General features: G+C 41.3%; 1 protein-coding gene and 1 long non-coding RNA gene across 2 annotated transcripts; one reads left to right on the top strand and one right to left on the bottom strand.

The window, feature by feature from the left end:
* Window positions 1-13,829: 13,829 nt before the first annotated feature.
* On the bottom strand, window positions 13,830-27,811 carry HS3ST1 (heparan sulfate-glucosamine 3-sulfotransferase 1). Its single transcript, XM_067530334.1, has 2 exons — window positions 27,630-27,811; window positions 13,830-16,942 (listed from the first exon to the last, which is right to left on the bottom strand). The coding sequence occupies exon 2, from the start codon at window positions 16,812-16,814 to the stop codon at window positions 15,867-15,869; it is 948 nt and encodes a 315-aa protein (XP_067386435.1). The 5' UTR covers window positions 16,815-16,942; window positions 27,630-27,811; the 3' UTR covers window positions 13,830-15,866.
* A 246-nt stretch (window positions 27,812-28,057) lies between these two features.
* On the top strand, window positions 28,058-57,638 carry LOC137141454 (uncharacterized). Its single transcript, XR_010916644.1, has 3 exons — window positions 28,058-28,396; window positions 37,765-37,875; window positions 57,391-57,638. It is a non-coding gene; the product is annotated as an uncharacterized lncRNA (long non-coding RNA).
* Window positions 57,639-72,089: the final 14,451 nt, after the last annotated feature.

Genomic DNA, 72,089 nt, shown 5'->3' with positions numbered 1-72,089 from the left:
TACAATAGGCCTTATAAGACTTCTTAACACTTAGCAACTATGTGTGTCTTGGCCACAGTAGGTAACACAGTGATGAGTTTTGTATAAAAGTCTTCATTTCATTAATGTACTAGATTACGCCATCTAGCCAGAACAATGTAATTATAATGTTACCAGTAGTACAAACAATTCTTATGGTAAGATGTGACCAATGCCATTGCTAGCTCTCAACTGCTGCTTGGTCCTTCAGCTTCTTCCCTTATGTTCACCTGACATATCATGATGGTAAACACAACTTGTTGGAAGTGGATCTCTCTGCCTTGGCCAAGACGGAATGGGGAGGTAATGGGATATAGGTTCCATAATCTCATTACCCTTCAGCACCTCTCCTTAGAGGTTATGAGGTTATTTTTTCTCCAGGGATGTCTGCATGAAATTACCCAGACAACAGCAACTTAACAAAAACAAAAATTATTAAAACAGAGAAAATGGAATTAAAAGAAACATGGAATTAAAAGAAACGATTTGTTTAGTATCTCTAGATTTATGCTTCCCATAAGTTACATCAACTGTGTTGTTACAGAGAAAACAGAAATGTAAATATCTTGTACCTCAGGACAGTTATCACCTCTCTCTGATCAGCCTGTCACCAACCCCCTGATGTGTTCAGAGATCTCTCTTATCAAGGCCCTGTATCTGGATCAGCTTGCTTGTCCAGGGATGCCTCCTGTTTTTCAGACCCAGACGGTTCAAAGTTATCTACATACACAATAGGGTTTGAACTCACTGCTTTCTTTAAGAGATGGTCCAGGCAAAGACCCTTAATGACTATTAATCGCTGCCTTTCAAAAGTTACCTCATTTCACAGACCAAAGTGCAGATCTCTGCTTCATCCTGTTTCTATGTTGTTCTTTCAACTAGACAGATTGGTATTTTTGTCAATACCAGTCTTCCACTCCATATTCATTTGACATTGTTATGAACTCTGAGTTAGAGATGGAGATCCAGACTCTCTGTCACAAGGCATGACCTAGACTTAATAGAAAATGAAAAAACGTATAGTTTGAGCTGATAGCCTTCTCCCTATCCCCTTTTTAGAGACAGAGAAGAAGGTTCTGATCTGACTCAACGTCTCTCCGTCAAGTTTAATATATAGGTGTCCAAATATGGGTAGTTTAGTATACTTTTACTGGGACTGAAAAAGAAAAATAACCAGGTCTACTATGACTCTTCAGCTTGATGTGCAGCACACACACTCAGTGAACTATAAATGTGGCATATTGCCTGCATTTTAATGGTGCATTTAACTTCACTGTATTCCTTTGTAATAAGCCATAAAGCAATAAGTCAAGTTTTCACATTGATTCCACTGCTGCAATATTTACACAGTAGGCATGGATTTAAATTAGTCTTGTAAAATACTGGCTAAGTAAAATTTTGCAAGTCAGGTTTAAATAGCAAGCATATAATTGACAGGCAATGTTTTCAAAGCAAAATCATGTATTTTTCTGCAATTTTATGAGATGGGGAACAGTTTTCATTCATACTTGGAATCAAGCTAATTTGTAAATGAATGCCATTTCCTCTCATTCTGTGAAAAATACCTTGCCCTACCTATTACTGATAGTGTACAGCTTTTTAAAAGATTTTTGGCATATCAGCAGAGCAGAGTGAATAATGATTTTATGTAAACTGAAATGATCTTGCTTGAAGGATTAGACATCTTTAAGGATTAGGAGATGTTTTCATCACTAAGTTTTTAGATGCATAAAACTTAAAATTTCTATTTCAATGGCAGGAAATTGTATATTTTGGGCTTAAAAATATTTTTTCAGTTGGTATGTCACATAGCTCCTAAAAGCATCCACAAAACCCCCAGAAGACACTCAGAGACAGATTTTCAAAGATATTTAGGCACCTAAAGATGCAGATAGGTGCCTAATGGGATTTGCAAAAGCACCCAGGCACCTGAATCGCATTAGGCCTCACTCACTAGCCATACACATAGCAAACTTTAAGTATGTCTATTTCATTCTCTGAAATATTGAAGGTCATGGACTTGAAACATCGAGATTATTTTAGAACCACAGTTTTATACCTCAGCATTTGTACCTTCTCAGGGAGATTAATTGAGTATTTTACAATTTACTGTGTGGGGATCTGGTATAGGAGATTCTAAAACCCAGATCTTATTAGTTTTACACAGATATTAAAAGTTTCACAGTACTCATTAATAGCAGAGATTTGTCATGGTGTTGCTGAGTAAAGTGTCCCCTTTTCCCCTGCACTGTTCTGCAGTCTTTTTATGAATAGTTTGGCTGTTGTCCTTCACTCCAGAAGTTGCTGCATTTCAGTGGTGATGCATGCATGTGGCTGTAGAGTACTTTGAAAATGAAGGTGCTATATAAATATAAAATATTATTACGGAACTGAAGAAAATCTACAGTAGTGAATAGGATATTCTTTCTCTGACAGTTCCATCTGTGGTAGGGCATATTTCACCATAGCAGATTATTAGAAATTAATTTCTTCAAAAAATCAAACACAGTGAACATTGCCAAAAAGTGAATAATGCATAAAACCAGACACGACATACTAAAACACTTGTTTGAGTTATGTATGGTACAGGGCTATGGAGGAACTGGCTTAGCATTTTGGGTGTGAAATCTTGGTGGATTGAAGTAATTGCGAGTTTGCCATTGACTTCAGTGTGGCCAGAATTTCACCCTGCACGTCTTACACATGGCTTTGGGCCCACATGTTTCTACTAAATATTTACAACATACTTGAGCATAGAAACCTCACATTGTGTTTATGGAAAGCAGAAATGTACATATAGTAGTACATATATTTTAAGAACATAAGAATGTCCATACTGGACCAGACCAATGGTCCATCTAGCCCAGGATCCTGTCTTCTGACAGTGGCTAATGCCAGATGCTTCAAAGGGAATGACCAGAACAAGGCAATTATCGAGTGATCCATCCCTTGTGATGTAGTTCCAGCTTCTGGCAGTTAGAGGCTTAGGACACCCAAAGAATGGGGTTGCAACCCTGACCATCTTGTCTAATAGCCATTGATGGACCTATCCTCCATTAATTTACCTACTTCTTTTTTTAACCCAGTTATACTTATGGCCTTCACAAAATCCCCAGGTAATGAGTTTCATAGGTTGACTGTGCATTGTGTGAAGTAGTACTTCCTCTTGTTTATTTTAGACATGCTGTCAATTAATTTCACTGGGTGATCCCTGGTTCTTGTGTTATGAGAAGTGGTAAACAACATTTCCATATTAACTTTCTCCACACCATTCATAATTTTATAGACTGTTAACATATTCCTCTTTAGTCATCTCTTTTCCAAGCTGAAAAGTCCCAATCTATTTAACCTCTCATTATATGGAAGCTGCTCCATCCCTCTAAACATTTTTGTTGCCTTCTCTGTACCTTTGACAATTCTAATATACCTTTTTTGAGATGGGGCTACCAAAACTGCACACGGTATTCAATGTGTGGGCATACCAGGGATTTATATAGTGCCGTTTTGATATCTTCTGTCTTATTATCTATCCCTTTCCTAATGGTTCCTAACATTCTGTTAACTTTTTTGACTGCCATTGAACATTAAGTGGATGTTTTCAGAGAACTAGCCACAATGACGCCAAGATCTCTTTCTTGAGTGGTAACAGCTAATTTCATCTCCATCATTTTGTATGTATAGTTGGGAGTATGTTTTCCAATGTGCATTACTTTGCATTTATCAACATTGAATTTCATTTGCCATCATGTTGCCCAGTCACCCAGTTTTGTGAGATCTCTTTGCAACTCCTTGCAGTCTGCTTTGGACTTAACTATTCTGTGTAATTTTGTATCATATGCAACTTTTGCCACCTCCCTGTTTATGCCTTTTCCCAGAACATTTATGAATATGTTGAACAGCACTGGTCCCAATACAGATCCCTGGGGAACACCGTATTTACCTCTCTCCATTCTGAGAACAAACCATTTCTTCCGACCCTTTGTTTCCTGTATTTTAACCAGTTACTGATTCATGAATGGACCTTCCCTCTTATCCCATGACCACTTATTTTGCTTAAGCGCCTTGTGAGGCTCTTGTCAAAGAGGGATCTTGTCAAAGGCTTTCCAAAAGTCCAAGTACAACTGGATTACCCTTGGCCACGTGTTTGTTGAACCCCTTACCCCGAAAGAATTCTAATAGATTGTGAGGCATGATTTACCTTTACAAAAGCCATGTTCCCTTTACAAAAGCTGTGTTTCAACAAATCGTGTTCATCTATGTGACTGATAATACTGTTCTTTACTATAGTTTCAACCAGTTTTAGTGGTAGTGAAGTTAGGCTCACTAGCCTGTAACTGCCAGGATTGCCTGTGGAGCCTTTTCAAAAAGTTGACATCACTTTAGCTGTTCTCCAGTCATTTGGAACAGAGGCTGATTTAAGTGATAGTAGGGGCACGCAAAAGGGGGGGGGGGGGGAAGCATGGGCACAGACCCCCCCAGTAATCATCAGGGGCACATAACTCCTCTGACCCAAGGGCTTTGGGGGCAGGAGGAGAAAGCGAGATCCTGTAGGATCTGAGGGAAGAGCAAGCTCCTGCTGGGACCAGGCCAAGTTGGGGTGGGGGGAGGGAAGAGTGAGCTCCTCCCAGGGCTGGGGTGGGAGGAAGAACCGAGCTCCTCCTGGGGTGGGGACTAGGAGGGGGGGAAGGGGAAAGCAAGCAATTCCAGGGGCTGGGGCTGGTGGGGTGGGAGGAGAGCGAGCTCCTTCTGGGGATGGGAAGAAGAGCGTGAGCTCCTTCAGGTAGCAGGGAGGGTGGGGGATGGGGGTGGAAACAGAAGGTGACCCTGTACAAGGGGTCACATTTAAATTCCTGCGCATACCCCTGAGTGATAGGTTACATATCACAGTTAGTAGTTCTGCAATTTCATATTTGAATTCCTTCATATTTGAATACCATCTGGTCCTGGTGACTTCTTACTGTTTCTGCTTACATAGTGAAGATATGAGGCAATCAAATAATAGATTAATGGATACAGAACCCATTTGAGTTCTGAATATTATTTTAAATATTAAGAATCAAATTCTCTCCCCAGATGTGTGTGCAGGACCACCATTAAACTGATTGGAAAGTACATGCTCCCAACCAAGGGAAAAATGTGGCCCTAGTAGGTTCTCCCTGTACCTACAAAGTTATGTGTGTGTACTACAGGTTTATGTCTTTGGGCCATTAGATTCTCTTCCTCTCACCCAGATGTCTAGATGAAGGGCCATAAACTATTAGATGTGGAATATTTTGTTTCAGTGTTGGACTTTGAATGGACTTAATTATATTTAATATAACCCATTCTGTGTTGCAAGGAAGAGATCTGCTCTCAAGTACACTGGTATAAATACTGAATAATTCTATTGACTTCAGTGGAATAACTACAGATTTACACCTAGGTATCTAAGAGCAGAATAGCAGAATCAGGCCCCAGGTTTTTAGAATTATGGTCAAACCTATAAACTATTAAGAACTGCCAGGGGGATTATGGGCTCAGTGCATTGGTAATAGGCTTTACAGACTTCGGCTTCTAGATCATTGTTGGTTGTGACTAAAATTCATTATGAAAATTCATCAGTTACACTGTTGAGTGGCTCATATGAAAATGGTTAGTGGTAACAGTTCAGTTCTTAATGGAGCGGCATCTACATTATATAAAAAAACTAATATCACATAGACCACCAACTGGTGCCTTATTAGCAGAGAGGTTTAGGATTGGATGGGCATGTAGTCTTAACTCATCTTATCTCTAGAAGTGGTGCCTCCAAGTGAAAGTTGAAAGAATTTTAGGACATCATGGGGAAATATGCATTGTTCTCAATGCTATACTTGTTCTGTGAATAGAAAAAAGGCTTCTAAGATGTCAATCCAACATATTTCATGATCAGCTAATCCCCTTATTAAAATATATTTCCATGATATTGCCCTATCTGCAAAGACTCCTTTCCTTTATTTTTGCATAGTTCAGATTTACATTTCTTGCTTAAAGGGTGTAGACAAAGTTCTACCATGAGTCGCAGAAAGAAGCATTGACATGGTCAGACTTTCATGTTGTTTAACTTTATCCAGGTTGTGAATATATCTGAGTGTCAGCTGATCCTAGTTTATTAAATATGCAAAAACTTCACTGGGATGTTAACCATCTCTTTAATTAGTAAATTAGAAAACGAATGTCACAGCGATAAAACATGATGTATATGACAATCCAACCTACAGCCATATTCAATAATAAATATCTCATGGAAGTGATAATGGAAGCCCACACAAGGCTGGTGAAGCTGCCAAAATCAACATCACATCCAGTTGGCCGATTCAGCAAGAAACCAACTGGTCCACAGATGCTCTTTTTTAAAAGATTTTTTTTTTTACAAGGCTCCTGTCTGCAAAGTGTTTAAAATGAATTCCCCTCTTTCTTCAGGCTACAAATCATGTATTCACCAAACTCTTTTATTCATAGCAGATGGAGGACTGGGTACAAATTTAAATATATAAAAACAAGGATTAGATATTTATATGGAGAATTTAGAACATCCAATTACATTACATAAACGTCTTTTAAGAGCTACAAACTCCCACAGTATAGGAAATGTAAGGGACAAATGCTGATGTCCTTACTCATGTTCACTAGCATCTTGACATCCCATTAACTGAAAGTATTAATTCAACACGAGTAAGGGTAACAGAATATACCCCTGGGCAATGAAGGTTAGGAAGACGGTTCACTTCAGAGTTCTTTGCATCTTCTCCTGAAGCATCTGGCACTGGCCACAGTCGCAGCCAGGATTATATAGACTAGATCAGTGCTTCTCAACCCATGGCCTGTGGGGTCTTTCAGAGTGGCCCGCAGCTCCCCTCCCGCTGGCTGCAGAAGGGAGCTGCTGCCTAAGTATCTAGTGGTGCCAGTGCAGGCTCCTTGCTGCAGCCAAGGGGATAAGAGATCAATGCTCCTGTCCCCTAGCAGTAGCAGGGAGCACGGCAAAGTGCTCCGCCTGGGTCCCTAGGCACTGGGGTCCCTGCTGGAGCCAGAGGGAGGGGAGCACTGATCTCCCATCCCCCTGGCTGCAGAAGGCAGCTGCTGTCTAAGTATCCAGGTGGAGCATGTTGCGGGTGCAGGCTCCTTGCTGCAGTCAAGGGGATGGGAGATCAGTGCTCCCCTCCCCTTGGCTGTAGCAGGGAGCACTGCAAAGCACTTCACCTGAGTTCCTGCTGGTGCCACTGCCTAGGTAGTTTCCCTGCTGCAGTCAGGGGGACGGGAGATTCTCCTCCCTGAACTCCTTCCCTCTGGCTGCAGTGGAGGGAGAGGGGGGCTGCTGGCAGAGACTGGTGGCCCATCAGGGTTGTAAAAATTATATGTGTGGTCCTCAAGCCAAAAAGATTGGGAACCACTGGACTAGATGAACTACTGGTCTGACCCAGTTTTGTGGTTCCTGTGTTCCTTTCTTAAGCCACCTACTTGCACACGCTCACACACTTGCACGCACACACACTTTTGCAACAGTGGAGTTGAAATTTTAATCATATAAAGTCATAAATTAAGACTTACAATCCTAAAAAGGCACAAAAGCAAAATTCAAAACCCCAGGATGTTACCTTTTGTATATGTACATTCCAACAGGACCTTTCATTGCAAGACCACACCACATATGTACATTAATGCTATTAATAATGCCTACTTCTATGTGTATCTTACGTTCAAGAGGGGTAGTTCAGATATAAATGGTACATGATCCATCCTATTTACGGTCTTTCAGAAGAACCAACATTAACATTCAATTTAAGGTAATATGTAGTAATAGTACAGGTATGAGCATCCATGGCTGTAGGAAAAATTCAATTCCTTTGTATTATATTGTTCTATTTGCCAAATATATTGGAAAATATCATAATTCCAACTATATAAATCCAGGGTACACCCACATCTTGAATAATATGTGCAGTTCTGGTTGTCCCATCTCCCAAAAGATATATTAGAATTGAAAAAGGTACAGAGAAGGGCAACAAAATGATCAGGGATATGGAACTACTTCCATACGTGGAGAGATTAAAAAGACAAGGCCTGTTCAGTATGGAAAGAGATAACTAAGGGGGGATAGGATAGAGGGCTATGGCATTAAAAATGGCGTGGAGAAAGTGAATAGGGAAGTGTTATTTACCCCCTTCTCATAACACAAGAACCAGGGTCACTTGAAATCAACAGGCAGCAGGTTTAAAATAAACAAAAGAAAGTACTTCACACAGCGCACAGTCAACCTGTGGCACTTGTTGCCAGGGGATGTTGTGAAGGCCAAAAGTATAACTGGGTTCAGAAAAGAATTAGATAAGTTAATGAAGGATAGGTCCATCAATGGCTATTAGCCAAGACGGTCAGGGATGCAACCCCAGCTCTGGGTTCCAGGGATGGATCCTTTGAAATTGCCCAGTTCTGGTGATTGCCTCTGAAGCATCTGTCACTGGCCGCTGTTGGAAGACAAGATAGTGGGCTAGATAGACCATTAGTCTGACCCAGCGTGGATGTTCTTATTACCCATTGCTGTGTGAGGAAATGAAGATATTCCATATTAAAACGAAAGACGGCAGACCCATACATTTGAATTTTGTTCAGTTAAAATCTCATACATAACAGCACATTTAAAAAGGCCATATTCTACTCTTAATAATAAGTATGCCTCCCCATTGATGTCAGTGTATTCCATAGATGTCTGAGAGGAATTTGGCCAGTAATTTTTGCATAAAATGACTTTTCTTTTTTCTTTTTAACTACAGTAAAAATGTCATAGATTAAAAGGGTGGGATGGGAAAGAGACGCACAGCCAAAACTTCAAGAGCAGACTCCATAACGCAATGTAATGATAGCAATGGGTATAACAAAAGAGGTATGTTGAAAGAACTCTTCTTTTTCTTGGAGGTGTAGCTGAGTCTGGGTTAGCTTTTGGATCTTGGATTTTGATCAGTTGAGTTAAATACAGCTTGGGGTACAAGTTGATGTTATTGTTGAAGAATTGATTACTAAAACCTAAGAAAGGAGGCAAGACACCCACTTTGCTAGCATAACACTATGATAGGCTACTCCACTGCTTCACTCTAAATTCATTGGGTGAAATCCTGGCATCACTGACGTCAGTGAGAATATTGCCATCAATTTCAATGGTGCCAGGATTTCACCCATTGCCTCTTCATCACATGGATTATGTGCCTGAATTGTATTACTTGCTGAATTCAGTCCTGATCATGCAAAGGACTCCTCCCACGTGTATGAGTCTGCCCACACAGAACTGGCAGGATCAGGGCCTTAGATCATGTTTTAGCAGAGCACAATATCCACAATCAATGACTAAAAATATCAGATATACACAACTGTATTTAAAAAGTGATAACATAGTTCATAGCAGCCATTGCTATCATAGACAACACTAGATGGTATCCAAGCACTAACCAAGCTAAAACTTTCTTAGCCTTTATAATTAAACCAAATTAGATCTTTTCAGGCCAAGGCCAGTTGCTTTCATGCATCCAGCTGTTTCTCCCTACCCTGGCTTGCTTATTTTATATATCCCAGAATCCATTTAAAATCTGCTCACTGTCTGAGTGTATTGCACTAATTTTAATGCTGTATCAATTATTGTATGATTGGGAAGTTGAAAATTTTAAGGTGGATGGTTATTGTTGCAGAAAAAGAGTAGATAATGTTCTACGCAATGTAGAGGCTATCTCCACTTTCTATGTGCAGGAAAATAATAATATAAGTCCCTTTAAGTCTAATAGAATTTTTGAGATTTTTCATATGTGACTGGGCTTTCCACTACATTTGCATTGATGCTTTACTATATTCATACATGCCTTCCAATATAACTGGGAACATGTAGTTAGAAATTAAGGCAAGTGACTGGGAGTATGGTTAAAATAATAAATATTTTACTTATAAAAGTAGGGGCAGTCTCATGAATTGGACAGCTAGCATGTATGCAATAGCAAGTTGAGTACATTTTGTTTAAACATCATTTAAATATTTATACTTGTTTCACAGTTCTATATTCTCCCAAAGTGTGGTGTAGATGCTTCTGACCATTACGGGGCACCACCAACATGATTTTTGGACCTAGCAGATACAGGAAAAATGTCAAGAATGACACCAGGAACTGTATATGGCCTTTAAATCTGACCATAGTCTTTGACTCTGTCAACTGTGAGGCTCTGTGGAAAATCATTTCAAAATTTGATTGTCCGTGTAAATTTACCACCACTGTAAGACTCCTCCACATCCAGATGATTGCCTCCATCCTGTGCAGTGGCTCTGCCTCTGAGCACTTTTCCATTCAAACTGGCATAAAGCAAGATTGTGTACTGGCACCCATTCTTTTCTTCATTTTCTTTGCAGCTATGAAAATGCATTGGCATCCAATACTGGAGTAACAGCAACCTCTTCAAGCTCTCTTGCCTCCATGCTAGAACTAAAATACCATCGACAACAAGAACTGAACTCCAGTTTGTAGATGATTGTGCTGTAGTTGCACATTCAATGGAGGATCTACAAACAGCCTACAAACAACTGCTTGTCAGAAGCTTACAAAAGCTTAGGGCTAACCCTGAACATTGGCAAAACAAAAGTTTTCCAACAGCCTGCTTCTGGTCAGTCATCAGACCCAGCAAGGAAAATCTACATTGTCAGAGAGGAACTGGAAAATGTAGAACACTTTGCTTTTAACTTGGCAGCCATCTTTCAATAGAGGGCAAACATAGATTTCAAGATTCAGCACCAAATCCATTGTGCCAGCTTTGCCTTTGGCAGACTCCCGCCGGGTGTTCTACAATCACAATGTCAGAATACACACTAGACTTTTAGTGTTAATCCCAACTCTCTTCCACAGCTGTGAAACTTGGGTGATCTACAGAAAACACATGAAAAACCTGGAATTCCAGTACCAGCACTTTCTCCGGAAGATCCTCAACATAAAGTGAAAGGATTGCTGTACTAATGTCAGTGTCCTCACGGAGGCCAACATCTTCCGTGTTGAGGTCCTGATTACCCAGCGCCAGCTGAGGTGGAGCAGGTATTGAGTGCGCATTCCTGATGCATACCTACCAAAACAATTGTTGTATGCTCAACTCACCAAAGGAGAAAGGAAATGGGAAGGCCAAAAGAAATGTTTCAAAGATACCCTCAAGACAAACATCAAGAGATGTGGCATTGACATCACATACTGGGAGACAGTAGCCCAAGATAGGGCTAATTGGCAAAGACTTGTCAGAGAAGGAATGGCCATTTTTGAGGAAAATTGCCTCACCTTGGTCACATAAAAATGCCAAAAAAGAAAGGACAGACAACTGTCATGCAGTAATTGTGGCCCAATCCTGCCTTCCAACACCACCTGTAATGTCTGCCAATGAGTCTGCAGCTCAAGGATCAGACTCCTTGGTCACCAAAGGACCTATATAAAATAAAACCTGTAAAAGAGATCATCCTCGACTCGAGAGATCGACGACGACAATGATGGTGTAGATGCTAGTGGTCATTCAGGACATCCTACAAAATCAGGACCATATTGTGTCTCTCAAACCATGGTTCACAGCAGAAAGTGATCTCTCTGCCAGAACTCCACCTAAGGAGCACAAGTTTCAGCAGCACTTCCATCGTCACCCTTTTAGTGGATGCGCCTTTAAATGCCTGAGCAGCTGGCTGATTTGGAAGGATGGCACATGTCTGTGATCCTAGCCTCACCCTATCTCTTTTTGGGTAGCTAGAGTCCATTTGGGTGCTAGCAAGGAGCAGTACCTGTGCTTCCCTAAGAGTCATGACACAGAGAAAGGGAAATGTTTCCACCACCCTCTATTGCCAAGCTGAGCTATGCAAGGTTGGCTAAAATTGAGCCTCATATGTGAAGTTTTCATCTAAGCTATACTTGAGTTGTCAGATCTGAAGTGCCTCAACAACAGGTTAGGTTAGCAGGTATAATGTTGCCTTTCCTTTCCTCCAGTCCCAAACTCACTTCAATAAGTCAGAAAATGACTACACAGATTTTTATAAAGCTTTCCAAAACAATGTTGTTTCTGGTCTGAGAGCAAATATATAGCCACAGAAGTTAATGCAAAGAGATATTTAGAACAATTGTATAATATCAACTGTACCTATGGCAATGCTATAGTAAAAGTAATAGCAAAAATCCTGGGCTGCTGCTGCTAAAAGGATTTCCCCCTCCTACTCCAATCAAGTCTTACGTACCCCTAATCATCTTGCTCCATATTCCTTACTTTAAGGAGTTACCATTATGTTTTCAACTCAATCCTCTTCTCTTATTCACTATGTGCTGTACATGCAAGCACATTAGCTGATTTTCTAAGGTGAATACCAACAAGTGCTGTGAATCAAAGGGCCGATCTTAGTCTTTCAATGCCACTTTGACTAATGACTTGATTGGATAATCATCGTTTCTGCTTTCAGTCACAGGAGGGGTAAGTCTAATATACTAGATACCTTTGAGGTGCTATATTTTATTTTGTACTTTTCAAGGAATGAGCACATACTTGGCTGTCAGCCCTGAAGAAATCAGCTCTCTGGAAAAACATCAGAGTGACTGTACTTTACACCTACAACTGCAGAATTTTTACAAAAGGAAATAGCTGTATTGCTCCACATTTGAAAGGTGTTTATAGGGAATCCTTCCACTTCTTAATAAAGCTGGCTAAATAGCTCAAAACTTTGCCATGGATATTCACTTAACTATACGTTTGAATTTGCTTCAGTCAAGGCTGTGTCTCTCTTTTGTTTATTTTTTTGCAAATATGTTTGCTAGGAGAAATTTTTGCAGAAATATATTTTTGGAAAGTTAATGTTTAAACTTGTAAATGTGAGAGTATTCACACCAGAATCCCCATTCTAAGTGTAGCGCTTCAAAATTGGTGAACACAGTAACATTTGATTTCTTATATATGTCCACTTGTAGCTAATGCAGGGAGTGATGTGCTGCCAGAACATAAAAACTGGTTCACTCAAAACTGTTACACCTCAATGTGAAACAGATGCGACACTGTTCAGATAAAATACTCTCTCTCTCTGAAACACACACAAGATGCATCTTTCCCTCCCCCCAAAATTGTGAAACCTCTACACTCTCAGCAGATCATTTCCCCCTAGTTAGCACCTAATTGGGCCCTTCTGGCTGGCCTCCTACTTGGCAATTGTTCCTCACAACTGTAGCAGTGGTGGCAGGTGAATCCTCAGATGGAGAGAGGCTCCTCCATGGTGGCTGTGAGGCCACCAACACCCTGCATACCCTGGAAGCTTTCCTCCAATGAGACCATGAAATCAGGACTTTTCTGTGGCTGCCCCAAGGACCCCCTTAAAAGGTGGGTGCCACTGAAAGGTGGTGTGGAAAATTTTATCCAACACAAAGCTGTATTAGCTTTCGTGGGTAATTGCTGAAGTTGACTGAGGAGCAAATATGCTTCCCTACTACCCCAGTTTCCATATGTGAATCCTGACTCCCTGCACAACCCTTCATGAGATCCCACAATGAAAGAGACAATAGTTGTGTAGGGGAGATTCTGCCTCTCCACCCCTTCTTCTGTGTAGATGAGTGGAGGATTCCCTCCCCATATGGACTTCCTTGGTACATTGAGTCAGTGACTGGCAGTTCAATCAAGATGGGGGATAACAAAAAAAATCCATTCAATCTGAATGCACTGAGCTACTGCCAAATTGGTAAGTGTTGTTTAAGCAGATGCTTTACAGGTGTCAGATTCTAAATTCTGGTCTTCTAATGCTGACATTGTCAAATAAAAAGACAGATGAAATAAAGAAAATATTTTTATTCAGTACAATAGTCTCATTTTAAGTTTTTTTTCCACATTTTTATTTAAAATAATTAAATCAATAAATAAAAAAGCCTCTCAGATTGAATCCAGCATGGGAAGTACACAAGGAATGGAGAAAAAAAAGCAGGTACAAATCTCCATGCAAGCAGCATTGTATATGATGTTTGCATCCAGAAGATGATGCACAAGCAGCCTAGCACAGTCTGGTCCTGAACCCCACTCCGTCTCACCATCAAAGGTTAATGTATCCACATTTCAGTCATATTAAGTATTGTAACTATCTGTTCAGAATTTGATGAAAAATTCAGTTTGTGTGTCATTGTGCAGTTGATCTGCATATTATAGATCTTGGGCAGATTCCTCCATTACAACTGGAGAGTTTACATCTGAAGTACAATTCTGGGCCTTGTCTAGTATTTGCTCTACTTTCAAAAATCTATGGTCACCAAAACATGAAAATTCCTACTGTAGACAAGGAAAGCCATACTTTGCATTGTTAAGAGTTGCTCTGTTTCCAGCAGAGGGAGGGCCATGGATCTTGGAAGAGAGGAGAGGGGAAGAAAGGAGAAAGTGGTAGGTCTGATTCTCATTTGCACTAAGAACAGATCTACACTTAAAAAGCTGCAGCACTGCCGGTGTGTGTCAGTGAAGACACTACCTACCCAAACAGGAGGGCTTCTTCTGTCAGCATGGATACTCCACCCCTGCAAGAGGCTATGTTGATGGGAAAAGCCCTCCTGTCAACATAGTGCTGTCTACTCTGGGGGTTAGGTCAGTTTAACTGCATCACTCTGAAGCGTGGGGTTTTTCATATCCCTGAGTGATGTAGTTACATCAACCTAATTTCTTAGTGTAGTGTAGTGGTGTAAGACACCTCTGTGGCGGCATAAAGGGGCTTTAATATGTGAGCAAAAGTAATTTACACTCACTTTTGGAACCGTTGCATAGCCAGAGCTGTGTTCTGGGGTACAGCCCTGGAAATCTGCAGGTATCTGCTTTATATCCATGGATATCTGCATCTGCGGATGCAGTTGTATTGTTTTCTATCTTTGCAGATCGTGGATCGGATGCAGATCCAAGTTTTTGTATCCATGCAGGTCTCTAACAGTGAGATAGGGGATTAGTGTGGGTGCGGTTACATATAAAAGGTGGCATGCAGATTACGGGTCAGATACAAGTTAATTATCGCATATGTGGATATGATGCGGATGCAAATTTTTGTATCCATGCAGGCTCTATCCAAGGGTCTTAACATAAATGAGAATACAGCCATTCATTTCTAGAGGTTAATGCAACTAATGGCTCATGAGTGTGTGTTGTTTGTCAGTGATTCTAATGCAGAAATAAATGCTATAAAATTTAGGAACAATCATGAGCAACCTTTAAAATTTACCAGTATTGCTTAAATCCTTAACTCCCATTTTTCAGTATAAAGAACATATACATGCGGAGACTAAGTAAGGAGTATTCCGTTATTCATGACATGTCATGTCCTAATAAGTATGTGATGTATCACTTTAGTAAGAATTAATTGTATAAAGCAGGTTAGAGAGCTTTGCTGACTATAGTGACTTTAAAATTAAAGTCATTAGAAAAAACAACAAAAAGGGAAGTGTAAAAGTTCATGTGGTCATTCATAATAAAGAGAGAAATTCCAGATACTATATTTCAAAGATTCTGATAATTCTGAAGGATTTTGTAGAAATGAATTTCTTATATATTAAACAGACAACACAATCTCAAGAAAACATCTTCTGCAGTGAAATATTTTAGTTTCTTCGTATAGAGACATAATACACAATGTGCCAACAACAACCATGAAAAACAATACAAAATATCTTTAAGTTTAACAAGTAGAAAAATATAACTAGTTTATATGGCAATTGTAACTCTAATACTGTACATAAGTATTTATGGATTTTACAAATAAATTATAGCTAAAATGCCCTTTTTTAAATAATTTCTAAGTGTACACTGAAACTTAGGCTCTGAAGCTTAACACTAACTTACCATAAATTAGTGCCAGTCAAATGTTCTGCCAACAAGCTCAAAGAATTTCCTATTAGGTTCATGGAAATATTCATGCAGTTTATCAAGTAAACGAGAATCTACAAGAGGGTGTGCTCTTCCTTTTGACTCATGTAAACAACGCTCCCTACCACTATCCCTTAGGCAATAGAAGCCTTTCGTTTTATTGAAGTAAAAGTTTGAAGCATTTATTTGAGGTGACAACTTTAAAAAGCTCTCTACCTTCTCTATTTCTGGGAATGGATCTTTGATTAATTTATCCCCATCTACAATGTGAATGTGACCAAGAGGAAAATACTTCAACCAGTTTTGCATGTGAAAGTAATATAAGCTTCTGTTTATTGCCTTGTAGTCCACATTGAGTTCACCATCTTTAATCAGGAATTCTTCAATGGATGGATACGACTTGTGCTTTTGCACATGATTATAGAACACTTGGGTGTAATCGGATAGTACTCTCTCACTTGGGTCTCTTAAAATAAGGAGTAGTCTCATTGACTGGTTCATATTATAAACTCTTTCAGGCACTTTGGGTGATGTGAAATATGCTGGGGTTTTTTCCACTGTGATCTGATGGGGATAGGAGAATGGCATTTGATTAATATACCACTGCAATCCATTTCCATAATGATCTTCCCAGTCAAAGAAATGGACTTCGCTTTCTGCTGCTGCAATATCTGGATGAAGACTCAACATCTCTAATAAGGCTCTTGTTCCACCTTTTCTTACTCCAATAATGATAGTTTGTGGTAGCTGCTGGCAAGATCCATTAAAATGAATGTTTCCTTTGAAGTCATTTTTGAGAGATGTTTTCTTTAAAAGCTCTTTCTGAACAGACTGAGCAGTGGTCTCAGCCTTAGAAATTACAGCTGGTCTGGAAGGCACTATATGAGGTTGAACAATAAGCAGCAGAGTTCCGAATAGAAGAACTGCCATGGCAGAAGTTCTTAATCTGGTTTCACTCAACCAGGTAATGGGTCATGGAGTGATGTCCACATAGAACAGTCTGTAAAAGTTGTGTTCCTTTTGCTGACTGAGCACGTACTTCTCAAGCAGAGCAGTCACTAGGGAAAGAAAGAGAAACACATCAATGTATACTCAAATATATCACTGCTAAAAGCTACATTGTTATGTTAAATATCATCCTGGTTTCTGCAACAGATCAAACTTTCTAATTCTCCCAAGGGTACACTTCAACATTATAGGATATTATTAAACTTTCAAAGACAAGTAAATATAATAACTGCACAAGAAAGTGTGTTCCTGCCATTTGGAGACAAACATTATAAAGTTTTCTCTTCACGCTAATATCTAAGATGCCTTTAGGGTGTAATAATTTCTTATTTATGTTACATGACTTCAATGGGTTTACATTAGTATATAACATGCAAATTTGATACCATTAACTACTAGTGTAATAAATGTCCTGGAACCATAGCCCAGAAAGAAAGAGAGTAGGCCTGGGCCAGTGCATTCCTGTTCCAATTACTGGTCCTTTAAATATGGGAATTCTGGGAGCTGTAGTCCCTTGAGGGGTCATGTGACTGCAGCCTGGAAGCAGAGCCTGCTGGGGGAAGTCAGGCTATTAAAAAAGAGCTGCCTGTAATAGTAGGAGAGTATGGTGTCTTACTATGGGGAAGTTCTGGAGAAAGTGTGAGAGAAAGGGCTGGGGACAAAGGCCTGGGTGGGAAATGGCTTGGCAAAAAGTGAAGTAGGGGGCTTTGAGTGAAGTTGACATCCAATGAACATAGGTTCCCAGGGCTGGAGTAGTTGGGCTCCCTTATGGTCCTATTTACAGAAGGTGACAAAGCCCTGCAACGGTGTGGAAGAATGCAAGAAGGAAGACATGCCCTGAGTTAAATGACTGTGAAAGACTAGGAGTTATGTTTGGATTGTTGTGTGAAGCTTTTCTATGCTCTAGAACAGGAGGAATTTGAGTTAATATAATTGTTTGATTTCTCCCTGAGGGCCAGGTCATGTACACACTAACTCAACTGACCAAGCAGAGGAGAAACTGAGGTACATCTAGGAAACAGAGTCAAAGCTGCAACCTGATCCTGGAATGAGGTAAAATTACTATTACAAATCTACCATAGATTATAGTGCACTAGTATCATTGAGTCTTGGAGGTTATCTTTTTGTTATTGTACATGTTGTGTTAATTCTGAATGTTTCCGCAAAATGTTGAACAAGTATTGGTGATGATAATTAGTCTAATGCTGGCATAGGAACATACTTATGGGATATTACTGACCCTCACTTCATGAGGTGATTGGCAGAGTCCACAGACACATTATGGTATACCAAGTTAATTTTCAGCAAGAGGTACTGATTCTATTATGAGATTTTAAATCCTCCAATTTAAATGCTCATATTTCTCTTAAGAATCAGGCTGGGTCTTTTACAAGCTGTTATCACATTGCATTTTAATTTAATTTAAGAAAATACTATCCTATCTTTTGGTGCTCATTGTGATTAGTTTTAGACATAGATTGGCCTGTTTTGTCGTGTCAGATTTGGTGTGAAAATGCTAGCTATGCCAGTTAACCATCTTCTGAGTTAGGTATAGGCTGTACCTACACAAGGGTGATCTGCTGACATTTACCACCATTCTAAGCATCAGTGGGCTAGTATAGGCAAGGCTGCAGACATCTGCCAGTGTTGCCTAACCCTGGTCAGAATTTGAAGCCACAAGGAGAGAACGTATAATTGTTGTGACTTGCTGGGGTAGTGAAATGCTAAGGTTAAGTATGGGACAGCCTGCACTGAACAGCCCCAAAAGGCTGAAACCCTGAGCTACACATCATCTGCCTGAAAGAATACAGGGGTTAGATACTGGAAATGCTTCAATGTATGAAAACAAGTTGGGAGAAGGGCACAGGACCCCAGAACTGGTATAAAAGCATGGAAATTGGCCCTCCTGGAGATCCCCTGGAGCCCATTGGATTTGAGAGCAGAGCCATGACTTATCCTATGGAGGAAGGGGTACCACAATCTGTCTTTTGATGTATCATTCAAAAGCATGATGTAGGGAAACTCCGTAAGCTTTCTTTCCCTCTTTGCCCCAGCACAGGTTTTATCAGGCAGCAATGTGACTTTGTGTCATTAATCTCTTTCTTTTACTCTCCCCTCCATCCCCTCTCACACACAAATAGTTCTTGACATATCTGCAATTATCTCAATAAATATAAACCAGCTATGAAATAATACCAAAAATATGGCACTCACTGGTGTGGTCTATACCATAAGGACTCCACTACAGATAACTTCACCCTGGATATCCTGAATGAATTATTCTAACTTCACACTTAGTTGCAATGTGAGCAAATGTTGCAGCAACAACCTCCTTAGGTGGATGGTTGCTGGCCAGAATATTAAAACAACAAAATATCAAATCTTGGTTGATTTTGAAGTAATTAAGGGAACAGCCACTATTCCACAGTATGTTTTAAGTGGGCGAGCTCCGTAAATAGTAAACCTGAGTTTTCCTATTGAACCTCTTCAACAACAGCTCAGCCTTTTTTCCTGCAGAAATCCTATTTTTCCAGTAATTATAAGACCCTGATGAAGCAAGCCCTTACTCCTGTGTAGTCACACTGAAGTAAACTGAGTTACCAGTAAACCCAGGTTTCTGTGAATACTGCTGTGCACTATTATTATTTGAACTGTTTACTATTTAGCTACCTTCAAGCTTCAATGAAACAAAATGCCTTTATTATTTTATGAATTATGCCTACCAGTTCATCAGAGTCTCATGAAAATGAATACAAACAGAACCACTGAAAGTATTGTTTCATGCCAGTGGGGCCTTTTTTTTCTACCCACGTCCTTTTAGCTAGGAAGGGTATGCCAAAGGAATGGTTTTGGGGGAACGGAGCACACAGTGAAGAGACTCTGCATTGTTATATTCTTGCAGTAATGTAGTAGTGGGCCCATCAGAATTAAATATGCAGTGTCTACTGTCCCATTCTGGCAAGCTGACCTGCACAGGGGGACTCCTGAGCCTCTGTGGAGCTCCAATGCTGTCTTATCTCTTTTTTTCTTTACTTGAAACACTTGCTTAGGTTTTTTTTTATTTATTATTATTTTTTATATATATATGTATAAAGCTGCAAGTCTTTGGCACATCATGAGATCTCGTAGTAATTCAGGAGGAGTTTCCCCATAATGTCAATGCATCTGATTCTTGCCCTGCATTTGTTCAAAAAGGCAGCACTAGATATTTGATTATGACATTAGTAGTATTTATCCTCTTTGCACATGACCAACTAACCCTGTCCTTGGCTGTTCAGTTTAAAATATATTCCTTTTTGATTACTGACTAATTTGTGTTTCTGTTTCTTAAATGTACCCAGCATGTTGAGACTTCGTTATGATTTGACCATTTTCTGGGTCACTTATTTTTGCTGTGCTGGACTAATACAACAATACTAGGTGAAAGCTCATGCTGTCATGTGGATGTATTCATAAAATGTAAAAAAACTGAAAATGGCTGAAAACTTAAAAATTGGATGGTACCAGACCGTGAATTCCAGTGATGATTGAATCTGGTGATATTCTAAACAAAAAGAGCTCTCAGCCATGCTCGTAGCTTTTTCCATCAAACTTCACACTGGCTCTACAGACATTCTAGGCTTCAGTGTCAATCCTGGAATCGTATTACATCTATGATGGATAGTAGCATTCACTCATAATACACCATATACATTTAACAAAACATTTGTTATATGGGCAAAGTGATATCCATGAAAAAAATTGCACATGCATTGGTTTGTTACTTCAGTTTTCTCCTATTACGCCCTCCTTAGGATATTAAGCAACTTACTGATGTGTACATTAGGATTGCAGCAGTTTATATAAAAATAAGGATGCTAACATACACTATATAGCTTTGCCATTTGCAAACCTTGAGAAATGTTTTGACAAGAATAAGCTCTTGAAGGTAAGCTTAACAGCCACTCTGCCAAATTACTTTCCTGCTTCAAGAATTTCCTTCACTGTTTCCAAAAGTCATTTAGAGCACACATGACTTCACAGAATGACTATGTATTCCAGATTAATACAAAAATTTGACTGACAGTGTCATTAGTGTATCCGCTACAAATAAATGAGTTGGTGAGAGAAATACAGCTAACATTAAATGGTGCTTTGAGGATTATACCTAAATGTTTTTTAAAATTCTATTGCTTTTTCTTAATCTCTTCTGCAATTTTCTCAGATTAATTAGCAAAATAGTGGTCACATTATTTATTCGGTAAGATTCATTGTGGAACAATCAAATCAGTTTTCACAGTTATCATTGACTTTGAAAAAGATTTTAGCTCAGAAATAAATGGACAACTTTTTTCATTGTAAATGCAATTAGGAAAGAAGTGAGAACTGTCATAATGACTGAATTTCATTTTTTTTAAGCACCTCTGTTTCTATCTATGGTACTTATATGGTCTCATTATCATAGTATCGGAGTGCCTCTCCAATCTTTAATATATTTTATCCTCACTCATGGGGCATTTTATCTAAGACCTGATTTGAACTAACTTCATTTTAAAGTGGATATTAAATACTGTTTAAGACAATTATTTGGTCAGTATCAGTCACTTCCCTTCTCATATGGGAAAATAAGAAGCTGAGAGGATATAGGTTGGGAATTTCAAAGAAGCCTAAGAGAGCTAGTGTCCAGATCCATTGAAATTCAATGAGTCAGGGCTTTAACTCTTGAAAATCCTACCACAGAGATTTATAAGACAGTAGCAGAGCTGGAAACAGAAGCCAGATCTCCCGACTTCCAGTCCTATGCAATTGTTTTAATAAAAAATCAAAAGAAAGTGAAAAAATGATTCAGTATCTGTACTCAGAACCATGGCCCCTTAAACATGAACACAGAAGACCATTCTTAAACTAGACACGTACTCAATTCTAAACAACATCAGAAGATTATTTTAATAATAATTATGTGAAAGCAGAAATGCTGCTTCTCAGACCCCACCAATAGAAACTGCAAGGGAAAGAGACTCGCTGTTGAATCATAGTAGTCTAATACAGATGAAATGATTTGTAGTGATGCAGAAATTACAAACTCACTGTCATTCCGACTACACTAGGCTTTTCCCCCCCAACACATCCCACTTTTGCAGCTATGCTGGCGGTAGCCTTTGTGTAGACCATCCTCTGACATTTAAACAACAGTTTATCCCAACACTGCTCAGAGCAGGTGTAGATGACGCTGTGGCTAAAATGACAACAGCTACCAGAACATTGCCAGTGCTAAGCAGTTGGTAGGAAATGTAAAGGAAAAGAGACTAGTGCAGACAAGGTATCTGGACCTGATCCTTCAGTAGCTTCAGTTCCCCATCCGGAGACATTCTGAACACCATGCAGGATCAGACTTAGTTACATTCTGCCCTCTATTACACTTGTACAAACTAGGTCCCATATGGTCTTCTCTTGTATGAAAATCCAAAGGAGCGGGCAAAAGATTTTAGCAAGGAAATCTCCATGAAGAGCTCCATTGGAGCCACACAACCAAAGTATAGCTTCTGTAAGGATGCTGATGGAAAGGAGAAACAGTTGTATTAACTCCTTCACATATCTTTCATGTGGTCAGAAGGATGAATTCCCACCCTCACTCACCTGCATCTCCACCCCCACTTACCCAAACAAACACAGCTCCCAGGTCCTGCTGTGAAGAATGTATGATGCGGCAAAGGCATCTGAATCTTTTTTGCTACCCCGCAGATCTCCCTACAAGGAAGGATGCACCTGAGGGATCTCTTAGTGCACCCTAATAAATGGGCACAATCTGGCACAAGAGATGGGCCTGAATGAAAATGCCAGATTTGAGTTCTTAGTGGCTGAGGCTCATCTCTAGTGCAAATTCCTTACCTCTAGGAGACAAGTTGGAACCCCACAGGAGAGCTCCAGGCTTTCCAAAGTATCTGGATATTTGCACACAGTAAGCTGATCAGAATTTAGACTTTAAGGCACTCTGGATGCCAGACTTCTTGTAATGAATTGTGCTCTTGAACTCTACTGTGGAGTATATCATCAGGCATACAGTACTGCATTGTCATTTTAAAAGGTTTAAAACTATCCATGCTGCACAATCCCTAGACAGGCTTATTTATATTGAGAATATGTCCGGCTGAACTAATGTAAACTTTGCAGCACTAGTTATTTGGAAAACAAGCAATTTAAAAAACCAATTAAAAGTGGCCTTTACAAATAGAATATTTGTGTAAGATGGTACTGGTTTAAAATGAGCTAAACATGCTTTAGTATTTTTTAAGAATTTCCAGTATAAGTTCTCTATAGTAGGAACACATCTCTTCTACAAATGGAATGAATGTCTGACTTTATACGTTCTCCCTATTTTGTTTGTTATATGTTCTGTTCAAAACGCCACAACTAGCATTTTGGGACTAGTTGTAAGAAAACTCCCCCATATATCTGCAGGACTTCTAGTAGAAACTGCCACAGGAAAAGTACTGAAATGGGAGCTCTTAAAGTGCAAAGGAGAAAATATTTTAAGTTGTCTAATAGCAGTCTTACAAAACATTTTGTTTCTTCATAGGAAACAATTCTTTCCTGTAATAGTTCCCTCTACAGCAAAACTTTTCCCATGCCTTCCTCATGAAGAGATTCATCCCACACTTTTTTTTTTTTAGGTGTTTCTAAATTCATAAGAATATTTTCTTCTTTTTTCAAGGAAAAAAATCAATATACTACAGCTTTTAAGTAACACATGGTAATAAAACATTCAGATTCTAGTTTTCTACTTTTATTGCCTGGATTTATCTGTGTGTACAGTGAATTTACAAAGATGAGTATATTAAAAGAAACAGTATTGTATACTACATGAGAAATCTCAGGGGCATAAACTATTGATTACCTTTTGTAATACAAGAAAAATGCCCATCTATGTCTCAATAGAAGAGGAAAATAACTTGGAGCAAAATCAATTATTTGTTAAACCTCTACTATATTGGGTACTTGCCAAAATTTATGATTTTTTTAAAACAACTGCACCACTAATGGCATTAGTTTTGTTTTAGAACAAAAGATTCTCTAACTTCTATAACAATGGGAAGTCTAGTCTAGATTTCAGTATGGTTGGAATGGTATACAGTTCATCCGGAAAATATCTTTTGTCAGAAAGCCTTAAAAGAGTTATAAGCTTGATTTAAAATATATATATATTTGACTTCAGAATATCAGAAATCCCTAAACATTAATGTATGTAAATTTATATGTTAAGGAAGCCTGACTTGCTTGGTATTTGGCTGAGGTTTAACTATATTTCTGCACCCACAACACTAAATAAAGTTTGTAAAAATTAGTTTGATCCTGATGGAGTGGAATAAAAATAAATTGGAAAATACTATTATTTTTTGTGGCTTTTTTGTATTTTGCACTAAGGTTAAATGTCCCATCCCTCGGAAAATAATCCATCTTTTGACCCAAGCCAAGATTTTAATTTTTTCCTAAAGAAGAAGAGAGTTATTTCACTGCATTATCTAGGCTTCAAATAAACAGAGGTCTAACTCAAGACATTATTTTCCCCCTTAAGTAAAATAGTTAATTTTCTAATGCAGAAGGAGAAGAGAAACTCAAAACAGACTCACAAATGTGAAAGCTTTAACTATCCCTTACTTGCTATTGCATCAAAAACAGCTCCAAGAAAGTAACACGTCTGAAAGAGTAATGCTATCCACCTTTCTTGTCCCAAAATTCCACCCTTCATTTTAAATAAAACTATCCTTTTTTGCATTCCCTTCCATCATGTAGTTTCTCACCTTGATTTGTAATTGCAGGGCCTATTTCTAACTACTAGTCTATTATATAGAAAAAGCCAACCTTTTAAAATTCATCTTCCAAGCTGACCTCTACTCCTTCATGCCTCTGGTAACTAAACCGCTTCTCTTCAAACTAGTGCCAGACCAGAATGCTCACTGGTGAGGTCATCAATCTGCTAAGCCAATCAGTATAGTAGGCACTAGCTTCTGGAAGGAACAATCCTGCATTGGCTCTTGAAAGAGGACAAGATGAGCCAGCAGATATCTTCCATCTCTCATGTCTAATATAGGTGGATAAGAGCACACAGCCAATGAGATGCCCTCTTTCTCTAGATAATTGGGTAAATCAGAAGGAGCTTTTTTCCAGTATCTGAATCATGGCAACTTTAGAAACAAATACTGCTGTGTTAAGTTGGTGCAAATCCACTGCAGTCAGTGGAATTACTCCAAATTTACATTTGTGTAACACACTATTGTTTGTTACTGACCTGCCTGAAAAGAAAAATTAATGCTGCCGATGCAGGCATATTAAAAAGGGTTAATGTCAAAAGAACAGATACAACAGTGTTTTAAATATAGGGGATGGGAAACTAAATCTGAAGTCAGAAATACTAATTAACAGAAATGCAGTGTAATGTCAAGAGAAGAGGAACACATACTTGTTTTAAAAGTGCAAGAAAAACAGGAACAAAAGTAAATCTTATTTCACTAGCCTTATGCTGGTAAAAGCACTAGTACAATTCACTGATACGCACTGCATTAAACAGTCCCGTACAATGGCACATTTCCTTTCCATTAGGCAATGCTGTGAAATAAGTGGGGAGCATATACTGCAATGAATCTCACTGGAGTTGTGCAATGAACTGAGCAGTTTTTGCTGTCCTGTGTAGGAATAATGAGGGGCTCAGCTGGATCCCTGCTGGCCACTGCAGCTATCTCATGCACTTCAAAGCTTGGTATAGACACAAAGTTTGGGAGGATTAAATTCACAGGCCTTCACAGTTCTCTGTCCCTGTGCCTCCTGAGACGGAAGAGGCACAAGGTTTGGATAAAGATAACCTCGAACCACTGCACTACAGGGCGAGCAGGAAGCGGCATAACTTTTATATCCAAAAAAATCAATCTGAGAGATCACGTTGGTTATATTTCTCAGCTAAGTGTCTCCTAATGTTTTTAATGGATGGAACACAGGACACAATGATTTGCCAAGTTGCGCCCCTTTGGGAACGGGGTGGGTAGTAAGGCTTGTGTGTGTGTGTGTGTGTGTGTGTATCTTTAAAGAAGGCTTTAAAAAGTATCTTCCCCTGAATGATTGTTTTGTATTTCTCAGTAAGACCTTTGTAGTCTCTCAATTTTTAAGTGGCATCCACGCATGTTGTGGCAGCTTGCTTTCTGTCCTGTATATACTAGAAGGCAACAGCTCACCCGTTCCCCAAAAAATCCAAGCTGAGGTTTAATAATAATTAGCTCCCCCTTCAATTCCTCCTCCCCCTATCTCGGATGATCAGATCTATAGCTTGCCCTGTTCTACGTGGGTTTCAGTTCGGTGACATGCCGCTCAGCAGGCGAGCAGACTCGATGCCCAAAGGAACAGGAAAGTTATTCTGCTGCTCACTGAAACGCTGTGCGAGAGTCCGACTTCGCAGGCCGGTGTGTGACTCGGTCACAAGGGGTTTATCGGGAAAACAAAGATCCCTGCAAACAACTGCCGCCTTCCCACAAACATCATCAGCCCGTGCTCCAAGGCCAAACCTAGCGTAACATGCAAGCCCCAGCGGGCCAGGTGCCAGTCTGCCTGCTTCCTTCTCCCGGCTGACAGCCGACTGGCTGGGAAAGGTGGACGTGTGGGAGCTTGTCCAGCTGGGTAGCTGGGTGGGAGAGCCTGGAGCCTCCCGGAGGGACCCGCATGGCGGGAGACGATCCCGACAAAAAGCAGCAGAGGAAGCCGCTCCGGCGCTACCCCCCTCCTCTTCCAGTGCAGGGCATGCGATAGTCCAGGCTCCGCGCAGGGCCGGGCTCGCCCCCAGGGCGCCGCGAGCGGCCGGGCAGCTCGCTCAGTGAACCTGCTGGTGCCAGGTGCAGGGCTGAAACCCCCGCAGCTCAGACACCGACCGAAGGGCGAGTCCCCCACAGCGCCACCCCGTCCCCGCGGAGCGGTGCCCAGTCCCGGCCGGCCCCCGGAGCGGTGCAGAGTCCCCGGAGCGGTGCACTCGCTCACCTGGGCAATGTCCGCCTGAGACACTGCTGCAAACACGGGACCTCAGCCGCCCAGTGCTCCCTCTGTACCGCCACCCCAAACGGCCGCGCACCCCTCAACCCACGTGCCTGTCACCCTGTCCCCTTCCCCGAACCCCACTTTCCAATGCAACCATGAACCCCTGAAAGGTGCAAATACTTCATGCGCTGCCCCACGGCAGCCTCCCCATATGCCTCCTGAACCCCAACTTCACTCCCCAGCTACCACCCCATTATACCCCCTAACGTGTTCCCCATCCTCACTCCCAGTGTACCACTCAGCCCCAAACCCCAATATACCCCGCGTCCCCGATACGCCCCAATGTATCACCCCCAATACACACCGCGGCTCCCCATCCCTCTTTCCCCGTGTACACCCCAAAACCCGCGCCCCTAACCCTCACTCCTCCTGTACCACCCCCCACAACCCCCAACATACCCCGCGTGCCCCCCAACCCTCACTGCCCCGTACCACCCCCACCCCCATACACCCCGCGTGCCCCCCGCCCTCACTCCCCCTGTATCACCCCCCAAATCTCAATACACCCCGCGTGCCCCCCACCCTCACTCCCCCTGTACCACCTCAAACATCAACCCCAATACACCCACTGTGCCCCCCAACCTCCACGCGAGCCCCGCACCCTCACTTCCCAGGCACCACCCACGCAGCAAGCCCCGATCCCCCACTTGCCCCCCGCCCAGCCCGCACCTGCCCCTAGCTCACCCGCCTGGCGCCGAACAGTCCGCCGGGCTCCTGCCGCCGGGGCCGCCCCGCTGTGCCATGAACCGAGAGACGCCGCCGGGGCAGGGAGCAGCTGCGCGGGCGGGAGGCGCCCTGCTGGCCGGTGCAAGCACCGAGGCGCTGGGGAGCGAGGCGTGGAGTGGGGCGCGCTGATCGCTGCCGCTGCCGCCGCCGCCGCCACCCCAGTGACAGGCAGAGCGGGCGAGAGGCTGCGCTAATCCCGGCCGGCGGAGGAGGGAAGCCTGGCACCGACAGCCAGGGATCGAGCGCCCGCTGCTGCCCGCCTCGCTCAGGTGCAAACGACACTGGAGCCCGCTCCGCCCACTTCTTCTCCGCGTCTGGAGCCAGCCCCTCCGCTCTGCCGCCTCCTCCGGGAGCCAACCCCGAGCCTGCGGGAAGGGGAAGCGGGGCAGTCCTCTGCGGCGTGGCACAGACGGAAAGCCCTGCCGCCCTGCCCTGGGCATACGGCAGCAGAGCCACCGCGAGCGAGGGGCGAGCCCAGGGAAGACGGGCGGAGCTTGGGACGAGTTCAGCCCTGGGGTGTGACATCTGGAACGCCAATGGAAAGACTGGCGCTGGTTTCCCTGAGAGCTGGAGCGGAATGCGGACCCTGCCTGGAAGGAGTGAGGTGTAAAGTCCCCGGGAAAATGGACATGGGCTGTAGCAGGAGAGACTCAATCTGGAGCTGAACTGACCCTCTTCTCCCCCTCTTGACCTAATTTACAGAGAGAGCCCAACCGTGAAATCAGGTACAGTTAAGTGCCTGACACACACAGCCCGCCCCACAAAAAACCCAGACCAAACCCCCCCTCCCCCCACCTTTCCGGAGTAGACGCCTGCAATTGTCATAAGCCCTGATCCTGGCAACACCTGGGCACTGCAACTACTTACATGTATAATTACTCGCTAGTATGTTTGCAGGGTTGGGTGTCCATAGATTGTAAAAATGCTTTCAGTAGGGCCTATCTCTTCCTACCGGTTTGTGCACTGAGTAGCACCATGGGGCCTCTTTTGTGAATGAGATCTACAATAATAATAGATGTCAGTGCAATGCAATTAATATAATAAAATCACCTTTATTAAAGATTTTTCACGTATAGAGCAAAGATGAAAAATATAGGTAGTTGAGATGCCTATAAACATGATGAGTAAAAACAACAATAGGAAAAAATCTAGACATATACAAAAAGTAGAACAAATTAAGACTCTTCCTCCGCATCTACAGTAACAGTTTTAAATGAGGGAAACTGGTGGTGAGACTTGGCAAATCAGTTTATAGTGTTTCAGCATTGCTTGTTTCATTTCATGTTTGTTTGCTTGAATTTACAAGGATTTTTAATTGTATTGCTGAAGTTGTTTTTGTTCAGTCAAGAGAATTTATAGCATGATGTATTAAAAAGAGGTCAGGGAAGGAGGGTGTACTGGGATTCATTTTAAGTAGTTCTGTCAATTGATCTGTATTTGCCAAAAGTGATACATTGTTCTTCAAGGCAAAATGTGTTAGAAGTAGCACAAACATGGGGCATCCTCCTCCTCCCGCTGAAATAATGGTCAGACTTTCACTGATTTCAGTAGGAGAAAAGCAGACTGATGTAGCACAAAAATAATTTGGGGGGCCTGATCCTCAGCTGGGGTCAATAAGCATAGTATTACTGCAGCCTATGGAGTTGCGCTGATTCATACCAGCGATCAAACTGGTCCAAAATATGAAAGCAGGAGTCTGCCTATGAAGAACAAAATTGGAGGAGCGTATTTGCCCTATTTTTACCAGTATATTTTGCCTGGAAAGATAATTTACTAATCACTAGTTATAATAATAGATTTATCAGGAGGAACTACCCAGACTATGTTATAGAGAGCAGCTCTATAGTGAAGGCTTTATAAGAAATTCCAGCATAAACCTTTATTTTCAGGGTTTTTCACTTTCACATAGACACCTTTGTACCCCAAACCAAGCTTATCAGTCATGTCTTACTTTTTCAGGTGAGATTAAAAAATCAAAGCATTCTGGTAAGGTATTTTGTTTTGCAAATTAGCTCTTTTGCATTGCCAGTAACTTGTTCTGAAAACAAAAAATGAATAAGGAATTTTGCTAAGCTGATTTAGGACTAGATTCTGCAATCCCTTACACAAGTGTGCAATTCCCTCCATGGTGGGGGGGCTATTTGCATAAATATTTCAGGACAGTCCATGATGAACATATACAGAAGCTGAGGCCTTATTACTCCTCCACCCCTTCCATGCAAGCTTCTCCTACTGCAGCTGATGTTTTCTGTGTGGAGGAGAGGCGATGAGGCCATTGGGCTGAGTATCCAAGAGTGGTCCCTCTAAAGAAGAAGGGGTTTGGGAAGTCAATATACCTTCTACACCTCTAACTAGAGTTGGTTTGGATACTCACAGGGGATGAAGTAATTTCAGTTAGGCAATGCTGTGCTACCAGTACTAGGGAATGGGGCCTATGGTGGTATGAGCATAAGGCAGGCTTATGAGACCTTAACCCTTGGACTGTGTGGGAATTTCAGGTCTTACTCTCTGCTTGCTCCAACAAACAGCTTGGTACACTGATACAGATGACATCTAGGAATATCTGAAGCTATATATATGCAAGGCCCCATGAACCCAGGCCTGCAGAACTGCCAGGTAATTGGCATCTTCATGCTGCTACCCAGCAGCTACTATAATTAGCTTGTGCTCCCCTGCCAATGACCTGCTGTAGACACAGACCATGGGCCCTCCCATCTCAAGAGGTCTGACAGGCAGCAGCCTCATGGCTCCTGATTGGCTCCCCTCCCTATATAAATCCAAAGGGTGTTCCAGGAAGTGTCTATTCAGGCAACAACGTGGATCTCCTGTAGCTGCTATGACCAGTCCTACTTCTGAATGCCTGGTTTTAATCTCAGCTTCATTTGTGTCTTCACCTCCTGACCCAGACCCTGAAAACTGACTCAGACTCTGACTTTTGCATTAATGTTGGCCCGGAATGTGAGTATGAACTCCTCCACTACTCTCTCAGATTTGCCCCTGCCCTGACCGTTGGTCCTGACTGCTCTTGTTGGGATCCTGACATATATATATTTCCTTCTGTCCTTTTTTTTTTTCCCGCAAGAGGAGAGTGTATGTCCTGTATTGACATCAAAATCATAGTCATAGTCATTATAATATCACAAGCAGATAATTATGACTTCACTTGATGGATGAGAAACAAAGAGCCTCTGTTTATTTAAATGTTACTAATCATTTAAAAAAGATTAAGGGGAGTATGTGTTGTGTGGAAGGAGTTATTAACTGATGGTGGGTTGGGAATGATTTTTTGTTATTATGGTTGTTGGCCTTGTCTGTAATTATTTGCACTCTTTGTTTACAACTGTTTGTGTGCCTAGAGCATAGACCAGACGTTCTTTTCGCACATGTACATCAATTAATAAAATAAATACATAATAGAAGAGCTGAAGAAGAGAATTACACAATTTACCATCTATAATGAGCATCGTTGCTAAACAGAACATTTTTCAAAGTTTGCTACGAGGCAAATGCAACTCTTTAAGAAAAGACAGGATAACTTAACTATGAATACCTTTGCTTTTGTTGCATTGTCAGTCTCCAGTATTTAACATTCAGTATCTGTCTTTGTATGTATAAAAGCATTTACATTTAGTAATTCTTTTATCCATAGTATTGATGCCACAATTGCACTTCTGACTTTTAAGACAAAAATGAACAAAACATTCCATAAGTACAGTTAGTAAAACAAAGAGAGGAAAGAATATTACAGTGATAGTGTCCTTTTACTTGGTTGACTTGTTTATATCTCCCTTTCACTGTTTATAGTAAACCTAGGAGCCTGACATGGAATTATTTTCTTTTCTTATCAACATTATTTATCTTGTTATTTATGGCATGATAATTTTTGCAAATGTATAAGAATAAGATCGCTCAGATGTTGGACATACCAACCGTCATAGATTTATAGAGTTCAAAACAAGAAGAGACCATTAGATAATCTAGTCTGACCTCCTATATATCACAGGCTGTTAAACTTCACCCAGTTACCTCTGCATTAGGCACAATAATTTGTGTTTGATTAAAGCATGTCTTCCATAAGGTCATCCAGCCCTTGTGAAGCCATCTGAAGAATTCATAATTTCCCTTGATAGCATCCTACAATGACTAGCCACACTCACTGTTTTTTTTTTTTTTTTTAAATGTGTAATTTCTCATTTAAATTTGTCTGGCTTCGTCTTCCAGCCATTGGTCCTTGTTATGCTTTTCTCTGATAGATTAAAGAGCACTTTAGCGCCCAATATTTTCTCCCATGAAGGTACTTGCACACGATAATCAAGTCACCACTCAATCTTCTTTTTGATAGGCTAAACATATTGAGCTCTTTAAGTATCTCATTCTAAAGCATTTTCTCCAGCCCGCAAATAACTTCTGTGGCTCTTTTCTTCAGCCTCTTCCATTTTCAACATTCTTTCAAAATATGGAAACCAGAACTGGATACAGTATTTCAGTGCTCTCACTAATGCCATGTACAGGTAAAATCACCTCCCAACTCCTACTCACTATTCCCTTCTTTATGAATCCAAGGATGGCATTAGCTCTTTTAACCACAGTATCACCCTCACTGCTCGTGCTGAGTTGCTTGTCCACTATGATCTCTAAATCCTTTTCAGAGTACCTACTTTCCAGGATATAGTCCCCCATTCTGTAGATATGGCCTGTTCCTAGATGTATATGTTCTAAATGTTCTGTATGGGATGCATTCATTCTTCCTAGATGTATAACTTTCCATTTGGCAGTATTAAAACACATTTTGTTTAATGGGCTCCTCAAAAAATGAAGTCGGGTTTGTTTGACAAGACAGTGATAGTATTTCTTTCAATCTGGGAAAATTAGGTTGAGAGAGAAGAGTGCTACAATCACTGTACATTTACTAAATTTAAGTTTTGTCAATGAAGTAATAATAAATTAGGAAAAGGAAAATAGAATTCCCAAAATCAGAATGGGAAAGGATGTCAGAAGCACCTATGCAATGTTGTAGGTATTCAGTCATACTTCCTTAATGGATTTAAAAAGCAGGATGTGGAAAAGACATTGCCTGATGTTACCATTGTTCCAGTACATCCTGGATGACTACTGTAATACAGGTATTCTAAAGGGAGAAGCTTTGATGTGTGAATGCACTCTATATGGTAAGTGAAATAGGATCCTGCTTGAAAAAATAATCTATATAGGTACATGACTCTCTTACGTCATACTATTCCACTGAGTATATTACACATGGGGTGTTGGATTCATTGTGTAGTAGTGGTGTGGAACTCATTTTACAATTAGTTATTTAAAAACTTCCCTCTGCTTCTGTCCCATTACTCCTTTTTTCATAATTGATCTGCTTCTGAAATGCAGAGATGGAAGACAACTGAAAGCACAAAACTGAAAGTAACACAATTGTGAAAATGTTAAAAAGATTTCTTTGTACGGGCTGAACCGAAACTATTACATAACGAAGTTGGAATTTTTCAGGTTGCAGTAGTATAAGTAAACTCTTAAGCAATTCAGGACAATCCAAGATCACAGATTTCTAGTTTTATGACTGTGGAAATGTTAAAGATAGGGGTAGGGAGGGGGCCATGGGCAGCAAATGTGTGCTATGATCAAGTCAATTTAGAGAATTCATTTGTTTGAGATGTATAAGATTGTAAACTTGTACATTACAACATTATTCTGAATTCAGGGAACAACAATTATATTAACTCAAATCTAGAATGCAATAAAAATGAAAGAAGTGGGGTTTCTTTTGCTTGATTCATTTACAGAATCTAATGACATAATGTTCGATGCCCATTTTCATCTGTGGCCAATAAAATCAATCTCTTGCCAGACTGATTACTGGCTCTGCTCCTAAATGTCCCATCTCTTCACGTAGTTCTTTACATGAAAAAGACAAAAAAGCTGGTATGTCAAATCAGTTGATTTTGTAACTTGGTTTTCTGATAAAAGTATTTCATCTGTATCCAAATTCAACGCGTACCATTTATACATCAAGGTGGCAATCTTATCACATCCTCCTGTCTTTTCTCAGCTGTTCAATTTGTGCTCCAAGGACTTATAATGAAGAATTTTAGCAATAGCTGGCTCTTCCTTCTGAACTGCCAAATGGCCTTCTCATGGAATTCGCTTAATAGTAGATTTGATGCCCACGGAAAAGAGTCCTACTGCCAAAGAATTGGCAGTAATAGATGCAAACCAAGATACAAAGAAATGGCAAGGTACATCCAAGGTCTCTAAGACAGCACTAACAACATCTTGCTTGTCTCTTCTGTGCATTCTGTCATACATTTTTCCACATCAAGGGGCATGCTGGATAAAATATCTGTCTCCCTATTAGATTTTTGTGGATATCTAACTTTGAAGTTAGTCAGCTAATTCTGCAACCCACCAATTTGCTGTGGCATTCAGCCTGAGGTGAAGATATAGGTTAACAGGTTATTATCACTGTAAACCATGAAGGATTGCATAATAGAGTTAGCAGCTAAATTTATCTGTTATGGCCCTTTTCAAAGCTAGAAACTCCAGCTTTCCCGCGTGAAGGTGATAATTCTTCTTAGCTGCAGTTAGTGTTCTTGATCTATAACCAAGGACTCGGAGTTTACCTTCCTGACATAGGTGCAAATTGCATCTCATCCCTTATTGGAAGCATCTATATGAAGAAGAAATGGTAAGGCGAGGCTATTATTGGTAGCTATAATCATCAGGCAGTCAATCAGGTGGTTTAAAATACTTTGATGTTGTTCAGTCCAGGTAACTGGCTGTTTGGAGGGTATCTGTCCAGATCCCTTTCCTTGCCTTTTGACTTTTTTCTTTTTCTGAGTCCACTTTTGATGGTGGTGTGTGTCAGATTCCATTGGAACAGTCAACAAGTCATACAGAAGTATGAAATTTCCCTGTGGTTCTTGGTATTTTCTCTGCAAGAGCACAAACCATCAGGAGGTCAGCAGGATCTATCTTATAATCTTTAGCAGATACATTAATTTGGGAATGATGGTATGTCTCATACTGTTGCAATACTCTGCTTACATTCTGCACATGTTCTTCAAAATTGCCACTGTACACAAGGATATCATCCAGGTATGGAATACATACCTCATCCCCAAGTTCCATCAGACACTCTTCCATATGTCATCAAATGGGTGTGTTTCTATTGGGATCCCACAGGGATCTTGCCCTTACTCTCATTAACATAAACTCGTCACTGATACAGTGTGCAGATGGCATAAAATTGGGGGAATATATACAATCCAGGTTGAAACTAGACAAAATTCAGACTGGAAATAAGGTGTAAATTTATCAGTGAGGGTAATTAACACTGGAACAACTTATTAATGGTCATGGTGGGTTCTCAATCACTGACAATTTTTAAATCAAGATGATGTTTTTTAAAAGACTTTCTCTAGGAATAATTTTGGGGAAATGCTATGGCGTGTGTTATTCAGGAGGTCAGACTAGGCGATCACAGTGGTCCCTTCTGGCACTTGGATCTATGGATCATACACCACTGGAAGGCAATAGGTGCATTTGTTTAAACCAAATGGAATTCTAACCCATTCACACAGGTCCCATGGAGTAATGAAGGCTATCAGGTGATAGCATTGTTCAGCCATGAAATCTTGATGGTAGGCCTTCCCATTATCTAAGGCAAAGAACCAAGATTTACCTCCTAATCCATTCTTGGATTTGAGGAATTGGCTGTCTGTCTGGAATGGTTTTTCTGTTCAATTCCTGATAATCTACACAGAGTTTTAGACTACAATACCCTTTCTGGACACATACCACTGGTGATTAATAGGATTACATAGATTTTATTTTCCATCTCTTGTTTGGGAGATTTTACAGATATTCCTTTCACTCTTTATATAATGAATGAGGCACTGAGATGTAAGTCTTCTGCATGGGCTGCTGGTCATGCATCTTGCTATGCATCTGCAGACTAGAATCTGTCCCATGTCTCCATCTCTGGAAAAAGCTTTGAACTCCATTTTCAGCATCTGCTGAGCCATTTTGCATCTCTAAGTGCTCAGGGTCACAGATCTCAATCATCTCCTTTGGTTAGAGGCTGTTCTCCAATTTGCTGGCTTAGTGCTTGATACGGCCATTTCTTTCTTTTGACACTGTTGTACCTGTAAGGATTTTATTTGCTGTGTATCCACCAGAATTTTGATTTAATATGCTGTAAACTTCCCAGCACAGTTTGTCCTTTCAAGATGACATGTTCTGTTGAATTAATCACAGAGAGATTAATCTGACAAAACTATCTTTTTTAGGTATTTTGACTAATTCTGAGGCCACTGAGCAACAGCATCTGGCTGAAACACTGCTGTTAAACTTTCAGTATCCAGGCTTGTCTGAGCCCAGCATTTTACATGAGTGGTTTTTCGTTTGGGAATAATTACCTCCCTTCTCCCCACTTTAAGCATGCACAGGTTTTCTGAGTTATTGTTTCTGATGCAGTTTATAAGAGCTTCCCTTTTTTCCTTGACATGAGGAAATGCACATTGTTAATGGAACTTTGTGCTGGTGCCTCATCTGGTGAATTGCAGAAGTGGTGTTTGACTGTCTCCTCAATAACATTGTAGCCAATGGTCAAGTTCTCTAATTTGTGTGGACTGACAGCACAGGAACAGTCAAGATGTCATCATCATTTCTTAAATGGAACTGGACTTCAATACATCCTTTGTAAGGGATTTAAGTTCCATTGGGAGCTTTAAGATTAAACCCATCTTCTATTTCCAGTTGCTCTTCAAGCTTTCTAAGGTTCCTGGAAGATTCTTCCACCCACTGACTAAAGATCAAGCCCCAGTGTCCCATAGGGTTGAGTTTTTACTTTAGTGAGGAAACACTAGGATCGCACATCTCCTACCAACTAAATTAGCTACTCTGGTTTGCTTCTTGTCTGTTAGATGGCAAATGTAGGCCTCTCTGGATAAATCGGATGCAGTGTCAGCTTTTTTCTGCTTTCTTGTAATTTTCCCGCGTGACAGTCTGACTGGTGGGGTTCTTTATTGCCACATCTGAAACAGTGGACACAAGTACTGCCTCTGCGAGATTGTCTGCAGCTAGCCCATCCTCTTCTCTAGGGTTGCCTCTCTGTGTATCAGCTCATATCATTATCAGTACTTTTCTTATGCACCTAGACAGCTTGCTTTAATGTTTTAATTTTGGTTTTCTCACCTTTGAGTTCATCAGTACTGGCCTTTAGTTCTCTTATATCATTCATCAATGAGTAACCTTTTGAGATGTCTTTTCCCTTCTCTCTCACCTTTCCGCTGTAGGGTGACTTGCACAGAATTACAAGCTACTGCCTTAGCATGTGCTCCCTTTCCCAACTTCAGCTGTTTCTCTACCTCATCACGACAGCAGTGTGCAATTTCTCAAACCAGGTCTCAATTGCAAACTGATTAGCTTTTAAATAAGGTTGCATCACAGTCTGAACGTTGTTATTCTTCAGGATTGTCAGGACTGAATGGAGGAACACCTTTTACACAAGGACAGAGTCGTACCTTAGGTCAAAGTCAGCTTCTTGAGAGGCAAACAATACTTTGTCTCAAATCAGACTAGGAAAATCAGACTAGGAAATCCTGAGGTGTCTCTTCTGGTTCTTGTAGTGCTCTTGACTTTTTTTGGTAGAAGTTTAATCCAAGAATTGGCTCCATCCCTCATCAGGAGCCTGACCAGGTTAGCTACTCACAAACATCAGCCAGGAGTCACATGGGCTCAAACATTCAGCCACAATACGGACCATGAGACAGGCTGAGCCAGCCAGCAGTAGGGCACCTGCCATGACTGGCCAGAGGATAGGTAGGATGGGGGCCTGTGCCCCCCTTCGCTGCTGGAGCAAAGCTCCATAGAACTCACTCAAGAAACTTTTAGGCTTTAGGTGAAGGGACAGATCTAGTATCTATTTACAATTAAAAAATCAAAATATTTGGCTTCTATAAGGTTGAAATGAAGTGTTTTTGTCTTTTCCTCTTTTTCTAAATGGATAATTAAGTGAAATCAACATGAATTCGGGAAACAATTTGTAATCAAATATTCATTTTTTTTTTTTTTTAAACTAAAGTTTGGACCAAAACATTTCACTCAGCTCTAATCATCCTGAGGTCTACTCCTAACATTGCCGCAGACTCTGTCTCTGACCCGTGACCAGTCACGTGCTCCAACATTTTCAAACGTGAGTGTTTGTATTCTCTTTGAAATAATATATACAAATAAACACAGTATAAGCAACTAACTGAACTGTCAGATGTAGGAATTAAATTACATAATGAAATGCAGACAAGGCAAACACAATTTAGCAGATGAAAAGTGACCACCTGAGGTGAAGTAGTTTAATTTAGGAATATGAGGGATGAGGAAAATCTAAAAAGCCCATTTTAATTAAAACACATTCAGAAAAGATATTAGTTAGATTTAGCCAGAGAGAATAATAAATGAGGAATTGCCTGTTAGGTGAGGTTGTGACGGCCTTGGAAAAAACAACAACAAATCCTCACAATGAAAGTGCGAGGAGAGGATGGGTAATTAAGTGTAAGTAAAACAGTAAGGGTACTTTGAACTTATATGAAGACATGGAAAAGAGATTAGTTTTGAGATTCTGCATGTCCCCAGCTCCTACCACAATTTCTAGATACCGATTAAAGGGATCTCTTTGGAACAAGTGCAGTAAATGCAGGTCCCCTCCAAACATTTTCTCACAGAAAATTTTTTTCCCCTGGCTTACACCAGTTTTGCACTTGTACAACTCCAGCAGTACCTCAGCTGAAATCAATTTGCACTGGTATAAGTTAGAGAATGAAGCTCAAATATTTCAGTATATATATCTGGGGACCTGTCTGTTCTTTTCCCTAACTGCTGGGCTCACTGTAGTCAGAAATTGAACTTATTAGTTAGCAATATGAGAGTAGAGATAATGGATTTCACTTTTTCTAAGGAAAATTTAGTTTAACTGAAAGGGAAAAAAAAGAATAGTAAAATAAACTAAGGAATGGATCCAACTCTCCAAAGTTGTGGTGCAGTCAAAACTTTAGTCTATGGCTTGTTACGGAACTAGGCCAAACACAACCTCTTCCATTGTGGATGCTGAGGGTCCCCTATGCAGGGAAATTTATGTGATACTGCTGTGTAAGGGGGAAGGGCTAGATGTGGCACAGTACAATCTCCCTGCATGGCAGCACACTGTATGTAAGGAGGCCAGGGTGGATGGGCAGGTGGGGCCCAAGAAGGGATGGGCTTGGAGAGGCGTAGACCCGGGAGATCTGCTTCTGTGCAAATCTTTCTATCCTAACCCCATGATTTGGGGAAGCATGTAGAGAGGTGCAGAGGCTACTTCAGCCATTGGCTTATAGTAGTTTCTTTTGGTGACTCTTGTATTGCTCCACAGTTTGAGGGAGTATTCCTCCATTTACACACGTGTATCTGCCTAGCACCCAGCTTGGCTACTCAAGGTAGGTGATGACGGGCTCCAGATTTGAGTTCTACTGCAAACAGATTAGAGGTATATGAGTTTATAATCCTGAAAAAGAATCATGACGATGAAAGGGAATAGAGCTGATAATTTACTAGGGATCCCCTTCCAATTCTAGCAAATCCATCTTTCTAAATTATCTCATGGACCTGCCAAAGTCCAAAAGGCTTCCTGCTTTATTTAGATAAGGATTCTATCAGCGGGAGCCATGTACATAATAACCAGCTATTGTATTTTGTTTTTTTTAAATACTTCCTGATCATAGAATATTAGGGTTGGAAGGGACTTCAGGAGTCCAACCCCCTGCTCAAAGCAGGACCAACCCCAACTAAACCATCCCAGCCAACACCACATCCCGTAGCACTTCATAGCAGGATCAGTGAATTCTTTGCTCAGCAATTCAGCACCTAACAGTTGGAAATGTCCTGCCACAAATTCTCATAGAAGAAAATTTTTCTTTGGATTTAAATATCTGAAATGCTTATTTCTGAAATGTATATTCTGCATTATTGTGGGTGAGAGTGATGTTTTGCATTTATTCTTTTTCCCCCCCTAGGTGGAGAATATGTGCGAGTTACTAGTTTTCATTTATTAATCCACTTTTCTTTTAGCCTCATTCCTTTTTATAGAATCACATTACCATCATGAATGATCTGTGAATAACTTAGTAATGGTGGGTAAGAAGCAATTCGCATATTAAAATAGTCAAATTATTGGCTTTCTTATTTAGGTAATGCACACATTTTAAGTTGAATTTGAACTGTGTAAATGATAGAAGATTATGGTCACATGAGTGGAGACCTGCACAAAGTAAGACATAGATTCTTCCAGCACCTCAGTAAATTGGTATGGGCTACATTCTGCCTAGACCTTACATGATCAAGTGGTGTGCGAGGGAATGGGGGACCAGGAGTAGGAAGCCTCTCCTTGTACAGTTCATGTATTAACCAGACAGCACAGTCGGGGGTGCAGAGACTGCTCCTTAATTAATCTCCCTGGTGTGATTGGTACTGGGACATTCTGGGGAGCACCCAGACCAGTAAAGGTTCTGTCATCGCCTGCTCTGTATCTTTGTGCTGTGCAGCTATGGTTCAATTTCCTGACACCACTAGCCTGCCCACAGGCACAAGGGTCTTGGTCTGGCTCCCACCAGTCTAGTTAATTACTTGCAGGGTGATACCAACAGCCCTTCCAGTCCTGAGTCTCCCCAAATCTGTCCTCCTCAAGTTCTTAACTACCAGACACTCAGACTGTTAATCTCTGGTTCATCCCCCCTGAAGGTGTGACAGCAGCCCCTCGGATACCGACTTTGGCGCACATCTTTCACACAGTTTGCACACCAGAGACCTGTTTGAAATGAAAACAAAAAATCGCTTATTAAATAGAAATACCACAGATTTGAAAGTGAAATACTAAGGGAAAGCAAACACATGCAAGTTACACAGAAAATAAGCATAAAAATGCAACCTCGGGTTTTACCTTTTCCTATTAGACAAAATCCCTTTGCTAATGCCAGTTACCTAATGCCTTCAGACAGTTTCCCAGCATACTCCCTAACTGTAGAAGGAATCCAGCGGTCATGGACAACCTCCTACCAGGAGATTGTCCCTCAAATTCTGGATTAAAAAAACTCACTCCCAAGCCTACATTTAAAAGTTTTTTCTTTTGTCCTCTCTCTCTCTCTCTCTCTCTCTCTGCATGGTGACATTTTTATTCAGAGGTGGGAAATTCCCTCTTGACTTGATAGCTGGAGATGTCTGTGTCTTCCCATTAACTCTAATGGTCCATCATTGTCTTTTCCCCATGCTGGACAATAGATAGTTACTTGAAGCCCATGTTTTGTAAACACCTGGCTTGGGAGGTGCTCCTGTCTACTTGACTGCTCACCAGGCTGCTGTGGGTGTAGTTGAAGTTGTAGAACAGATGAGTTCAGTTTTCTAGATGCTTATAGATTCACAACCACAATCTGTATATATATCTCATAATGATCATCAAGTTCAGAACATTATAATCTTTCATAAAAGACCTTACTGGATACACTTTTATAGCACAATAATACAGTATGGAATCCGTTGGCTTAACTGCTCATTTTTGGGGTTTAAACAGTCTGTTCTCCAATGAGGTGTATGAACCTTGATTGTCACAGGTACCTCCAAGGAGACAGAGTAGGCATGGCCATGGCTCTGCCCTCCTCTCTCCCAGCCAGCAGAAGTGGGAGGAAGTATGTTGAATCACTCAAAGAGGTGAATCAGTTTGGGTGTTCTCTCGTGTACTCTGGACTCTCACAACTCTGGACAACATTAGGGCTGGTTCACTCTGACCGCGCGATTTGGCAGCGTAACTGATGTCTACTGCTCTCCTTCCCTTCTGCGCACTGTTCACACTGCCATCGGCTCAGCGCTACACTACTTGACGGGGTGGACTTACTCAGTCAACTTCCTGATCGATTGAGCAGGTCTCACTGACCACTTAATCGATCAAGAAAGATCGATCTGGCAGCGGCGATTTTGCTGCTGTCAGTCTGAACATAGCCTGAGAGTGCTTCCCTTGGGACACCACTTGCAAGTCAAAGCCCTGCCAAAATGGCATTATCTAGCCAAGTGGTTTTATATCGCATGAATAACTTATTTCAGTCATGCAATTTCCTTAGCATATTTACAATTTGACATTTATCATTAAATAATATTGAGATCAGAAAGCAAGCTATGGTAATTCTTGAAAAACAATTTTTTTTTCAAAGTTCAAAATCCCGATTAAGCAAGGTGTTTAGAATAGCTACAGCACATGTGCAGTTACATTGGACATAAGAATAGTGGGCACACATATGCCTTGTATGAATTATTAGGCATGATATTCAAAGCCAGCTGTTTTCCCTTAACAAAGAAGTGCTGATATCAAGTATAGTTGCACTTCTTGAAATGCACTGTTGTTTTTAAAAAACATTTTTGTTGTGGCGACCTCTAATCCTTAATGGTCAAATCTTGCCATTTAAATTGAGTAGTACTTCATTCCATGAGTAATCCCACTGAAATAAATGGAATTACTCATGCAGGAAAGTACAACTCCACATAAAAAGGGTGCTAGATCTGAGGTGAAATTAAATATAACTAATGAGAATAATATGCGTGGACTATGTCCTCGCCTTGTTGCATGTATATTAGATTTCATTGACATCACTGGGATTTCCACACACAGAGCAAAGGGACTGTGAAACCCATGTTATGGATATACAGGAAAATCCAGAGGGATTATATGATTCATGTTTTGGATACACAGAAAAACTCAGTGTAAATTATTTACAGGTGCAAATTTTCTTTGCAAGAGTAATAAATATGAAGGCATATTTGTAAGGTCCATAGTGATATACTTTTATGAGCTCAGAGCTGCTGTTGTATAAATTTAACAGAGAAAAGCTGTTTGGACTTGTTTCAAATTTCCTTAGATACAGAAGCAGAATGTTTATTTCCTTATTTCATTTGTTACAAAGAATGAAAAGAAATCTTTTATCTATTTACTAGAAAATACGGCTGTAATGAAACTATTTACCTCTCCTATGCAGGATGTCTGACTTGTCTGAAGATGAAAACTATCAGGTTGCTTAGACTTTGTGGGGTAGATTGTGACTAGCTAAAGGGGGCATATTCAGAGGGTACTAGGTAGAACTGACTGGAAAAATTCTGATTTTCCAGTTGGGCAAAATCGGAATGTTTTTATCAGAACCCTGACTGATTTCCTGCCACTTTGCCTGCCAGGCTCAGCAACCCAGGCTTTCTAGGTCCCATGCATCTGATGATTCGAGGTCTTTCAAGGTCCATGATTCCAGGACAGCCATCCATGCAGACAGCCCTGGAGCCCAGGATCCATTCCCTTTTGAAGAAAATATTGAAATCCTCTATGGCTCTGTCTACTCTGGTGCATTTATTTGACCACGTACATGTTTGCACTTGTTCCCTATACTTGCGCCCAGTGTCCATATGTGCTGTGCTGGACACAGGTAAAATGCTATGTACACTTGTATAACCGCAGTCACACTGCATCTGTTATGCGATGCTAGCGTATCGTTTCAGGGGCAGTAACCCAGGGAGACACTAGGAACTGCTTTGCTGTGTGGTGTTGCTGTTGCTGTGTGGTCCTCTATTTTCACACATTTGCTGATAGCAGTTCCTGATCACATCTTCCCCTGCCAAACTGAGTGGAAAACATGGAGCAGTGGGTGGTGATGTGTTCTGCTCCTTGTCCTTATCATGGGACAAACGTTTATGCAGTGGAAGAAGTGATGGGCAAGATGCTGGATGAATTGGGGCACGCTTTCTGACACATCAAAGATGGCTGACTTTGGGGGGGGTCAGTGACAATCCATTCAGCTCCTATGGTGCAGATATAGTGGATGCTGGTGTTTGTAAGTTGGCTTGCGTGTGTGTGTGTGTGTGTGTGTGTGTGTGTGTGTGTGTGTGTGTTCTTTCAGTGCGCAGTCCAGCTTTGCGCAGATAGCTGGTTCAGCAGACCTCAGGAGTACTACTCTGTGTTGTTAACTGCTGAAGGCTGGAATGTCATTACCTCAGTAATGCTGTGGCTGCTCAGTGCTTCTGTCCTTAAAAAGAATGCAGCATATTCATTCAGCAACCTCAATGTTACTCATAAAAAAACCCAAAACCCCAACAACCCACAGGCAGAGTCTGGTGGCAAAGGCACTTGGCCAGGTTTATTGTTAACAGAACTCAGTCCTAGTGCCCTGTTTCTGTGGTTTACACGTACACTAACACATGCCTGTTACAATAAACTCGGCTCAGTCAGTGGTGGAACTTTCTGCTGCCCCCTCAGCTGAACAAAAGGGTAAGGCAAAGTACCCTGATACTTATAGGCTGCGGCAAACAACTGAAATACACAACTTGCACCCCATTTTATGTATTTCTTAATATTTATTTGTTACCTCCTGTTCCCGACATCTTGAACAACACATTCCTATTCATTATGTTGTCAAAACTTAGTTTCTTGTACTAAATTGAAATGTATCTGTACTACATGAAATATATTTACCTAAATATCTAGCGCCTAGCACACTAGCAACAACTTTGCAAGTTCATGTACTGAACAGTGAACTTGGATGCATCTGCTTTGATACGTCGCCTAACTTTGGTTCATAGCCTTTGATTCAGGCCTCAAATCTTGCACTAGGTCCAGCGCTCCAGGATCTCCTTATTACAGCTGGTATTACCACAGTATGGTCATGGATGGATTGTCTTTCCTGGCACAGGAGGACCGGCACGGTGTGGTTGGATCATATTGTTTTGGAAACCTGATGTGACCAACAGTGGCTTCAGAACTTCCAAATGAGAAAACATACCTTCATGGAGCTATGTGAGGAGTTTACACCAAACCTCCAGCACCAGAACACTTGATTCAGGGAAGCCATACAGGTGCAGAAGGGGGTGGCTATTGCCATGTGGAAGCTGGCAACATTAGACAGCTATTGGTCTGTTGCAAACCACTGTTGGGGTTGGAACATCCACTGTTGGGGTCATGATTCTGCAGATTTGAGGCAATTAATGCTGTGTTCTATCTATGGGTGGTTGCCACAAGAAAAGTTCCAGAAATCATAACTCGATTTCAGAGGACAGGGTTTCCGAACTGTGCAGTGGCCATCGATGGCACCCACATCCCAATACTTTGCTCACCAAAAGGGGCGAGCGAGTATGTGAACTTCACTTGTTCTGCAAGGCTTAGTGGACCCCAGTGGCAAATTCATTTATATCAGCATGAGAAGTTCTGAAAAAGTTAATCACATCAGTGTGCTGAGGAGATCAGGATTATATTTAAAGGGGGAAGAATGGAGTTTATTCCCCAGAAATTATATGGTTCTCTACAGCGTGTCTGTACAAGTTGTTTTGGGAGACCCCCGCTTACCCATTCCTAAATTGGCTCATGAAACCACACCCTCCATCAGTGACCCTGGAAAAAGGGAATTCAGTTATAAACCCAGTGACTCAATGGTCATGGAGCACACATTTGGTAGGTTGCAATCTCATTGGCAGTACCTGTTCTCCCATCTGGATGCAAATACAGTAGAACCTCAGAGTTATGAACACCTTTGGAATGGGGTTGTTCATAACGCTGAAATGTTCGTAACTCTGATCAAAATGTTATGGTTGTTCTTTCAAAGGTTTACAGTTGAACATTGACTTAATACAACTTTGAAACTTTGCTCTACAGAAGAAAAATTGCTGCTTTTAACCATCGTAATTTAAATGAAACAAGCCCAGAAAGCTTCCTTACCTTGTCAAATCTTTTTTTTAAACTTTCCCTTTATTTTTTTTTAGTAATTTACGTTTAACACAGTACTGTCTGTATTTGCAGCTGCTGCTGCTTCCTTTTTCTTTTGACTCTGCTGCTGCCTGATTGAGTACTTCCGGTTTCAAATGAGGTGTGTGGTTGACTGGTCAGTTCATAACTCTGGTGTCGTAACTCTGAGGTTCTATTGTATGGCAAAAGTTCTTTGTACAATTGTTGTCTGCTTCACACTCCATGATTTTTGTGAGGGTGAAAGGGAGTGCTTTCATCCTGAGTGGTCTTAAGACAAGTCTGACTTACAAACTGTACAGTCAGCCAGATCCCACCCATGCACACACTGGCCCAAGTTCCCAATGGGCAAGGGAAATCAGGGAAGTGTGCACACATCAGGGAAATATGTGCACAGCAGGGAGACTGACGATGACACCTGCTTGTGCCAAGAGACATCTTCACACCCTGTGCAGCTGCTGGAAAAGCACAGGAAGGAGCACTGGCACATACTTGTGCGGCTCCATACCTTTGTGAAGGTTGTGTTCCCCTGTAGCTGAAAGTTCTTAATCCATTGGCTCCTGTGACAATTCATGCATTACAGACAATTATAATAGGGCACCTTCACTGGGTTAAGAACACAGGGTTGGGTTTGTGCTGTGAAGGGTGGCAGCTGAGTTGTAATGCTCATTATGCAATGCTTTTTGTCTTAATTGTTCATACTTTTTTACCACCTTTTATCAGGAGCACCCAGTCTCTTTTGATGGCCTTTCCAATATTTTCTGGGGGTGTACCCATGTTGTTTTTACCATGTATTGTCAGCAGTGCTAACTATACTTAGAGGCTGTTCTGGAGCACTAATTGGTACTGAGGTTGAAACCGGTCAAGGGTTGAGGAGGGCAGAAGGGGCCATTTAATCACTGGGTAGTGATAATGCCTATATTGGTACTAGAATTATGTTTTGTTTTTCTCCATGTGAACCAAACCATAAAGACGTTTATCTCCTCATTGTGAGTTCTGCTGCATTTACAACTAACAGTGCTTTCTGACCTCTAAGTACTTAACACTAGCTGTACTTTCTTCATCCCTCCTGTGTATCCTTGGGACTTTGGCTATTTCTTACACTGGGGGTGGGGGGAATTCTGGGTACAGGACAGACAGAAAAGTGTTTGCAGTATGATGGCTCCAGACAGTTACACCATTCCTATTCATGTTCAGTGAATTGGGGGCCCAATCCCAAATGTGATAATATCGTATGTTCATCAGACTTAGGAAGAAGGGTCCACACACAAGTCAAAGACTCTTTAAGTAAAATATTTTTTAAAAAGATGGAAAGCCAACAAAATATAATGGAACTGAAACCATGAACAACGGCTAAATGTTAGTTTCAGCACCCTTCTCTTGTCTTCCCCTGACAAGGGTGGAACCACAGTGGAACACTGTTCTTGGGGAGAAACAGGGATGGCTCCAGCCTAGCATTTGAGTTGGGGGGTGAGCCCTTGGGAGGGTTCAGGGACTCCTGCAGGCTCATTGTTCCTGTCCTGGACACTCACGGGAAGTCCCGGTGGGTTTCAGGTGCTGATGGAGGGTTTCATCTCAGGAGTCTGCAGGCTCCTACCAGTCACTTGGGGAGATTCGATTCTTTACCTCAGCACCATCCTGGGTGGCAGCTGGAGGAGGAGAAGGTGGCAGTTCATGGACAGGTGAAGTGAGCAAGTGCCCACGGTAACAGGTGGACCCTACACTCATTCAGCCACCAGTTCTATCATCCCCTCCACTAGGGAATGTTCCTATTCCCTGTGGCATCCCTCCTTCTCCGAGAAGTGGTTTATCAGTGTCCCTTCCTGTTGAAGATTCAATCCTCCCATGCCCTGAGGAACTCAAACTGCTCTTGGGACCTCCTGTGTATGCCAATGAGCATCTCCTGCAGGGTCCTTCTCCATCTGACTCCACAATCTCTGGGTGCTGCTCCTTCCCTCTTGGGGGAATGGCATAGGTTCTGCCAATTCAAAGACAAGGGTATCATTTTATATGTTCTCCTTTGGAAGAAGCTGAGACATCCCTCCTCCCCATCTCCATAACAGAGCTTTACTGTAGAATGCAACAATTTTGATACTTTTCAGCATTCCAGGAGTATGACTTTTAGACTATCCTTCGTTCTTAGACAACTTTTGCAGTCCATGAGGAAGGAGCAGAGGCTACTAATCATACTAATGTTTTTAAAAATGTAAAATGTTTATAATGTCTCGGGGTGGGGAGACAATGTGGGGGAGGGATTCCTTCTAGGGGCTATCTTACCAGTTTGCAATTTCTTAGTCCTAGAGTTTAAGGTCAGAGGGGATTGCCAGATCATCTAGTCTGACCTCCTGTATATCATAGGCCAGCAACACCCACCACCCACACACTAAACCCAACAACCAAAACTAGGCCTTCTTTAAAAGCTGGCCAACAGTTGGAGAATATAGGAATTTTCAAGGTACCAGAATAGAAAAAAAGAGGTGGCTTTCCAGTCCTGTGGTTGAGATCCAGCAATTTATGCTAGAGAGATGTTTCTGCTGCTGGTCACCCATCTACATACTACTAAAAGGAGGACTTTGGTCAGCTATGAAGATTTGCTCTGTAATGCTGGCAGACTGGTGCTAGCTTGTGCTAAAGCCCTTAGATCTAAACTGAACACTAAAAAATACATAGCTGGAACCAATCTGTCTCACCTGCATGTTAAAATAGGTATTAGAATTATAATTCTATGTTTAGTGTTTATGAAATGCTTGTAAACTGTATACATTAATCTCACTTATAATATCTGTATCCCATATTATAAGGTAATATTTAAGTTTGTTCTGTAACTGTACATCACCAGACAGCAGAGAAGGATTAACAAGTGTGAAATACTAGTTTCCAACAGGAGGTGTTATCTCCTGCCCAAAAAAGGAAGCCCATCAGCACTAGACGAACTATTGTGGAATATCAGGGGACAAAAGACTTTGATTCCTCTCCTCCATCCCATGAAAAGGAGACCTGCAAGAGAATTCCTCTCAACAGCTGAATTTACAACTCAAAGCAGAAGCAAGGAAGGAATAAAAAGCCCTAACAAGAAGGAACTGTATCTTTTATGCTGCTTGGACTCTGAGGAGCAACAATAAATAAGCATAAGCAAAACATCCCCAGTGCTTGGCCTCGGTTAGCCCAAAAGGACATATAGAGCTTGCTTGTCATAGAAACTTCTACTCATTTTTGAAACTTAAGATTTGAAACTCATTTGTGGGTATATACGTTTATCTGCTTTAACTTTGTAAATAACTCTAATTTCTTTTTCCTAGTTTATAAATCCACATATAGTTCATTAGAGGATTGGCTACAAGCATTGTCTTTGGTGTGAGGTCTCAAGTGCAACTGACTTAGAGTAAGTGACTGGTCCATTGGGCCTGGAAGTAACCTGAATACTGCTGTGCTCTTTGGTGTAAGAGACCATCTATCACAAAGGCAAGTTTACCTGGGTGGTAAGATAAATTGGAATGCCCAAAGGGACTGTCTGTAACTCCATGTTAAGACTGTTATTAATGCTTGAGGAGCATATACTTGATAATTGGTTGGTGAAATCCAAGTATAGAATGTGTATCCAATTTGGAGTTTGTGCACTGGTTCTTAACAGTCTGCCTTGAGGTTGGTACTCATGCTCTTCAATCACTGCAGGACAGCTTGAAACTGCCGTTGAACTTCAGACTTAGCTGGAGTTTCTGCTACATCAGAAATTTGCTGAAATATACTGACAGGACGAGAAGGCGGTTGGGCTGGAAATTGCATTGTCAGCTAGCATATGGAGTTTCTGTGCAAAGAGAGATGTGAACCACAAAAACTGCCCATCCCACTCTCTCACCCTCCTTGGCGTTACCAGAAAATCCTGCTCCTGTGCCTTCGTGAAATGGATAGAAGAAATGAGATCCTGTTCCTCCTTGTTAAGAGTTTTTATTCCTTCCCCCTTTCTGCTTTGAGCTGCAAACTCAGCTGATGGGAGGAATTCACTTGCAAGACTCATCTTCAGGTTAGACAAACCTTTCAGGGATGGTCTAGATAATATTTCTGCCTCAGTGTGACTAGACTAGATGACCTATTGAGGTCCCTTCCAGTCCTACATTTCTATGATTTCATGGGAGGAGGAAAGGGGGAAGAAGGAGAGTAAACCTCAGTCTTTTTTTTCTCTTTAATGTTCCACTCTATTTCATCTTCCTTGTTGGCCAGGATGTAACACCTTCTGTTGGAGACCAGTATTCCATACTAATTAATGTCTCACTCCTGTGTGGTGATTTACAGTTTACAAAGGCTTACAATACAAATGCTCAAATATAACCTTTCAACATAGGATACAGCTGTTATAAGTGAGATTAATGCATGCAGCACCTCACAGGTATTCAATAAAATCTAAACACATTCTTATAACTCTACTGCTTATTTTAACAATACTAACACACAGGTGAGCCAGACTGATTCCAGCTAGGTATTTGTCAGCATTCATCTGAGACATGGGAGCCTTGGCATGAGCTGGCACCTGGTCTGCCAGCCTCACCGGCTGCTTAGGCAAATCACAGTCTAAGGTCCCCATTCATTGTGTAGGGAGCCTAAGCTCCTAACTCAGGCTCTGTGAATTACAATGTGTTCCTGTGATTTTCTAGGTGCATAAAAGTTAGGTGTTGTGATGCTGAGCATCTCAAAGCCCGAGAACCTTTGTGAATCTAACCCTTAGTTGGCCCATAGACAGGAAATGAAAATGATTAGAAATTTGCGGAGTTTTCCATATGAAGATAGACTGAAAAATTGATACTGCTTAGTTTAGAGAGGAGATGAATAAGAGGGGACATGATAGAAGTATACAAAATAATGAAAGGAAAATCAGGCATAAGAAGGAGATATGCAATGTTTTTTAAAATAAACATAATTTCAAATTTGATAAGAAATACTTTGTTATAATTAACCTGTGAACAAATTGCCACTAGATACCAAGGCAGAGAGGTTAGTAGGATTAAAAATGGATTACATCATGTAAGACAGCTGTTTCCTGACTTTTCTTCCTTATATTCCTGTGATGGGGTGCTTATCCCCACACCAGTCCTGAAGGATTAAGGTGGTTCAGAAGGGGCCGATTAACCTTCACTGCTGCACCTGCAGGATTCATAAATAGTAAGGGCCAGTGAATCCCAGGTTGGGGAGAAATTGAGAAAGGATTATAAAGAGAGGGAGTTTGCAGCCGAAAGAGACTGCAGAGGGGACAGTCTTGCTCTCTGGCAGGAGGTGGGGAGGAGGAAAAGGAAAACACGTGAGATGAACAAGTCTTGGGAAAAGGATCAACCTCAGAGATGTTGCAGGGGCAAAAGCCTGAGAAGGCAGAGTATGAAGAAGCCCAGGGAAACCTGCAGCAGGGAAGGTGACTGTGCAGACCGTGGTCTGATGGTTATAGGGTCTTTGGTCTGGAACCCAATGTAAAATGGAGGGCCTGGGTTCCTCTACCAGCCACTGGGAAGTGGTGCAGGGTTGTTGGAGGAGCAATCTGGACAGCTGGTCCAGTGAGATTTTGATACTCTGAAAGGGAGAACCATCTAATGACCTAGACAGAGGGCTGAATCTTGAAGAGGGAGCAATGCAAATGACAGGACGAGAGACCACTTCAGTGACACAGTGACTATCTGCAGGCAGAGTCAGAGGGAAAGAAAGCTGCTATGCCACACCTGATCAAGAGGAGGCGCTCTTGCAGTGATTAGAAACCTTTTTTACTGTCCTATATTAGCCATGTCCCTTGGCTCTGCTAAGTTCATAGGTGGATGGACTGCAGGTGGCTATAGAGTGGATGATGTTACCCCATGGCCTCTTTTTCATTCTACACAGTTCCTGTCTTACATATTTTTTTCTCCACAGTTTTTCTCTCCTTTGTGCCATAGATTGGAGAGAGGTATATAAAACATAAGCATAAGAATGCACTGTGGCCTAAAAGGATAGGGCCTCAGACTGGGAAGCAGGCCTGCCTGGGTTTTATCCCCAGCTCTGCCATTGATTTGTGGTGTAATTCTCGGTAAGACACTCTAATCTAAATTTTCCCTAGTGTTCACTAATTTTGGATGCCCACCGTGAGACACCACGATTCTAACTTTTATGGGTGCTGAGCACCCTCAGTTTCCACTGAAACAAAGTAGGGGCAGAGCAAAGGCAGGTCCAGAAAATCTGCAGGTAAACAGATCCACCAGGTGAACAACTCTGTATAGTAAATGAGTAGTTACGATGGAGCTGTTCTACTTCCACTCTCCAGTCAGGATGCTCAGTACTTCTGAACATCAGGCCCTAGGAATCTCATATTGAGCATGCAAAAAAATGAGGCACCCAAACTTTATTGACACATGAAAATGTAAGCTTCTTCCTCTCTGTACCTCAGTTTCACAATCTGTGAAATGGGGATAATGATGCTTACGCACATTTTATAGGGCAATTTGAGATCTATGGATGAAAGAGACTATGTAAATGCAGAGAAATATTATTTTTCTGTATTATAGAGTACATTTTTCTTCATACTAGCCTCTTTCTCTTAAAAAACATAATTTTGGTCCTCTGAACTGTTACAATTTCTATTGATTAAAGCATCCATTATTAGGAAAGGTAGAGCTTCACCTGCAGAGTCAAAACAAATTCTCGTTTTCCATCAAGGAAGTCTTGGAGGTTTCCTGTGTGTCCTTTATGTCCCATGACTCCAAGAAACACATCAGTGAAATGAGCTACATGATTTCAGGCATGAAATATTGGCTAGGCTTTATATGTAAATGTATGTATATCTAGAAATATATGCTTTTTAAGTTAAATAAGCAGATTTTCATTTGTTTCAGTGAGACAATTCCTCCTATTAGTAAGTTTTAGTTTGATATGATTATACAAGTTCTTTGCTCCAAATCAAATAAGGAGCAGAAGGGGAAAAGAGTAAACAAAAATGAGCTGTAGCTCATTAAAATGTATTTAAAAATCATTTTACTAAAAAAAGCTATTGCGAACAGAAATGTAACCTTGATTAATGATATTCATTCTGATTAAAGGAAGTCACTTTAAAATCATTGTCTGTTCACACTTCCATTAGAAGAGCTGCAGAAGGATGTCTTTTTAAAGGAATTGTTCAGTTACATTGTCTAGATTTCATTAATAAAGACATAATGCATACTGGTTACTGTTGGTAAATTAATGCTTACGTAAACTTGATTTATCTAGAGAAATGACTTGTTTTCAAAAGAGATGCAGAAAATAGGGAAAAATCTTCTGAGACTCAAGGGCTGGGGGACGTTGGGTTAATTTAAAAAAAAAATCACTAGGCAAAGAAGGCTGAGGAAGTTTTATTAAAAGTCATTAAGGGGAAAAAATAGTACTTAGGGGTCAAATCCTTTTCTTCAATACACAGCTTATGTAATCCAGCTGTGCTCCTACAAGGTCTAGGTGAGCGGGGCAGGACTCTTCCACAAGTGGAAGAGTGACAGAGATGCTAACTTGATGGATTTGTTTACTGGCATATCTTCTGGAGCTGACTCTACCCTGTTCCCAACCCCTCTCTCTGAACTGTTGAGCTGTGTTTTGTAGTATGCATAGGTGTGGACTCCTCTGAGGACTGGAAGCGAAGAACAGCACTCTGAGCTTGACTGTACCGCCATTGGAGACAGGCAAGATTCCAAGTGACTTCAATGGGAACAGGATTAGGTTTCAATTATTATGTTGCTTCCAGGGCCCTCAACAATCACAGAGGGAGAGGACAGCTTCTTCAATTAATGATATTTAGGGAGATGAAGAAACACTAATATCTTGAAATATAAATAATTCAGTTCCATGAGTAATTCACATATCTGAAGCTCCCCCCTCTCCCACCCACACTATTAGCTTCGCATTGTGAAGCAAAACCTAGCCCGATTCTGCTCTTTTACACCAGTGTAACTCTCTGACTGCAATGGGATTACTCCTGATTTATACCAGTGAGAAGAAAAGCCAAGCTCCTGCGTGCAATCTGAAATGGTGTGCGATGCGTCCTTCTCTTGCTTTCCCTCTAACACTTTGTGGGTGAAGAAAGAACTTCAAAAAATGCTGTTTTCAATCCTTTTGTGCTCAGTGCACCTTCGCCCATCTACTCTCCCTCTCTGACATGCAACTTGCAACTCTCGTCTCCAACAAATACTGCAAATGAACGTGTTTCAGGTTATTTATCAATCGTTCCACATCTAAAAGAGAAGAAAAGAAGTGGGATCTTAAAACTTTATTAAGAAGAAAAAACTAACCAAATGGAATTTTACAATCCACAAGTGCTAGCTAATTCTGCCTTTCAAGTTAGCATACTGGTCACAATGGGTACATCTACACAGCAAAGACAAACCCACAGATGGCCCGTGCCTGCCAACTCTGGCTCAGGCTGCAGGGCTGTTTCGTTGCTGTGTGGATTTCTGGGCTTGGGCTGGAGCCCAAACTCTGAGACCCTCCTAGCCCGCAGGTCCTAGAGCCCTTTCTCCTTCAACCAGTATAAGGACCTGGACAGCTAACTTACACCTTCTTTCTGTTCAGAGCTGGCCTGGGGCCTATGCAGCATACACCACACAATTTCACGTACCTGCCACATTAGACACTTGGCAGCTAGAGCTGGTTGGAAATTTTTTGTCAAAACCATTTTCATCAGAAAAAGCTGCTTTGACAAAAATAAAAATTGTAATGAAATTGGATTGATTTCAAAACTCAAAATAGTTTTTGAAAACTTTTTGTTTGGAAAAATGTTTAATTAAATTTTGAATTGTATGGGCTTTTTATTTTTTTATATTACATTATTTCATGGCATAACATGATAGTTGAAATAATTATTTTTATTTAATGTTATTTTGAAAATCATTAAGGGCAGCTGCTATCGATTGAAACACCTTATCTTTGTTCCTAGTTCAGTATCTCCTGTTTGTCATCATTAAACCATCTGACACTCTGTGTCTTAGGCTACTCTAAGGTATTACAGAGGCCACTTTGGCCCACAACCAGCCCTAGAATGGGGGAGCAGAAGAATGGCATAAAATAATATTTGGCTGAGCTCATTTCTCTTGCTATCCCTCCTCAGGTAGTGGCTCAAGTAACCCATTAGACCCTGTTAACAGATATTGGTTTTGACGGATTCCAATCAACTTATTTATTCTAAACCCAATATAATTCCTCAATTGAGGAATAAATGTCTTTTTGACTCAGGCCTTGTCTTTGTTTTATGTTTTGTGTCTGGATCATCTGCCATATAAGATCTCTCTCTGACACAAGATTAATTAACAAATTCCAGCTTGCTTATGGCTGCTTACAACATGGTTTCTTCAGCCTCATGTCTTCTCAGACAATTTCCCAAGTGGTGTCCCTTCCAAAAAGTTCCCTCCCTGCAAACAGTATGCTGCCTTAAAGCATTTGCTAACACTTTCATATTGTTAGTCTTCACTGCTTTTACTGTGAATCCTTGGAAGGGGTTTAGGGCTGTTCACCTCTGCAGTAAAATCTAAAGTGTTTGTGTTTTTATCTTGGGGTATTTCATATGTACTAGTTACTCTGAGGTAAAATATGCACCTTTTTTTAGCAGTGAAGACAAGTTAGTGAGGCCTTTTCTACACTAGCACTTACTTATGCCAGCAAAACTTTTGTCACTCAGGGGTGTGAAAAGAACATCTCCCTGAGCGACATAAATTTTGCTGACATAAGTGCTTGTGCAGCCGCATTAATTTCAATGGGAGAGAGCTCTCCCGTCGGCATAGTAAAATCACCTAAACGAGCGGCAGTAGTTATGTCAGTGGGAGAGTCTCTCTCGCTGACATAGCGCTGTCCACACAAGCGCTTATGTTGGCAAAAGTTTTGCCGGCATAAGGGCTAATGTAGACAAGGCTGGAGTGAGCTGGAATGGCCTGTCCACACAAGCCACATACCTTTTTCCAGGGGATGATCCAGCATGCCAGTGTAACTGCTTGCTGTGCTATTCCTGTAGAGTGCTGCCGGTAGTTAAACGAGTATGTGCTGGTGCTAGATATTAGTGTGAATTTGTCCCAAAGGTATGTGCCACTCTGGTTCTTTAATGTTTTTGCATGCCACTATCAGTGTGTGGAGAGCTGGTATAGGAGATGCATTTCACTTCACTGAAAAGTATGCCACAGAATGCTGTAAAATCCTCTGAGCTTTGTTTAACCTTTCTCTAGTACTCTCCAACACTTAGATTAATAGAATCCAAGGCCAGACGGGACCACTGTGACTATCTAGTCTGACCTGCTTAACACAGGCCATAGAACTTCCCCCAAAAGAGTGCTCTGAAACAATTAAGTAACCCAAAGAATCGAATACTCTTCATATATCTGTCACAGAGAGGGGGAACTATTCTTATGGTTCAAAGCAATTAATTAAGAGCCCAATTCTGCCACCCTTACTCATGATGATGGTACTTTGCTCCTCAGCTAGACTCTTGCATTAGATTGTGCCTTTGTTTTAGTAAGCCAAGCAAGGGAATAAGGGAGTTACCTCCCCATACTAGCTAAACTGAGTGAAACCTACCTGGATCTTGACTGCAGAGAAAACTACTCTCCATTTACTCACCCTGCATGCAAATAGATGGGGAGGGGATGGAGAGGGTTTGGAAGTGAGCAGAATCTTACTCCACTCTTCCCCATCTGCACACTCACTGGCCAGAGTACCTGTTCAGGCATGAAGGAAGAAATAAGTTGCACCCCTTCAAAGACTGCAGTAAGTTGTTTCTATTCCCTCTAATCACTCATCCCCTTCACCCACGATCAAAGAAAAGGGAGGGGAGAAATTGAGACTCAGATGCCCTATCTGAGGCACAGGGCCTCCCAGTGTTTCTCCTGGGTAAAGATGGGAGAAATTTTTGCACAAAATTTTCATCAGTGAAAAATACAGATATGGTGACACTGAAATGTTCTGCAAATTTGTGTAATATTAGCCAAATTGTTTCAATCAGAAATACAAAAAATCCCCCTTACTGCCCCACAAATCTGAAAAAGTCAAAATGTTTCATTTGACATTTTCTAAACAAAATGTTTTGATATTTCAGTTTGAAATGACTTTTCAGTCACATTTTCTTTTAATTTTCTTCTTCTCCTCCTTTATGCCACTTTTCCTAGTGAGAGTCGTGACGGCAGCATCCAAATGGTGTGTCACGTTTGGATTGATGAATTGCGTGAAATATATATGGGAGAACAGATATAGCAAAGCAGCTTGTCTGAGCCCACTGAGCACCCTCAGTTCCCTTGGGCTTCACTGGGAGTTGAAGTTGGCTACTGATTAACAAGGTGCTTTGTGCCTTGCAGGATTGTGCTTTATATTGACTCCACATGTCTTTTTTTTTCCTCCAAAAACTAGAATAATAAGAATACAAGTTAAAATCTTCTTTCGGAGCCATACGATAGATTTCATGCCTGATATTCTGCACTATCAAAATGCAAAGAATTATCATTGATGTCAAATGACAATCTGTATACGCTGGGAGTGTTGAATATCAGTGCTGAGCTCTGCCAAAACCGATCTCAACAAAGAATTTGGCTGATATTTCTTTTTGCAAAACACACTCATCATTAGCCAAGCCACGCCTCCTTTTGCAGCTCTGTTACATGCTTTGAGGAATATGGCAGAATAGCAGTGGATCAGCATTAATTTCAGATGAGGCCAACAGCTCCTCAGGTACTTAATTTATTACACACTGCACACTAGGGTCCGAATTTACGCACTTAAAGATGAAGATATTGGCCTAGTGGGATTATAAAAGCAAGTAAGAAGGTTAGGTGCCCCAACTTCCATTTACTCACTTAAGCACTTTTGAAAATCGCATGAGGTGTCCTGCATCTTTAAGTGCCTCTTTTTAAAGACCTTTGTAAATCTGTGTCCAGATCCACAACAAGTGCAAATTGGTGTTGTTCCTTTTTTTTTCAGGAGTTACGCTCATTGACACCAGCTGTGGATCCAGCCTGACATCAAAGAAAACAATTTGTCGTTAGAGAAGTCTTTATCCCCTTTTTCTGGATAAACTGTGGCTCATTATGTAGGTATTTCTTTCTCTCTAATAATAAAAGACACTGAAAAACAAATAAGTATTTTCCATTAGCTGTTCTATATATTTAATTATCATTAAGTATTTCTTATTTTTGTATGATCAAAACTACATTATTAAAATATAAATTTTAAACAAAATGAGATTCTGGCCCTGGGATTTCTAGTCCAAAAATTTCCTTTCATTTTAGTAGTTTCAATGGCTTCCGTAGTTGGAATTGAAACAGGTTACGGTTCCTGGTGAGGTGAGAGATTTACTTTTTCACACTAAATTTATTGTATTGCTCATACTCATGATTACCCGGACCTTTTGGTTATTACTTAATAATAATGATACCCCTTGACACTTAATAATAATAATTAATTGACCAAAAACGTGAATGTGGAATATGCTGACAATGACAAAGAATGTGGCGTAAGACTGGAGAATGCATATCTCTCTAGATAACGTATATCCCTCTATCCTGTCCATAACTTACACTGCAGGCAAGGTCTTTCTTTTGTACTTGCATCCTATACACTTAATGAAGTATGTGGTGTTATCAAGGCTTGATACTGAATTGTCAGAGAAAATTGAATTTCTGAACTGTAATATGCTGTAATGGGAAATAATTCACTAGTGAAAATAGATGATGAAGTAGGAGAAGTTGGCTTCTTTTTGTTGTATGCTAGCTCCAACTTGTCTCAAGACATACATTTTGCATTTTTTGGGGGGAGGGGAGGAGTTGTATAAGGGAGAGAGAGAATTTGATGTCTGTTATTGTTATCTAGAGGCATTTTTTGAATTACCCATATTTAGAGGGTTCCACAGAAATGAACATGAAGTGAGGGTATGGTACGTCACTTTTATTTACTGCCAGTAATTAGCCATGTGACCTATATGCACATATCATTGTGTACAGTAATGCAGTCCAATACAAAACCCTAAGATAAACGGTTGCAGCTGCATTCACTGAATACACTAATGCACTGCTTAGAAATTATTATTATTGTTGTTGTTGAGCCTAGGAAACTTAGTCATTGATCAGGACCCCATTGTGTTAGTTACTGAACAAATAGAACAAAATGATAGTCCCTGACCCAAAGAGTTTACAATCTAAATGGATGCTTTCTACCTTCATGGTGAAAAGTTCCAGAGGGGTAGCTGTGTTAGTCTGTATACAGCAAAAACAACGAGAATCCTGTAGCACTTTAAAGACTAATACATTTAAATTCTGCAGGCATAAGCTTTTGTGGTTTGTAACCCACTTTGTCAGATGTAAGGAATAGAAATCAGATAGGGGGTATATATATACATCCAAGGGTAAGGAACAACAATGGGGAAGGTAGGTATAAGGAAAGTCCATTCAATTAGAGTAGTTGAGGCCTATTCACAACCATTGATTAGGAGGTGAGAATGTGTGTACAGTGACAATTACTTCTTGTAATGAGATAACCATTCCAAGTCCCTATTCAAACCCGGTTTGATTGTGTCAAGTTTGTTAGTCTTTAACGTGCTACAGGACTCTCATTGTTTTTTCTACCTTCAGAGTTCCTCTCCCCTCAACTTCTTTTCATCTCAGTCCCACTCATACTGGAGTGTGACACTCTATTCTAATTTCAATTGCAACGTATTTCGTAGGCTTCTCTTTCTCTCATTCTCTTTTAATTTTTGAGGTAAGAAGAAAAACTTTCTGCAGTGAAACTGAAATCTATTAGATTGTGGAATAGTGTCCCATGGGAAATGGCAGAAGCAGGTTCCCTAAAGATAAAGTACTATGAAATATGCACAAAAGGAGTTAGGTGTTGTGATGCTCAGTGTCACAGTGCTTAACTTTGAGGAGCCTAGAAAATTGATGAGATTCACAAAGGCTGAATTAGGCATCTAAGCGCCTATACAATGAATAGGAAGAGACAGGTGCCTTAGACTGTGGGTATGTCTATACTGACGGAGGCAAAGTTGCCGCCATCAGATCGATCTTTCCGGATCGATTGAGCAGTCAGTGAAAACCCGCTCAATCAATCCAGAAGTCGATGCAGTGAAACTACCCCCTCAGGTGGTGTAGCACTGCGTTGATGGGAACATGGTTCCCATCAACACAGTTCAGTAAAGACGCCACGCAGAAGGGAAGCACAGCAGTCGACTGCCGCCAAATTGCCAGGTAAGTGTAGATTAGGCCTGTGATTCATAAAATCCAGGGCGCTACCTAAACTAGCCAACAAGAGATGTTGATGAGAGGGATGTGTATTAAGCCTCACCCCTCTCATGGAGATGGGTGCCTATCTCTGCTAGTGATTCACACCCAGGAACCCCTTTGGAGTTAGGTGCCTTTAGCAAGCCTGGGCCCAAGGAAAGGCCGCAACTCCCCTGCTGGATGGACACTACAGGCCAAAAACCCTGGGAGCAGAGGAGCGGGGCCAGGACAGGAAGGGGAAGAGAAAAGGCCGGCTTAGCATCTTAGTCAGGGGAAAACTGCTGCCAGAGAAGGACATTCCTTCCCCGAGGCTGTGGTGTGGGCCTGACCCAGGCCCCGTGGCTGTGCAGTGCAAGCCCCTCTGCTGACCAGAGCCTCAAGGGCCTGCCAGGGCTGCCGGGCTCTAGTGACTGGGAAGAGCTACCGGAGGCTGCTGACTGGGAGGGACCCCTCGAGGCCGGCCTCGACCTAGAGGAGCTGCTTGTTGCCTGGGACCCACCAGAGCTGCTGGAGCCCTGTGTGCTGGAGGACCCACTCGGACCCTGTGACATGGAGGAGCTGCCATGTGCTGAAGGCCCTGAGGAGTTTCTGTACCTGCCGCTGGCCACCGGTGAGGGACTTGGGGACTCCCTCTGGCCATCTACACCGGAGAATCAGAGGAAGACCCCTGGCTCCAGGTACTCGGGTTCAGGGTGGGAGGAAGTAGCCCGGGGGTAGCCGACTAGAATTTGGCTAAACTTGTGGTCGCACCAGTGTCAGTGTGTTGTGGCTGGAGCCCTGCTGACCCAGTGACAGATCCCCTCGCCGCTGGTAGCGCCCTGGGCTGGGATGCGGGGAAGTCGGGTGGGCCTGCGTCCACATCCCCCCTTCCCTAGCCACCCTGGGAGTGCTTGTCTCCTCTGGGCCTGCCACCGCAGAGGATACCGAGCATTGTGCCTACAGACTGCTCTGCCAGCCCCGGCCCACCTGGCCAGGGGCCACAGACTCGTGAAACCCGCTAACTTTCTCTTCGGAGCAAGGCGCTGTGGCCTTCCTCGGAGCCTGGGCCCAAGGAAGGTCCGTGACGCTCCTGCTGGGCTGAGTTGCCACCTTACAGTGCCCCATGCCACATTTGCAAGAAGCTGGACTGGGGGATGGAAGACGAGGACTTTCTTCTAGCCCTGTGGTTAGGGTACTCACCTGGGATGTGGTTCTGTTTCAAGTCCCCTACTCCACCTGAGGAGGGCGGGGAAGGGATTTCAAGAGGAATCTGCCACCTCTTAGGTGCGTGCTCTAATTATTAGGCTATAGGGTATTTTGATGTGAGGCTCCCTCAGTCTTGCCTGTTGAAGTTGTTGCACTCTGGATAAATAATTAGTAATTGAGCACACCTACTGGATTGGGCCCCACATGCAACTTAGGTGGCTGAATGCTTGTCTTTCCCTGGTTTGTGAATCACTTTTGGGCATAGGCAGAAGATAGGCATCCAAAGGTATACAGTGAGGCAGTAGTGTGTATGCTCAGAGGCAGAAACATAGGTGCCTGTTGCCTCAGGAATTTTTACTGAAAAACATAGACACTAAATGAGTTCATGCACCCACAGGTTCTGTAGGAGTTTTGTGCATTGCTGAGACTAGGACTTAGGTGCCTAAAACAGGCACTAAGGTACCTAACTCCTTTTTTGATCTTTTCCATCTCCAAGGACAATTGATCCAATTTTGCAACCCCTTACTCAGATTCAGTGAACCCAAATGCTTGAATAATGAATGCCAAGTCAGGTGTCGTAAGCCCAACATAAGAGTTTTTTATGTGCACATACTGATTTGTGCTTCTGTTAACAGTGTAATAAAATATCTGAGCCTGTTCTTCATTTATTAGATCCAAAGTGTATATGACTGCTCCATATTACAGTACCCTGGCTGCTGCCCTGTTTGCTCTCAAACAATTGCAGGGTATTAAAAATGACACTTACAATACATAAAACTATCTTTAGTAAATATTTTATTTAATCTTCAAATCAGTTTATTGTTTCAGCAGGATGCATTGCCGAAAACAATGATCCTGGACTCTTTATATCTTAACTGTTATTTGTAAAAGCAGACAGTGTAAACACTGAGTTTACACTGATGCTTGAATACTGTGTGACTGACAGTTAGGAAAACTGACATTTTCTGGTTATTACAATAGTGACATCATATTCAGTTAGTTACTCCTTTTGACTCACATGAGTTATATCACTACTTGCCTAAATAATATGAACAGTGTTTGACCCTAATCACAGAAGGGACTCCCTAGGTATATTTTTTAGGTTTGTACTGTTGCCCATCACTATGGTATCAGAGTGCTTTCCATAAAACAGATCGGCACTAGCTGTGTCCCTAGTGGACTTCATGGAATCTCTTCTCCCTTTTCAGGTTATATGAAGCTCTGATTGGACTAGGGTTTTTGTTTGTTTGTTTTGTTTGTTTTTGTTTTTGTTTTAGTGGAGATGAGGAGAGAAAGGGGAGCAGTTAATGCTATGAATGTTGCTGTGGTTATAGTGCTAAAGCTTGATCAGATAGGAAATGCTGTAAAACAGTCCTAAGATTTAGAAACACTTTAATTTATTTTGAACTCAGTACAAAGATGTTAATGTATTTGGCACTGAAAAACAATATGAACAACAGAATTGCTTGAATAATCAAGTCAAATATTTTTAAAAGCTCTGTTGTTGATTGTGACTTAAGGAAGTGCATTATCCTAATATTTTGTTGGTTTTGTTTTTCCATTAAAATGAGTGATTTCAATATCACTCGTCCTGAGTATTACTTTCTGGGAAGTAATGGCTGTCTGTCTGTTTTTATATCGTGTTGAATGGCATGTCTCTGTTTCCTTGTCTTCTTTTATCTTGAGGTCAAAGAAATGATGCTGTACTTTATAAGAGCAGCCCTACCTTCATCTCCTCAACATCTGTGCTCAGGGCATGTGTCTAAAAAAGACAAATTCATTTCACAACTGTCTACTTTGTTACATGTAGGGGACTTTGAAGTACTGTATATTTATATATACCATCTATGCCAAATAATGACAATTTCATACAAGAGAAAACAACATATTCTTCCACATTTGGCAGAGATCTGAGATATATATATATATCCGCAAACAATTTCCTTTTGTTTCACGCCAGGGTTTAAAAATGTGTAGTATGTGGCACGGGGCTGGATCAGACTGCAATCAGAAACAGTCCACCTTACACTGTAGACCCAAACTCCAATGCCTTTGGGGTTTCTTAAACGGTTTAAGATGTGAGCTTGCAGTTACTGTAAGCTGATGTTTGACTGATTTGTTAATAAGCAGAGCTTTTTAAGATGGTCCACAGGAGGGCTTAGGAAATATTGCAGTAATAAATTATGTAGCACAGATGTGCCTTACCAGACTTCATCTGTGTAACTTCAATGATCAGTCCTGGTGACCTTTTATCTGTGACTAATGCCAGACTTTTACCTTTAGCTGTGAGATGCATGGACCTGATAAATGTTTTACATAAAGGGCTACATTTATCCCTGATCAATGGAACTACAATAAAAAAAGAAGAATTTGTCCCTAAAAAAATAGTCTGAGGGGAAATGAAGGCTAAAAGCAGAGTGTAAATAATTAGTAAAATCTATACCACACTTCTTTAGTCTCAAGAGATTTCCCACCAGCACTTATTTGGTATATTACTTGGTCGTTATATACTGTTGTTATATACTATCGTTATATACTGTAGTATGCTATCATTATATACTATATCTCTCAGTTGTGGTTCTAGAGACTTCTTACCAAGTGTTCTGTCAAGACAGTCAATTTAAACTTCTTTTAACAAATTAAGAATATATTTTTCCCAAATATTCCTTATCCAGATATAATGGCGGTTTTATAGATGGGGAAATTTAAACACAAAGTGTTTAAATGACTTGTCTAAGGCCACACAGAAAATAAATGGCAGAGGTGGGATGAGAATTTTGAGGTTACTCCTAGTTTTGTACTCAATCCACCGAGAGGAAGTATGGTCCAGTGGTTAGGTCACCAGCTGAGACCAGGGAGTCAAGTCCCTGCTCTGCCACAGACTTCCAGTGTGACCTCGAACAAGTTAGTCTCTCTAGTTCCCAGTCTATAAAATGGGGAGATAGCACTTCTCTACCTCATAGGGGTGTTGTAAGGATAAATGCTTTAGCGATTGTGAGGTGTTCAGATACTATAGTGATTGGGCCCATATAAGTACTTTGGATAGATAGATAAACTGTACTATGTAGCCCACCGTAAGTAAAGCTGTGTGACACTTATTGGTGAAATGAAACTTCCTCTGGTTTGTCTCCAAGGTTCAGTGAGCATGGGAGGAGCTTATGCTTCCATCCTTTCCTTATTTGGGGGCTCAGAGATGTGGGAACCATTCATAGCATTGTGTGTTCTGGGGCCTCTCGGTGGACCAGGGCTGTTAATGCATCCATTAATGCAGGATGGGATGAGGAACCACTGGTGCAGAAATGAGAGGGGGCAGGGAAACAGGCAGGCCACTCGACCTTCCCCATCCCCTGCCATCCCAGAAGAGCCTCAAAGGAGACTTGAGGGAGGGTGGCCCTACCAGCTGGCTCCCAAAGAAACTGGAAGGGGCAGCATGCTAGTAGCTTCCTAAAGACAGTGTGAGGAAGTGCATGTGTGGTGGGGCATAGCATGTCTGTACCGCTCCCCCAGAAGGCAGCTGCAGCACTAGAAGGAGGAGATAAAATGGGGCCCAGCCAAAGCCATTCTTCCCTTCCTCCACCAGCATCCCCTGGACCAGAAATGTCCACTCTACAGGCACAAGGACACCAGTGGTGCCTCCTCTTCCATGTGGCTTGGGGGAAAACTGCAGAGGGCAGCCAGCCAGAAACTCCAGCAGATGGGAAGAGAAGTGGCCAAAGCAGGAACCTCAGGACATTCCTGTCAAAACTGGAAAATGTTGTTAGCAGCCTTTCTCTGCCTTGTGCTGACTGGCTGTTTGCTCCAACCCATCCCTTTCCTCAATTTCTTCATCTCCATTTCACTCCACACTGGCCCCTCTTTCCCTTCCCTTTTCTTTCCATTACTTAGGAGCCCCTTCTAAGTAAAATCACCAATAAATAAATAACTGTGGCACTAACATGATATTTGCTGGCTTCACATGGTTTACTGTGCTTGTGTTCTACTCCTTCCCCCATTCTGTGTCTGGCTTGTCTCTTTAGTCAATATAGTTTCACTGATTCCTTGTACTTGCCCATCTATCTGTATCCATCTGTTGACTCTTGTCTTATACTTAAATTGTAAGCTCTTTGGGACAGGGATCATCTTTTTGTTCTGTTTGCACAGCTCCTAGCACAATGGGGTCCTGGTCCATGACTGGGGCTTCCAGGTGATATGGTAGTACAAATAATAGTAATAGTTAAAGACTTTGTATCTCTGTGGAATGAGGATCAAAACAAGTTTGAAGGATTTTGATGACACATTCCTATCATTTTGAATGAACCTGAAATGCAGGAAAATCAAAATTAGTATGTTCTGTAAAACCCTAAAACAGGAACGGCTAAGAGCCAGACTGCCACAAACAAACAAAAGCTGATTTGTAGGTTCATAAATATCAGGCACAATGCTTTGAAAACTGTATCTAGCAATCCCAAATGCCATTGTATCAGCTGAACAAAGATTTAAAAAGAGCAATGAAAAAACCATCTGGGATTGGAAGGGAAAAATATCTCCAGCGGTGAAAATAAAAGACAATAAAAGCATATGCTCTGTACAGTAAACTCAAGCACTTATACCATTTATCCTGCACCTGCATTTCAGTTGTTCTGAGAGAATGACGTGAATCACTAATAATAATGCTTCTTAGAGTTGACAGAACAGAAGAAATAGCCAAAGCACTTGACTGTCAATGAGTACTTATCACCAGAATGAGCACATTTTTCACAGGCTGAAAACTTATTTTCAGTCGTCCTAATAAGCAGGGGGAATATGTTTTTTGCTGGGTACATAGCAGACCAGAAAAAGAGCAGACCATGCTTCAGTGACTTGAAATCAAATATTCAGGATAAGGGGAGCAAAGAAACAATGAGCATGTGTCTGCTGCCGAGAACTTCCTGTAATTCAGGGCTCATCCATAGTCACTCACTGAGTGACTACAGCATGACAGTAAAGGGATACTGCTGTTATCAAGTCTACCACCTCCCCCTGCACAGAGGAAAGATTTATCAGATGCTCTCCCTACTGCATCTGCTGCTGTCACCTCAGCTTGGTCTTCTGCTCTGGCTAAAGTCATGAGACGAAGGATTTGGGGATCGGAAGAGCTGGTAGAGAACCTGTATGTCACTTACAAACCAGAATTAGAAATCCTTTGCCTCTTCCATCTCAGCTAACTGTTAAACCACCACACTTTGAGGTAGAAGAGGATTTTATACGCCCGTCTATAAAAATGATGGGTCCCCTGAAAACCATCCAGTGAGAGCTGGCCAAAAGATCTCATGAAATCCTTTTCACCAGTTTTGTCACATATTGTTAACAAGTTATGGTCTCAATTTCAACATGTCTCTCTGCAAGTAAAACATCTTTGTTCATGTTTCTAACTGAGAAAGTAGCTTCAGGGTTTGCTGAGACTTCTTGAGCGGTTCCCATAGATTTTTACACCGAAATCAGCAAATTAAACCCTTTCAATTTTGGATTCCCTCCAGAACTGAAAGTGTAGGGTTTGGATAATAGGATGCAGGCTGAACTCCTAGGCACCCTGAGATTTGAGAGAGTTAAGATTGGCAACTCTGGCTTTGACTAATTTGTAGTTAAAACTGATTTTATTTTTAAAATCATTTACATGGGTGTGCACTTCTGACAGCTTTACTCACACTGAACAGCATCTTACAACATGAGTGGTCTCATTGAAGTCAAGGAGACTACTTGTGAAGAAAGGTGCTACTCAGTGTGAGTAAGGGTATCCCAACTGATCCTGTGTAATATATCACCAATTGTAGAAGCAAGGCTAGCAGCTGTAGTACAAAAAAAGCAAGTCATACTATGAAGGGAGGCAGGCCACTCTTAATCTTATCTCACATGACTAAACACAGAAGCCTAGGGCAAGGGTAAAGCAGGGCTCGTCTACTAGTAGAAACTTCTTATCTTCAGCATCAATATTTGAAGCAAGTTTAATGAGGATGAGCTATGTGCAGGGAGAAGCATACACTTTTTTGAGTAAATCATCACATTGCATGACAAACCAGAGTGCAAAAATATTTCAACAGGCAGAGGGGTGAGGGGTTAAGTTAGAGTGACTGTGACACAGTCACATTCTTTGCAAACAGCTCTTACCTCAGTGACAAACTCACTACACCAAATCATGTCTTGCAGGATATTTATCTCTAAAGAGTAGCAGGTAAGGTATCTACAGAAAGCTCGTAACTTGTCAAGATTCATAATTATTGCAAGACATGTACAGGTGCTATTTAAGGAATAATGTACTTATACTGAAAGTATGCTCGATGGACTTGAAATAAAAATAAGTTACTAGGGGATAAAATACCTCAGTTATATCCCATTCAGGCAGGAGGGATTGTCACCTCCCCCCCTGTTTAGCTAGTGATGCAATGCACAGCTTAATTGTTTAGCCTTGATCAGCCCCAAGACTTTCAGTGGAAAATCATCAGTAACAGCTGAATACAATCAAACATCTGGAAGGTAAATAAATGAAGATTACAACAAGGCAGGGGTTCACCCTCTTTATGAATGTGTGTGTGTGGGGGGGGGAGGACTGTTTCAGTATAACACAAAGGAGGGAGTGATCCTCTGAATCCTTTTCCTGAGGTGACATCTTGAGGAACAAGATGTTCTGATGAAAAATTGGGTCCTGGTTCCCACGAAGCCAGCCAGCTCTGCAACAGACTGCACCTTGGGGAGGGAAACCTATTTTATTGGAGAGGAAAGGTAACTACTGCTAAGTGTAGACCCCTGTTTGTGTTTTATGGTGTTATTTTGTATTGTAACCATTTGCTTCCAGCACTGTCTTGTTCTCCAGTTGAATCTCTACCCTTTCTTAAATAAACCTGCTTCTGTTTTATTACAAGTGCTGTGGGGATTAAGGTAGCTGGGGTGTTAAGGTAAAACTGGGGTACACTCTCCTAACTAGTGTCAGGGGCTGGATATCACAAGGGAATACTTCAAAGAGATTTGGGGGTTGGGGTGCACATATTGTTCACCTGCAAGGCAAAGACGGCTGGCATAACCTAGAGGAGAGTGCTTGAGTGACTCATAGGTTGGTGGAGCTGACACCCATCCAGGCACAGGCAAGGCTCCCTTGTGCTGGAGGCAGGAGGTAACAAGATGCCTCACAGTCCCGGGTACCGTGAGAACTGTCACAGTGACTATTGGTGGAAATGGAAATGTCAGACTAGATAGAAGTTAAAGAAAACCCTCGGGCTAGATTGGGCCTTTTAGGCACAAATGGTTTAAAGGGTGGTGTGGAGCCACCCTGCCCTCGAGGAGCCTAGAGACAGAATGCTTGTCGGAGCTCCCTGCTTGCAATGGAGGAGGGTAATTTGTGACACGCTTTAGAATGAGTACAGCACTCTCTGGTTGGGGCATATGAGGAGTGCGTGGGAATGGGAGGGGAATAAGGGGGCAGAGCTATGGCTCAGCCTGTTCCCTACATCTCCCTGCCCCCTTTTTGACAAGTTGATCTGGGTGGCAAGCAATTCTCTCCCTTGTGCAACAGGGGCTGCTATTCTGGGCAGTCCTTATGTGGGCTGCTCAAAGGGAGGTCCTTATTCCCTACCCGTCACTATGCAGCCATGCTGCAATCTAGCTTGCCAGCTTTAATGATGGTTCTGCCATTGATTTGCTGTATGATCTTAGAGGTCAGATGACTTGCCTGAGCCTGTTTCCCCATCGGTAAAATATGGGCAATGTAATTTATCCACGTCATATAATAATTAAATAATGTTTGTAAAGTTCTAACTTAATATTGTTAGGGGCAAATCTGTGGCCACGGTGCAAATAACCATTAGGACCTCCTCACGCTCACCTCTCTGTTCAATTAGATCATATAACTTTGGAAGGATAGCATCTCCTTTTCCAGCAGCTATTTCAAAATTCATTAGTGCAACTTTTTGCTCAAAATAGGTTGTTTTGCATTTTTGTGTGTGTCAAGTTTGGGCAACTATCATGGTTCCGGTTGGAGACCTGTGGTTGCCAAGTGTATGGAGGGCTAGGGAGACTGGGTGTGAGGGAGGATGGAAGGCTGTGGGGTAGGAACATATCAGTTACTACATCATGTCAGACTAGTGGTCCATCTAGCCTATTATCCTGACTCCTACAGTTGCCTGCACCAGATGCTTGAGAGGAAGGTGCAAGAATCCCTGTAATGGGCAGTTATGGAATAATGTACCTATAGAAGTCATTTCTTCTTAATCTCAGACAATTAAAATTTGCCCCAAAGCATGAGGATTTATATCTCATTTGTTTTTTTTTTATCCTCTCCAATGTAATTGTGGATATTCTCTTATGCATTATAAACATCACAATTCTTTTTTTTTTTTTTTTTTTCCTAATTTGGTAAGCTCTCTTTAAAAAAAAAAATTAGTCTCAATGATACATTGTGAAAGAGAGCTCAAAGGATTAATTATGTGTTGTGTTAAGAACTATTAAGGGGATACATTAGATGTGGAGTGGTTTTGTCCCAAAACACTGGAAGGAAGAAAGCAATGAACATGGGTTGTATGGGGGCTTGGGTTCTGCATTTTTTGCAGAAGTTATAACACTTTGTCATTGTTTGGGAGCTGAATGGCAACATTTCAGATAGGGAGTTTCAAAAAATATGTCATCACATAGAACAAGAATAATAAAAGTGTAGGACTGGAAGGGACCTCAATAGGTCATCTAGTCCCCTGCACTCAAGGCAGGACTAAGGAATAATCAGGCCATTCCTGACAGGTGTTTGTCTAATCTGTTCTTAAAAACCTCCTATGATGGAGATTCCCCAGCTTCCCTAGGCAATTTGTTCCAGTGCTCAACTACCCTGAGAGAAAGTTTTTCCTAATGTCCAACCTAAACCTCCCTTGCTGCAATTTAAGCCCATCGCTTCTTGTCCTCTCCTCAGAGGTTAATTAGAACAACTTTTCACCTTCTTCCTTGTTACAACCTTTGATGTACTTGAAAACTGTTATCATGTTCCCCCCTCAGTCTTCTCTTCTCCAGACTAAACAAACCCATTTTTTTCAATCTTTCCTCATAGCTCATGTTTTCTAGACCTTTAATTATTTTTGTTGGTCTCCTGTGAACTTTCTTCAATTTATCCACATCTTTCCTGAAATGTGGAGCCCAGAACTGGACACAGTACTCCAGTTGAGGCCTAATCAGCACTGAGTAGAGAGGAAGAATGACTTCTTATGTCTTGCTTACAATACTCTGCTCAAGGTTTAGATAGGGGAGAGGAGTAGTTGGAGAGTAGTAAGGCATGGGGACAAATAGTAGTGAATTAAGATAGATTAACTACATGGAGTGGGTGATTGGGAACAGAGGAGTAGCTAGAACAAAAATTGGGGGTAGTTTATGGGCTAGATCCTCAGCTTGTTGAAATTGGAGTAGCTCTGTTCACTTCAGTCTACTACCATTATTTATCATTTGAGGATCTGGCCATAAATAATAAATAGTAATAACTCTGCCTAGTGTCTAGAGAACTGAACTAGGACTCAGGAGATCTGGGTTCTGTGCCCGGCTCAGCTGTTGACCTGCTGGGTGACCTTAGGTAAATCATGCCACCTCCCTGTGCCCCAGTTTCCCCAACTGTAAAAATGGGGATAATGATACTGACCTCCTTTGTAAAGTGCTTTGAGATCTGCTGATGAAATTAACTACATGGCACCCTCGCTCACCTAAAGTACTGTAGTACCTTACTGCACAAGTAGCTCCATTGGAATGAACGGGGTAGTTGTGGAGACACGTACTACTCTGAGAGTGAGGGTACCAGAATTGGACCAAGAGGAATTAGTTATGGCTAGGTAGAGGAGCAGGTGGGGATAGTTTATATAAAGAAAAAATAACTCCCTCCTTCCTTTTCTCCCATAAAAGAAAAACAACAACGTGGAACTAATAAGACATTTGCCAATGATCTCCCTGAATTTGCTTGCCTATTGTTGTCCCTTTCCCTCTATCTGTGTCTCCTTTTGAACGGTACCCTTTACATTTGGGATTTGACTTCCTGCATGTTTGTGGAGTGGCTTTTGAGAAATGAGAGATTTTTAATCAGCCTCTCAGCAGCTATTCCATCCTGGCCAGTTGTTGTTCTTGTTGTCAAGAAATGGAAGGAACAAAAACATTGCATGTAAGCTTTTAGCACGAGGGTATAACTCTGTTACTTCGTGTGTTTAATGGAAATTGTGTGTGTGTATTGAAAAGCTTTGTAGAGCCCTACAATTTTAAGATATACAGTGTTCTCATAAATGCATTTCAATTATAACCCACGTTACATTAAGCCAAATGTTTAAACAATGCCCTATATTTAATATCTCTAGTTATATTTTCTTCAAAAATGCTTTTATGCTAAAATAAAAAAAACATCTTTTCCTTTTTTTTTTAATAGCCAAAAACTCAGGATATTAAATAACTTTCTGATTTGGATTTTTTCCCCTCCACTTTCTGTGTGTTGAAACACCTGCTGTACGTCAACTTCATTAATACAACTTGTTCATGCCTGTAATAGTCAAATACCAAACAAATAAGGTGTCTGCTTCAAGGTAAATGATCAAAGAAACTCTCAGTCACTAGGTCAGTCATGACTCTAGGCTTGTCACTGATGTAGCAATTTACACGTCACAGAAATAAATCTGTTCAATTTGCCATTCATCTGTAACTTAATCAAACATTTCCTCTTATTAAAGGCATTTATAACATCCTGTGTTTCCCCAACTAAGATAAAAGAATATTTCCAGGAAATGTGTGCACTAATGCTGCTTGCAAAATTATTTTCAGTTTACATTAACTAAAATTAGCATATAAAGTTCCAGTAGATTTCAATCTGGGTTTCTTTCATAATGAAATAATTGCTCAGTGAAATATACAGTGTTCTTTATGATTAAAAAACATACTAGGCCAAATTCATTCCAGATCTAACTCCACTGAAATCATTAGAATCACACCAGACATATTTATTGTATCCTATCTCAATTTTCCATATTCACTTGAATGGAATTGTCAGGGTATTTTGGCCTGCCTTCTTGCATTATAACCATGCGCACAAAGTATTAAATATAGAATTATGAGGATAAGCAACGGAGATTTTATTTCTTTTGCATACCCTGTGCACATAGGAAATATTAGCATTTCACAGTGATTGCTTGGGGTAATATTGCTTTAATATGTGGGTAGCTGCAGGACTTCTCTCTTTAATGGGATTTCTGGCTTTTTGTATGAAATTGT

This window comes from Emydura macquarii, unplaced genomic scaffold (genome assembly GCF_026122565.2).
Source record: "Emydura macquarii macquarii isolate MOO-44397 ecotype Brisbane River unplaced genomic scaffold, CSIRO-AGI_Emac_v2 contig_3062, whole genome shotgun sequence".
Lineage (NCBI taxonomy): Eukaryota > Metazoa > Chordata > Testudines > Chelidae > Emydura > Emydura macquarii.
The sequence above is the reverse complement of the archived record's forward strand: the minus strand, read 5'-3'. Positions and strand labels throughout refer to the sequence as shown.

Excerpts from the sequence above, each read along its gene's own strand:
- HS3ST1 (XM_067530334.1), bottom strand. The coding sequence starts at position 16,814 with ATGGCAGTTCTTCTATTCGGAACTCTGCTGCTTATTGTTCAACCTCAT.